The 72,089-nt window shown below is 38.5% G+C and overlaps 1 protein-coding gene across 1 annotated transcript; it reads left to right on the top strand.

Moving 5' to 3' along the window:
• Positions 1 to 23,351: 23,351 nt before the first annotated feature.
• Positions 23,352 to 66,595, top strand: gfra1b (gdnf family receptor alpha 1b). Its single transcript, XM_079845926.1, has 9 exons — positions 23,352 to 23,788; positions 24,152 to 24,460; positions 24,659 to 24,742; positions 50,503 to 50,854; positions 52,124 to 52,233; positions 54,230 to 54,364; positions 59,086 to 59,285; positions 63,045 to 63,089; positions 65,282 to 66,595. Exons 1-9 carry the CDS (start codon positions 23,728 to 23,730, stop codon positions 65,414 to 65,416), a joined length of 1,431 nt encoding a protein of 476 aa, XP_079702052.1. The 5' UTR covers positions 23,352 to 23,727; the 3' UTR covers positions 65,417 to 66,595.
• The last annotated feature ends 5,494 nt before the right edge of the window (positions 66,596 to 72,089 follow it).

Below are 72,089 nucleotides of genomic sequence, written 5' to 3'. Positions count from 1 at the left end.
GCATAGTTTCCCTCCGAAGAGGGCCTGGGCCATCCTCGGATGACCCGCGGGGCCCCTCCGCGCCCTGGCACTCGGGCGGGGTTGGCGAATTGACCCCGTGAGGGCACTGCGGACGTACGGGTATCGCGTACAGCGGTGAACACCGTGCGCCTGGGGAGGGGATCACCCTCACTGTCCTGGTCCCTGAGGCATCAGGACATCTTAGACGCAACCTTCCTCGCCACAATGATTGTCCTCAGATCAGCCCTGGGCTTAGAAGGCTGGGCCTGTGAGCGCCGCGCACCCGATGACCCTTTCTGAGGGGGTGTACGAGTGGCGGCACTCACTTTTTGCTGCGCTATATGGGAGGAGCTTGTACCCGGCGTCTGCTGCTCCCACCCAGCAGCAGACAAGACCTGGGGCTTACGGGGAAGGAACTGCTTGAGCGCCGCTGCCTGTTTCTTTGCCTCCAGGAACCTGTCGGTAACAGTGGTGACGGCGTCACTGAACAGGCCTCCCGGAGACAGCGGCGCATCAAGCAAAAAACTTTTGTCCCGTTCCTTAATCTCGTAAGATTGAGCCACAAATGCCTCTCCGTGGCCACCAGGGCTGCCATAGAACGGCCGACGCATCTGGCCATCTCCTTGGTGGCCCGGAGAGCGAGGTCAGCTGTAGATCGGAGCTCATTGATAGTATTGACTCCGATCTCACGGTTCTCACCCAGGTCTCTAAGCAGATCAGCCTGGTATGCCTGCACGATGGACATAGTGTGCAGACATGCGGCGGCCTGAACTGCTGCCGAGTACGCTTTGCCCACAAAAGATGATGTGACTTTTAGAGATTTTGTGGGCAAAGTTGGAGCCTTCATGGCAGATGCAGACTCGGTGAGAAATGGCTCGCAAGCGTCTACTGAACCCGAGGCATCTGACCATAACCGTGTCTTTTCAGCCCCGCAATATTGCTTTAGACGGAAGTATGCGGGGTGAAAATACGTGATGACACGGGCCCCTTCCAAGACCTCGACACCTCGGTGTGGAGGTCCCGGAAAAATGGCATACTCCTATTTCGAGGCTGAACAGAGCACGCGGGGAGAAATCGCTCGTCAAGTCTGCTTTTTATGGCAGCTCGCTCATGTTGTTCCTGTGGCCAGTCGATGTGTAATCTGGCCACAACTCTGCTCAGCACATCCATAAGCTCCTCACCCGCAGGGGAATGAAGTGGTGAGTCCTCACCCCCTGCCTCGATGCTACAGATATCAATCTCCTCAGAGGAAGATAGCTGCAACACCGCGGCTGCTCCCCGGGTGGGAGAATCCACAGGGCGGGCTTCCGAACCCAGAGAGGCGGCGCTGGATCTGCCGGGTGAAGGCTGAGATAGGGCAGAGCCCGTCTCAAGCCCCTCCAACAGATACTTTTGCGAACCCCACGACATAAGCCGCCGCTGAGCCTCAGCAGCAGCGGGACCCGTGCCGTGAGGAACGCAAGCCGGGACGCTCTCCTCAAAGAACGCCCGGCGGGATCGCAGCACGCGAAGAGGCAGAGCCTCACAGTGCTCGCAGCCGACACCCTCGAGTGCTGACTGCGCGTGCTGCTCACCCAAACAAGCAACGCACATCGAGTGTGTATCCCCGTCCGTGATGTAACGTGGACAGGGAGGAACACACTGTCTGAAACGCTGCTCGCTCGCCATAATCTCTCTTAAATGTCTTGTGATTTGCAACAACAGGCTGAACTCAGACACAAACACAGAATGACGGACAGAATGACACAGAGCACTTGTTGAAGGCAACAGAAGCTAACGGCGTGTGTTTGCCGGTGTGCTTTATAGGTCCCGGATCTATGACGTCACCCGCCTATGAGGTTCCGTCTCTCTATTGGACTGATGACATACTTCACGCAATCACGCAGAGGCGCTCCCAAAGCGGTGACGCAGTGCGAGTTCCCTTGAAAGGGAACTGAAGAATGTGCAGGACCTGGAGGATTTTTCTGAAGAGTGCTGGGCAGTTTAACTGCTCAAGACAAACAAGGGACTCATGAACAACAATCACAAAACAAAAAACAGCCGTGGATCATCAGGGAACGACACACAGTATTGAGAATTAATGGTTCCTACACTTTTGAATGGGGTTATTTTAATAAATTCAGCAATTAAAAATAAAAATTATGTAAAATATCTTATTCAGGACAGTACTAAATAAAAAAAAAATTTGTATGATCTCTTTTATTTAGTTAAAATTATTCACAGTTTTACAAATTCTGCAAGTGGTTCACATACTTTTTCTTGCCACTGTAGGCTATTTATATTTATTTTTTAATCTGGTTTTGAGTATGTTGAACTATTATATATCCTACTCTGTTATGATATTTGATATTTGATATGTCATAATCCGATCTTAAAAAACGAATTATCAAAAACGAATGACTAATTATTAAAATCCGATATTACAGGTATAGATGAGCCGATAACTATTTTCATGCAATGCCCGATGATAACTAATACATTGGCCAATATTAAAAATCTATACTATTTCAATTCAATTAAAAATAAATTATTAAATTGATCATTTTAAGTGCAACAAGTGAATTTAATTAAGCCAATTTTTAAAGTAAGAAAAACATTTGTTGTAAAATTTGATAAAGATTACTTTTAACAGTGTTATTTATTTATTACTGTTTTAAAATAATAATTTTAAGTGAGCATTTGAAGTTTACAAAGTATAATCTAAATGTAAAAATATTTAAAGTGAGCATGCACAACTAATTATATACTATATTGACCAAAAATGATTTAAAAAGCCTCTAATATGGACAGATAACCGATACGGTACCAATATAACATTAGGCCATCAACATACACTTCATCCCTCGAACTAATGTTTGTCAACTTGCAATATAACATGCATCTTATAACTCTGTAGCAACTGCTATAGCGGTTATTAGTGTAAATGCATTTTATTGATGCATTTTTATTTCTTTTCTTTTCAGGACAACTACTATAATAATGTTGCAGAAACAGTGTGACACACATTGTTAATCTTATTTTAGGAAAACATATGCAGATATGGTACTCTGCTCTTTTTTTAACTGCTCGCTAGATGATTTGAGTTTGTGCTCTGTGTCAGCAATCATAGGCAGTCTGCATGTTTGGAGAAGACGATGTCATCTTTATCCATAGCCCTTTGACTGATGTGGTCGGGACTGTTTACATTGTCTGTATTGTCAGGTTAAACATGATAAGCTCTTTATGAATATTTGGATGCTGTGTTGCTTTAATCAGTATTTGTCATTCCAAATAAAATACTTAAGTGTGTGTGTGTGTGTGCGTGTGTGTGTGTGTGTGTGTGTGTGTGTGTGTGTGTGTGTGTGTGTGTGTGTGTGTGTGTGTGTGTGTATGTGTGTGTGTGTGTGTGTGTGTGTGTGTGTGTGTGTGTGTGTGTGTGTGTGTGTGTGTGTGTGTGTGTGTGTGTGTGTGTGTGTGTGTGTGTGTGTGTGTGTGTGTGTACACACACACATGTATACTTTAATATCCTCCCCCTGTTCCCACGCCACATTGACTTTTTCAATCCAGTCCTCACTTTAATGCATACAATATGCAAATCACAATACCTATAGATCTTGGCTATTGAATTACCACACATTAGTCTGACTGTGTGCTCTGTAAGCTGCTCTTTCATATCGCAGTGCAAGGCTGCCAGTCGGATTTACAGGGGCTTTGTGTATTTGGGAATGTCGCCTGATTGCACCCTGTTTGCTCAAGGCCCTCCTGTGTGAGATAATGTCAGCAAAGGCTAATGAGCTGTGAGCAATGCACTCTCATTATAACACCAAATAAAAGGAGAAAGCTACGGCTATTAAAGGTGAAAAAGGTTAAACAGCACGTTCTGAAATTATGCTAATTCCCCATCTCCAGATTAAGAAGTCAGAGGGTGACAATAACCCTTCCAATTGGCTCATTAAACCCTGTGTCATCCAATCACAGTCAGAGGGAATGCTTGTGGCATCCTAACTGAGACAGCGAGATGACACTAATGTGACATGTGTGGGGAGGTCAGGAAGTTGTCACGCTCTGAGTCAATAGCGAATCTGCGGGCAGTCAGTCAAAGGAAACCCTTCATTTGAACTTGCATGACATTATACCCATGATGCCATTGTTGATTCATCACAGACATTTTGGGACAATATAAGACCTGGAAAATACAGGATGCAATTGTGTGGTTTTTTTTGTTTTGTTTTTTGTTTTTTGCTACTGCAACACTTGGATGCACACAGGTTAAATTTGACCTCTTGTAAATCTCGGAAAAAATGTGCAACACTCCGTCTTTGTTCTGTCACCTTGTGCTATTCAGCCTTCCGTCTGGCCCTCTCGCTCTCTCCAAGACACATTTAAGCATGCATCTGTTGTCAAATGCACCCCCTAGCCTTGTTATTTCAGCCATGGATGGTGTTACAGCAAGTGATGAAGGCCAGCCCAGCGAATGGTTAATACTTCAAATAAAAACGTTTCTCGGTCTCGATTCAAGAAGCAGAGGTATTGCCACGAATACTAAGCTGGCCCCTGCAAAACACATGCTAAAGCGACTAGGTCACACGGCAGTCAAACGTAAAGATCAAACAAAGCCTGAAAGTCACACTAAAATAAAGACGACTCGGCATGTATTTTCAGATTTTAAAGAATTCAAGAGGGATTTATAGCATTTACCAAACACATCACATCACAGCAACCAAAGAGCTGTGAAAGGCTGGTTTTGACAACTTAGTATGCAGTGCAGTCAGCCCATTTTACATTATTCATCTCTTTGGAGGATACGCCAAGGAGGCTCAAAATACCCAGTACCCTACATAACCCACTTACTGAGAGATGACGGGGACTCAGAGGTGCTCTTTCTGATTGTAGATGACAAAAAAGGGGTTACCCCTGGCCCCCTTAGATCCTGAGCACATCTCTCAAACTACTTAAATACCTGCCTCGGGTTCTTACTTCATTGTAGCGAGAAACTGATAACTCATCTCAGGAGCCCAAATGCTCCTGCATCGCCAAAAGTCATGTTCTAACAGTTCCCCATGACTTTACACTTTCAGTACAGAATCATTCTTCTTTCCCATTCACAGTCTAATCAGTTGCATGTCATTTGTCAATTTTGCAAATTGGTCATTTGCTCACAGATCAATTGAATTAAATGCAGGAATTGCATTAATGCAGTATAATGAAGTACTGCTGAGGAGATGCTTTGTTTATAACTGTCTCATGCACTGATTGCACCAGGCTAACTCACAAGACAGGACTAACTATGTTATATTATGCTGTAAATGTAACATTGTATCTAACGGTATTTCCTCCGGGGAGGCATGGAAGGCAGTGCCTCCTCAAAAAAAAAAATATATATATATTCCACAGTACAAATTGTTTTTAAAAAGTGTATAAAATAACACTATCCATCAGCGACACCAGCGGTTAAAGTTACTCTGCCTCCCTCGAGCCTATTGAGTCAGACCACCAAAAGCGTGCCGTGGGTTCGGTGCACAAGTTCTGAAAAGTGAAGCCAAGACTTTTCAATCACCCCCAGGTACACTGAAAAAAAAATCAGGTCTCCAATTGAAAAATTTCCAGTGACTGATCACATCTAATTTTTTTAGTTGGCCAAATTTAATTTCTGTGATTTAAATTGCATCAATTCACAGAAATTCAATTTGGCCAACTGAAAAATTTAGATGAGATCAGTCACTAGAACATTTTCAATTGGAGACCTGAATTTTTTTTACAGTGTATAGCTCATAAACCCCGCCCTCTCCATGTAATCTAATGGGACGTGAGAAATTACACTTAAAACATTTTTTTCCAAAGATGGTTTCTGTCATTTTAGGTAGTTTTTATCACACTGATGTTAGTTCAAGTGTTTGTTTTTTAAATAAGTTTAGTTCTTTATTTGATCCTATAAAAACGGGGATGTAACGTGACGTCATGATTGACAGCTTCTCTGAGTGAAGTAGTCACTGAGCCACCAACTGACTTTTGGGGGATTTTCAGGAGGAGATTGGAGCTTCAACTTTAATTTCTACATTTTCATAAGTGTTTGTTTCACACCGACATAATGAGTTGTTCTGCAGAAAACTGTACTAACTAAACAAAAAGTAGTGAGCACTTCATGCACTTCATGCTCTTTATGCTCACTACTGCACAGACTCGGGCTCCAAGATGTCAGCGCCATATTTGGACATTGACGGCTTCACATCTCTTCAATGGAACAGAGTGAAGGAGCGTTGTCAATATTTTTTTACAGTCTATGGTTTGGTGGGGGATAATTGAGAATGAATGGGGAAAAGTCACGCTAGAGGTGGCAATGCCTCCACAGCACTGTGAGTGGTTTTGTGCTGTTCATGCAATAAATCCCGCCTCTTGCATGTTCTGCATCCGCAAATCAGTCTGAATGAATGAAGCCTAATAGTGTTAATGGGAAGACTAATTAAAAAATTAAGTAAACAACTCGCCCACTTAGATATCACCGCTTTATATCACTTCAAAATCATGCTTGAAATGAATTGAAAACATGATATGTGAGGGTTTTTTAGTGAGCAAATGAGTGAAATTAAAGGTACATCCCATGTCTGTAACCATCAAGAACCTGCAGTGTTTACTAATGATTTTTTTTTTTCAGTTTTGAAGACTGATGATTTGAAAATAAGTTGACTATGAAAAAAAAAATCAAATGCACATTAAATATGAAATTTATATTAGGGGTGTAACGATACCCTCATGTCACGATTTGATACATTTCACGATACTGAACGCACAATGCGATATTATTGCGATACTCCAAGACATATGGTAAAAGATTAACAAAAACATTTCTGTTTATGTACTGATTAAAATATAAATTTTGATATTACATTGGGGGTTTAAATGAATAGGCTTAGGCTTAACCCAATGCACAGGACAATGGTGACACCAGAATTAAATTATTCATGATTCTTAAGCTGAAAACTCTTCCGCTCATTCATATGTCGGGGAACGCAGCACTGTTTTATTATATAACACACATTTGAGTGTGTACAGAATTATTTTAGACGAATATGCTTGCACTCTATTTAAAATAATGTAGGCCACTTTTTACTGATAACATTAGACATTTGGCATTATCAGGGCCCACAAATATTCCACCATTGCATTATTATACATTATATTCAACATTACATAGTTTAATGTAGTACTGGCACTAAAACTCTGTAAACTTGAATTTTTTTCTCACAGTAATTTTCATTTTAGGTAAACTATACACAATACAGATTGTCACTATTCATGATACATATTGTTGCATTTTTATACTGTGATATATTGTGACACGATATATTGTTACACCCCTAGTTTATATAGTTAGTCATTATTTAGGAATAAATGTAAAAATGCTCACAAAGCTTTTAAAACTTTATGAGAAATAGGCTACACTTTATAATAAAACATCAGTACAATATATAATAGAACTGTATTGCTGGAACATGAATTTACATTAAAAATATATATGTCAAAAAACAGTGAGGAATTTGTCTCCTAATTTCAGAACACCCGATTATATAACATCGTCTTACACAATGCAACATTTTATTTACAACATCTGATACAACAAACACTGTGATGGACTGGCCATCTGTCCAGGGTGCATTCCCTGCCTCTCTGGCCTAAAAAACTGGGATAGACTCCAGCCCTGTGACCCTAGAAGGTCGAGACAGAGATACAACAAATGACAGCATATGCTATAAACATAATTTTAAAACCAATATCGCACATTCTCGCAATTTCGACTAAACCTTAATTACTGTATATTAGTCAGCTATAGGCCTACCCTGGGCACAACAAAATCAGCAGAATTGGACAGAAATGTTCAATGCATAACAACAATTCTAATTCTTTCGTTTACTAGGCATAAAAACACATGTAAACAGTGATAAACTGGCCATAAATGCTTTCCCGGTGAACAGGTGCACTTGTGGGCCATTACTCACATCCCATAACGTTACGCCTAAACTTTTCGTCAACAGCCAGAGTGAAAGTGAATCAGTTAATCAGCATTCATGGTTATAGACCGACCACAGCAATTACAGTAATACAGTTAAAGGGGGGGTGAAACACTCAGTTTCAGTTTATCTCATGTCAATCTTGAGTGCCTATAGAGTAGCATCCTTCATATCTCCGAAAAGTCTTTAGTTTTATTATATTTATAAAAGAGAGATACACTGTACCAAGTCTTTCCGGAAAAAAAACCAGAGTGGCTGGGGGCGTATCGTGTGGGCGGAGCTAAAGAAACCTGAGCGCGCGCAGCGATTGCGTTGAGAGCTGAAAGCTGTGATCCTTAAACGTGGAAAAAACGTTATCCTAAATAAACCATGGAGATCAATCGGATTTAGCCATACATATATGATCCAGAATCAGATCTAGAGGCTGAAATTGAACAGGAGAACTAGTTTCCGAAACTTATGAGAAACTGGAAGTATTTTTGCCACAGAAATACTCCATCAAGCGTCCAACTTTTTTGTTTTAAACTTTGTCCATGTTTAGCATGGGAATACAAATCTTTAACAGTGTAAAAATCTCAGTATGCATGAACAGCATTCAGCATGCACATCTGTTTAATGTCAGATTTTCAGATTGCCTAGGGTTTTCAAATGCATTCATGGTACATATTTGCATTTTGTCAGTGTGACAGAGTGACCTGTCCCTATGCCCGTTGGTCGACACACACACACACACACACACACACACACACACACCCAATCATCCCCTGCTTACCTCGTCCTCCGTTCCTGCTGTGGCGTTCTTGCCTTCCCTGGGAATTGAACCCATGAACTTGGCATTGCTAGCGCCACACTCTATTGTTTGAGCTACAGGAAAGCCTATCTGATACACAGGTTTGAAAAGCCAAAATTACCTGGTTGACAAAACCAAATTTATATGGAAGAAGGCTTGTTGGCGATAAATAGGAGACAATGGTTGAATTGGGAATAACATAGGCCATCATACTGCCATATAACAGAAATAATTAGACTATGCTACTAGTTTGGAAGTTTTTTTTACAGGTAAAATGGGCCAAAAAAGACATTTAACTTACACTGAAAAGTCTGAAAAGAAATGATGTTGCCCATGAGAGGAACGCAATATTAATGCTATACTAGAAATTGCCAAATTAAGGCGTGACCATTGGACAGAGAAAATGTTCATTAAGTCAGCAAGGTCACAAAAACAGAACCAAAATATGTTTATGCAAGTCACTTTTCTCTTATTGCTCAGAGTGGTATCATGTGGTAAAATTGCTCATATGTGCTTGGGGAAAAAATATGACCAGAATATTGACTGTAACGCAATGTAAACATGTATGGTTGCCTGAAAGAAATTATAGTTTTGTGTGTACTGTGACAGTGTGCATTACAGAATTATGAATATTTCTATGCTGGTGTCACCATTGCCCTGAGCATGAGAGATTAAGAATACAAATGATATACCAAGCTCAAAAGCATTGACCAAACTTGCAAAAAGTATGTTTTCTATCTAGACAATTTTAAATTGGGGAGAATCTGGTTAGATGAGTCACTTTGCACATAAATAAGTCTTTATGCAAGGAGAAATTGGACAGATGTAATACTGATATACATCATTATCAGTGGTTCTCAAACTTTTTATACCAAGTACCACCTCAGAAAATATTTAGCTCTCCAAGTACCACCATAAAGACCAACATTAAAATACAGTAGCGTGGTAGGCCTAACTATTCAGCTACATCTCTGCACAGTTAAAAAAAAAAAAGGCAGTTTATTCCTAATAACAATATGTATTGTTTTCAACCACTTTAACATTGTAAATACACAGTTTGTACATTAACACTACACTGTGCTTACATACAGGTAAATAAAATAATTGTATAATGATTCAATTAAAATGTGTTGTACCTAAAAAATAAATTAAAACTGTACTGTACTTAAATGTAAAACAATTTTTACATTTTACATTACTTTATTTAATGATTCCTCTGCGTACAACTAGAGGCAGCTTGAGTACCACACTTTGAGAACCGCTGATCTATATCATTCCTCCTATCAGTCGAAATGATAAGAAATCATATTGGGCCATAAAAATATTACCTGCCAAAAGAAAAAGAAAAAATACGGTCCAATTCAGTGGACCTTCGGGTCATCAAAGACCAGGTTGTATGTCTGAATTGAAATGACAGAGGACTATCTAACTTTTTACCTGAAACCGTGGCCCATTTAGACGTTCTAAAAGCTTTTCGAATCCATAACTGCTCTTCAATGCTATTCTTTCACAGTAGTTAAATTAACTTATGACCTTAATTGATTTTAAATGTCTTGCCTGTGTAAAGCTCTTTGAATTACCCCAGTGTATGAATTACATTACATAATTAAACTTGCCCAGAGTATCCTATTCCTCTCTATATATATGTGTGCTGTAGGTTCATTCCTTTCTAGGACTGAGAAAGGCAAGACCATTGAAAACACTGAAAGCTACTCTGACAATAAATGTTTTTGACTTGCACTCAAGCCCGTAGTGGGTTTCCATGGTGATGCTCTCACCTCTCTCCCACTGTCACAGTAAGGCTGCAGAAACAGAAGTCATTGACACGTTATGCATAGTTACAGCTCGCAGGAACACGAGCCCGCCAGTATCCGGCTAAATAGAAACGTATGAGCAGAGAGGGCATAAACCGAACGGTTTCAGCTCAAGACTAATTTAACCTCAGACATCATGCTAAAACTCCCACTGCCTGAACTTTTGCTTCTCTTTCCTCTGATCGCACACAAAGAAGGGGCGTGTTTAGGAGGATTCATCGCTCTGTTGGACACCAGCTACCTCTGTTCCTGAATCGTGACCGTAGGAGTGAGATGGAATCTATTGGAGTTTGCATGCCCTGTGAAAAAAACATACCGACTTAACAGTAAAATCACACTTGGGTCGTGGCAACTCCCACATAGCGCTAACTATTGGCTCCCTACTAAGAAGCAACACTATTGCCTAAGAGAAGGGCCCCTCAGACAGGGGGACTGAGTTGAATGGCATCGAGCTGCACAGGAGAGGGTCCTGGCATGAAAGAGCCGTCTTTGGCCGCAACATCTACAGACAGAAACGTCTGCGACTCTGACATTTGCGAGTGAAGAAGCTCCAAGCAAAACCTATTGACATGCTTGCTGAACCCCTGTGGTCCGCTGTTGTCTTACAGCAGTTGGCAGGTACAGACAAGTGTTTGCAGACAAAGTCGACACCCGCTTTTCCTTTTCATTATTTATTTCATTTCAAGTGCCAATCAGGCACTGGTGTATTGGCAGGTGGCAGGAGTCAGCAGGGGGAGTCTGGGAAGCTCTAGGAGGTGCATGGATGCTGGATGCATCACACAGGGATCTAAACTCATGAGGAGTGGAAAGAGACAATCACAAATTAGGGGAATGCTTCAGTGGGAATGATGAATTGTGAAAATATGCTTCAAGGACACATTTCAATTAATATTTATACAACGTAACGATGATAAAGTTTCACTATTTACTTTTTCCACACATGAGGAAAAACAAAAACTAAGCAAAGATGTCTTTGAAATACTTAAAGTCACTATGAAATCAAAATTGATGTTGCTGTAGTCATTATAAATTATTTATCAGTGCACATCGTTATTCTTTTTTTAATTCATGTGCCCTAATAATCTTTAATCAAAATAACTTCCCCTCACTCTTGCAACAACATCACTTCTCTGATGACGTGAGGGTGATACAACCTGTCACTCACATGAGATCACAGCAATAGCAAACCACAACAATCCAATCAATTCCAGATGGACAAAATCAAGTCCCGTCCTACATTTGTTCTTGTTCAAGAAGCCGTTTCACTCGGATACATTGCAATAAGGAAGAAAAGACCAGCACAACTCCTGTTTCATACTTACTTGATGAATAAAGTATATTATAATTAATCATATTTTCTAAAATTTGATTTTGATTTGTTTTCAGAGTAAAAAATAACAAATAATCTGATGCCACTAGTATTTAAAGCAATCACACTGGGGACACATGTAACCATCTTAAATACTTAACATTGAGGCGTAATGTTCCTAGTGGATTTACACTACTGGTCCAAAGTTTAGAATAATTAAGATTTTTTAATATTGCTGAAAGAAGTCTCTTATGTTTTATTTGATTCAAATACAGTACAAACAGTAATGTTGTGATATATTCTTAAAAATTTTAACAAAGATGCATTAAAGGTCCCATGACATGAAAATTTCACTTTATGAGGTTTTTTAACATTAATATCCCCTAGCCTGTTTATGGTCCCCCAGTGGCTAGAAATTGCGATATGTGTAAACCAAGCCCTGGGTGTCTTGATCTGTCTCTTATAAAATGAAAGCTCAGATGGGCCAATCTGGAATCTTTCCCCGTATGTCGTCATACGGGGAAAGGTTACCTCCCCTTACTCCGCCCAGAGAATTTGGAGAAAATGGTTTCAGTTTTTTTTTTTTTTTTTTTTTTAATTCAGTCGCAATGTCAGCACAGGCTTTACAAACAGACTTTTACTATATGGATTCGACAGCACCGCCACAAACAATAAGTTCACAGTTTTCATTAATGCCTGATCAGTGATGTGTAGCTAATTATATATCGTTTAATACTGTTTATGCATCAGTGAATCAAGCCAGTGACTAAACGATCAACTTCACATTGTTTCTCTTAGTAGCAGGAAACAAATCTGTTATTTAAGTAAGGAATAATTGACGACGGGCCGTTGAATTATTAGAAAAATAATGCACACCCGAGGTGGTGATGCGGTCACGACACGAAGCAGAGTTTTTTTTATAGTTTGCATTATTTTTCTAATAATTCAACAGCCTGGATTCAATTATTCCGCTTATACTACGGTTACCACACGTCAAGACATCGATCCGATGATATATTTAAAGGCATTCGTCCAGTTTTTGTACTTAAATCGCTATTGTGAGTAGGACTATTTCTTCCGCGTCTCATCCAACGGCTCTTTTGCTAGTTCCGAAACGTCATTTTAAAGCTGGTTGTGGAGGCTTGAGCCACTGATAGCAGACTAATGCAGTTATTAATGCAGCAAGTTATTAGAGAGAGAGAGAGAGAGAGAGAGAGAGAGAGAGAGAGAGAGAGAGAGAGAGAGAGAGAGAGCCTGTGTCCCTTTCAACAGCGTCAACTAATACGGAACTGTAAGAACAGCGCCTTCATTAATGTTACCTCATTAGTGAGAAATGTCATGTTTCTTTTATGTTGCTAAACTATTTTACTGATAAAATCGTTAGAGCAGCGCTGACATCACGTTTCTGTGCGAGTGTTTCCACACTGTATGTGTGCGCGTTTGAGTGGCAGAACAGAGAGAGCGGAAGAACAAGAGTAATGTGCGTTTCTTACATAATTAAACGTAATTTTGTGGAAATAAAACATGGAAATAATCTGTCCCTTTTATCATATTGTTTACTATATTTATTTGATTGGTCAGTGTCGTTGTGGGTTTTGGTTATTTGCTGTTGTTGGCTGTAAAGACATTTGCAATCGTTTGGCGAAGTGATATGGAACTGTAATGCGGTCAAGAGAGCAGCCTGGAACTGCGTTCGCTGTGCGTTTCCCAGAAAATAATTGCACACCTCAGAACGTTCATCAGCCAATCAGATTCAAGCATTCAACGGCCCCGTAGTATAAAGTGTGTTAAACTACAGAGAGCGATCAAAGAACACACTCTTTATAATGGCTGAAGCTGTCAATCACGTCGCGAGTGTATCTGCACACTTGCCCAAACTGCCGTTATAATGAATGACGCTGTTATGCTGCACAACAAAGCTCTTACTGCATTCATATTGGTGTCGTGTTTGCTGTTAGTTGTGGTGAAAGAATTTTGTGAGAGAAATAGCACTGCAATGACGAGATCACTGCATTCAAGCGATCAACAGACTGTCTGTCTCCTCAATGCTTATCACTGCAGCCTTTCATTTGATGGGAAAAGATCTAAAAAATAATGCTATAATCAACACTTTCACTTTCATTTTTTTGTTAGTCGACAGCTGTAATAGTAAAAAAACATAGTAAAAGTATTCGAGAGGGGTTTCAAATGTAATACGCATTTCAAATGCAAAGATGTCAGCCAATCACAACAGTGGACGTTTACACTGAAGTCCCACAGCAGGCACACCCCTTGAAACAAAGCATTCAAGCCAGAGGGCTAAAATCAGGATACACTCTAAAAAAAGTGGTTCTTGACTCGTAATCATAGGGGAACCTTTATAAGTGTTGTATAGCACCAATTTTGGTGCTTCAGTGGTTCTTCAGCGGTTCTTCACCGGTTCTTCACTGACTAAGGTGCTATATAGCACACCATATGCAGAACATGTTAAGATATGTAGCTATATAGCACCAAAAGTGGTTCCTCTATGATTACAACGAAGAACCACTTTTTGTGCCATATAGAACTTTTTTTTTAGAGTGTAGAAAAATGTGTTTATTTCTAAATTATGACATTTTATGATGAAAAATCATACTAACAATATAAGTACACCTCAGGAAACATAAAAAATAATTTTAAAAAATCCACGTCATGGGACCTTTAAATTGATCAAAGGTGACAGTAAAGATATTTATAATGTTACAAAAGTTTCTGTTCCCTGAGCTTTCTATTAATCAAAGAATCCTTTTTAAAAAAATGTGTTTTCCACAAAAATATTGGGCAGCAAAATATTGATTATAATAAGGACTATTATTAATAATTAGCATCAATAACAATTCATAAATAATTGAGCACCATATTAGAATGATTTCTGAAGGTTCACGTGACACTGAAAACTGAAATAATGATGCTTGACATTTTAAAATATATTATTTCAAAATATATTAATATAGAAATCTGTAATATTGTGAAATATTGCTATTTTTATCAAATAAATGCAGCCTTGGTAAGCATAAAAATGTGAATTATTCCAAACGTTTGATCAACAGTCTAAAAATCTAAAGCAGAATATAGTCATACAATTGCAAGGCACACCACTGGCCAATGTTGTCAAATGCGCACAGGCTGAATGATGTCAAGAATGTTTTGTGCAATTTTTCGATTCCCTGAGCTGCTGAAATATTCCCTTTTGAAGTCAGTCGAGGACACAATATAATATACTCTTACATTTTTAACACACTCTGAAGATTTAAGTCCACAGCATGTCAACAGAAATGACCGGCCTGCTGTGAAATCCCTATATTTGCACTCGCTCAGGATGCGTCCATAAAAGACCTACACCAGAAACGAGTGCATAGCCTGCTCTTCCAAAAGCCCCCTTTTTCTTCATTTGGTCACATATTTATCCATTATAGCCTCATCAAATTGATGGTTGCGGTTGTCTAGTTAGGTAACAAAACACAATACAAAGCCACCCCCTAATGCTCTGGAAGGCATAGTATATAAAAAGGTCTGCCTTCACTTGCCGTTGCATGTCACATTATGCACAAAAATGGTGCTAAATAGCAAGTGGTTCATTGGCTTGTAATCATAGGGGAACCACTTTAAGTGCGATATAGCATCAATCTTTAGGTGCTATACAGCACCTTTGGAGGTGACATTATATAGCACTCGCAGGGGGGGCCTTGAGATGATAGTAAATGATTGAAAACTTTACTTACAAAACATCAAGATATAGCCTAATTATTTGACTACATAAATAACACAAAGTATTAATATATGAATATAGCCTTTTTATTGAAGTTTGTGACATAATTTCGGTATATAACTAACTTCACAAACACCTCGAGCCTCTTATCAGTTACATCATAGACTGTAAAAAATATGGACGTAGTGTCCGTGACGTCACCCGTATGTTTCTGAAGAGCATTTTTGGAATCTAAAGTGGGCCGTGGCCATCTTGGCAGCGCCTCACCGGACGTGGGTGGAGCTGAGGTGCCTGGTTGCTGAAACCACACCCACCTAGCACCATAGTTGCAATCCACCTGTCACTCAAGTGGCCACGCCCTTAATTATGCAGAGCTTTAAGGCGTAATATAACTTAAACAGATGAAACAAAACCATTTTTTGTACCAGGCTGTAAAGTTTGTTACTGCTGTAAAGTTGGGGATTTTAACATGGGGGAGATGATTTGACTCCCTTTTGGAGCCTGTCTCTAGCGGCCTGTCGATGAATTTCAGTTGAAGTCACTTCAGTGTTAGCTTCAAGAGAGACCGCAGGAGGTTGCCACTTGGTTTAAATTCAGCCAATGACCATGTAGCTTTCTCTCATCCTCCAATTGTATTCCTCCTTCCACATAGTTTGCATACAGCCAGTTGCAGTCTAAATTGTCTTGTTGTATCCCACCACCACCCCATTCTCCTCCTTATATTTAGATCTGTTACTCCACTCTCTGTTTGATATGAATGGGAATTTACTACAATGGCAAATGCTATTTTGAATCACTTTTATGCTTTTCTGGGGTCAAAAAGTCTTGTGAGAACCACCTTATCTTCAAGAAATACACTGTATTTAATGTCATGACATATTCTTTGTATGGCAGTGGTGCTATATACCACCTTAACCACCCCAAAGAACCGCTGCAGAACCAGCGAAGAACCGCTGAAGAACCATACTGGGTTTAACAGGTTCTTAGGTTGCGGTGCTTAATAGCCCCTCAACCACCCCAAAGAACCGCTGGAAAAACGCTGAAGAACCAATTTTTTTGTGTGCATGTGCAATCATGTCAGAGGTAATTAAACATGTGAGAAGAATACAAATCAGAGCATTAAGGATACTGTGGGCACAACAATCAGTCGAGTTTAGTACTACTCAGTTAAAGAACAAACCTGAATAAACATTGGTCCTCAGTAGGCGCTGTCACTTCCAACTTCCAATTTAATTACTGCAGGAACATAAGCAACAACATTGTTAAAGTAATACAAACTTATTAATAGAAAACGACTACCAGTCGCTCTTGAAACAAGTTGTTATTAATGGTGCCGTTCCTCCAAGGGATTTCAGATTTCACCTTTCTTGTTCACACAGCCTGGAGCAGAATAACTTGTAGAGGATAAGGAGGCAATTAAAACACGCAATGTCAATCAACTGTTGTTTTAGAAAGTGGGGCAGAAATGTCAGTGATAAATAATTAGAATGGTGCCAAAAAATCTTCACAGACTCTCACTGTCAGTAGCAGTTTGCATTACATGCATTTGTGTCACTTTCCAAGAAAACAAGGGCAACGCCGTCCAGTGGAACTCATTGCTATGTAGAGCTTGTGAGTCCTGGGGATGTCTCCCGACAGCTCACTATCCCAGTTTAGCTGGACCCAGGCTAGATTGCAAACAGCAGATTTTTTTAATGGTCAGATGAGCAAAATGCTTATGTTAGAGTGGATGTTTACTGACCTTTACAGTGCCTTTAACTCTTCTTAAAGCTGGTTTCAAAACTCAGGGCTTGTGCCACTCAAGCTGTAACTTAATCCTGGATTTTGTCAAGAACGAAAGCACAAGCAATGAAACTAGACAGAGAAATCCCTTTTTCTCAAATGTCTCAGACTGTATGACCTGTTCACAAACTTCGCTAACATAAAAATCAAAAAGTATTATGGTATTACTGTGATTTCAGACAGGGTACAATAATAATACCATGTTTTAGACATTCTTTTAAGAATACAGTGTAGGTATGATATATTCGGAATCAGTATTATTTATATACCACCACAACAAATTAATGTAATTGGGGAAGATATTAATCTATATTGTTATTCACTTTATTTTCTACATATAGTTTTCTGTTTTTCTAACATACCTGGTAAATGAATTCCCTTATTTAATTCCCTACAAATAACCTTCTGAGCATTGACTGCTGAATATTTAAAATATGCTCCAAATGTGAAATGCATCTAGGCATATTCAGAATGGAGCACAGACAGCAAATCTTTGCAGAATTGAGTTTGCCTCGTCATGTGTGATATGTGACAAACTGTACAACATTGCCATCTACTGGCAAGCTGAACATCTAAACATCCTATTCACTGAGAAGAGAATAAAATATATATTTTATTTTAATTTGTATATTTTATTTTTTATTATTTGAATAGATTTGTTTGCATTCGTTCTACAGCAAGTAGATCTCTTTTTTACTTTTATTTAACTGTTTTAATGATTTCTAATTATTTTTTATCTACATTTTTGTCATCATTCAAACTTGATAGTGTTGTTGTAATGTTAGACCACTAGAGGGAACGCGACTCCTATTTCCTGTGAAACTGATTGTGGGTAATACAGCAGTTAATTAGTTTTGATAAAGCAGAAATACAAATATATTTCTGGCCATTTTCAGTTTCTAACTGTTATGCCATATTCCATTCGTTTTTCTAATCTGTTTCTTTAAAAGAAAAAGAAAAAACAATTAAGAATTACAGTTTTTCTCAGTCACTTTGGTACATTTCTCAGATCAGAATTGAAATTCTCAAAACTACCGGTTAAATCTTCATATCATTGTGTCACATGTGCACATCAAAAAAGCAGTTTCTCATTTCTTTGAACAAGTTGCAAATGCGTTTGTACATCCATGCAAATGATTATGTACAATTCTCTGCTGTTTCCTACATTATCAATTGCTTGATCAAAATGTATTATAATGGGTCTCTGTTGAATAGTCTCACCCCCCACAACATTTAGGCATTAGTTATAGCGCAAGTCTTTAAATGCAAAATGGTTGAACAAGTTGTCATAATATATAACGCATATTTCTATACATTTTCGTAACACGTGAACTAAGGATTTTGAGCAAGAGACTGGCTTTTGCAGGTAATCCATGGTGTTTTGCTGTTTGTAAAAAATGTTTTGAGAAATGCACTTACTGTTTTGCAAATGTCGAGGATGATTCGAGAAATGTAAAGCGACTGAAAAAAACTGTAAAATTTAATTTATTTAATAACAATATCAGTGCCCTCAGAAAGGCACACACACATGTTGGGTTTCTGATTTTAGTATAATGATTTTTATACTGTACACACTGTATATTTTGTTCCCTATTTTTTGCTTTTTTACATTTACATTTCCAAAAATACCCCCACAAGGACAAGGATTTCGATATTGCCATCTTTGTGGGGACATTTTGTCCCCATAACATAAGGTTTCACACACACACACACACACACACACACACACACACACACACACACACACACACACACACACACACACACACACACACACACACACACACACACACACACACACACACACACACACACACACACACACACACACACACACACACACACACACACACACACACACACACACACACACACACACACACATGATGAGTTTCCATGTTTTATGGGAAATTCCATAGACACAATGGTATAGACTGTATATTCTATTCCTTACCACTAAAACTATACCTATCACTGAAAACTTTCTGCATTTTTACATTTTCAAATAGATAGATAGATGATAGATAGATAGATAGATAGATAGATAGATAGATAGATAGATAGATAGATAGATAGATAGATAGATAGATAGATAGATAGATAGATAGATAGATAGATAGATAGATAGATAGATAGATAGATAGATAGATAGATAGATAGATAGATAGATAGATAGATAGATAGATAGATAGATAGATAGATAGATAGATAGATAGATAGATGTGTACCAACCATGTGCGTGTGTGTGTGCGCGCGTGTTTGTGTGATTATTTATCTACTGTGTTGCAAAATCAAATAAAAACTAATTGAAACTTCATATTTAAATTGTTCATTAATCATATCAGAACTGTTCTACTGTCAAGATTCCCAGATGCTGGACCTTGAGATGAAGTTGTTAGGAGACAAACGCTGGAGAAGTTTATAAAGATTGCCAAAACGTAAGCACTTTGAAATCAGTTGGAACATACTGTGGGAAAAAAAGATCAAACTGAACAGGCAGACAAGAGGGGCAGTTGTCAAAGAAATAAACAGAAGGCCAAAATGAGTGGGAGAATCTGTCCAGACATCAACAGCCTCATCAGCACTTCACTTACTCACCCACTTAAAGAGAGAGAATTGAAGGAAGCCACTTGTGACAAATGACATAGTTCCTAGAGTTTGTAAATGAGAAATGTAATTATTTCCTTTTGGTCAGTGTTCAATTGGACGAGGGATACTCTTGAATAAGATGTGTTGAATGCTATTAAACAAGAAATTATTTCAATGGGTGAAAAAAAAATCCAACAAAAGTTCCTTCCTTGGTCATTTTCAGTCAGTTTTGATCAACCGTGTGCTCTGAATCAAACCCGCCACGGTGATCTCTGCGGTTTCCAAAGACCTTAGTGGAAGTCTATTAGCTGGCAGGCTGAAACAGAGGCAATTTTCTTTTCTTTGAATAAGTAATCAAAAGGAACCATCAAAGTCGGCAATTACTGTTCCTCAAACGTGACTTAATTACATTCTATAGCTGTTCAAAGACAAATGTTTGCACAGAACACATTTGCCATCTGAAAGGGAAAATGAATGCCATTTCTTTTCTCTACTAATTAATATATTATAATGGGGATCAACCACATAATGGCTTCTACACGAACCGGATGCGCTTACACACCAATATAGCTTTTGAAACGAGCAATCAATTAGCTGTTCAGATGACACGGATCAAATTACTCTCAATCGATTGCCCCAGAATATTGCTTACCCCCCTTCTGTGTGTGTTTCTAAGTGTGATGAATGAGAGCCATTCTTAAGAATTATTCTTGGGGGTTGAGTTTTACAGCTATCCCCATTCTTACAGACTCAAACCAATGAGGGTTAAGATTTGTGGGGTAGATACAGAACAAACATCTCCCCCTCTAAATGACTGAAAAGGCCACAGAGAATATGAAGACTTCCTGCCACAAATCTCCCATTGATTTTCCTTTTAACACTAGCTAAATGGAGATGCGCTACAGCACTCTGTTTGATGAGACTGCTTTATATGTGAATACACATATGGACAAAAGCATACGCACAGTGCACAGACAAACATGTCCTCTGCCATCCGTCGAAATTAGCCTACAATTAGACTACAATCACCGCTACCACATATAGTGTTTAACCCATACTCTTGACACATACATTGAAATCTTAATAATGTACTCATTTTCCATTAGTGAACCAACTAGGTCCCACATGGGGAGCCCAGCTGGGTTTGCCCATGTGGGACCTACTTAGTTGACCCAAGTGGGCCCCAGATAAGATGCCCATTTTGAGCCCATGCCCACTCTGTACCCCTGTACATTCTAAAAAAAAAAGGTTCTATATGGCACCAAAAATGGTTCTTGGCTCGTAATCATAGGGGAACCTTTTTAAGTGCTATATAGCACCAATTTTGGTGCTTCAGAGGTTCTTCAGCGGTTCTTTGACTAAGGTGCTATATAGCACTGCTAACTAAGGTACTATATAGCAAGATATGGAGCTATATAGCACCAAAAGTGGTTCCTCTATGATTACGACGAAGAACCATTTTTGGTGCCATATAGAACCTTTTTTTTAGAGTGTAGCCCATGTTTAACCCATGTGGGCCCCACATACACGTGTTGGCTGGGAAGCATCATCCACCATAGAGCCCTTGTGTTATGTTTACATTACAAACATTTCTACTATTACAATAATCTATCTCCTATCTGACATTTTTTGCTATTTTTGCTTACATTTTAGAGAATGCTGTGCATAACCTAGCTTCAGCAATGTTCTGGCAATGTTTGAAGTTATTTACAAGCTCTCAATTATCTACAAAGCATCATTACAAAATACAAACTTAATTTTGATTATCCTTTGATTATTTGCCAATGTTACACACATGAAGGTAATGGAATGTAAAAGAATAATCGATTCGAGTCAGCAGAATCCATTCAGGAAATGTTTTAGCTACATATAAATTCCGTCTCTTGGATGGATTTATTGTTAGGTTTCAAACAAAGTTAATTGTCTGCAAAAGCATGGCTGGATCAATGGTGCATCGTTTGTGGGATGCTGTTGTTCGCATTATCCATTGGTATCCGGCAATGTCTTTGATTAACTGACAATAAATCCAACTGAGCTCATTTCCTAGATGGTTACTCTTTCGTACCCAACCTAAAGGTGAGTATTGATTATGTATCGGATTTCTAACCAAGTTCAGTATGCCTATGCAATCTCATTAGTAGGACTGGTTTATAACAAGTCAAGCAATCGCTAGCTAATGATTTGGTTTGTGTAATTAATTCTTTGGAGGGGTTTTTTGTTGTTGACATTTTCATTATAGAAGAGATTGATTTTGGTTTGATTTCAGTGGAATGAACCTTGTTAACAAGTGAGGAGCAATCAGTATACAATATGCTCAAAGAAAACATGATTGAATCAATGTTTATGGATCAATCAGAGAAATAAAAAAGTCACTTGCAGGGGCACAAGACACTGCATTAAGATGCAATGTGCAACATGGCAGATGTCTGGAAATGTATTTGTATGCTTGGTTTTGATTGTTTATTGATTCATACATTACAGCATGTTACATGATTTCTTTATGTATTCAATTGAATAGCCTACATAGGAATGTATTCAAACAAATAGGCCTGAATGATTTGTTTTTAGAGGGAAAATTAATACAACATTAATGTGGATTCTATATGCAAATGATAACGAGCTAAATTGTACTCATTAATACAATATTCTTCTGCTTCGTTGATTTGAAAGTTCAACTGCCATGCTAGTCTTCAGTAAACAGGTGGCGCTCATGCTCTTGATTCCTCCATACAATCAAGAAATAAAACTTCATAAAAGGTTTTATGATCATATGAGACGCTTAAATAAAGAAAGATGAAGCGTTAGAGGTGGCATGTTGTTTCATTACGAATAGTAAACAAACCCTTAGTGTTGGATGGCGTCATACTTGCTCTTATGTAGGCTAGTATGCGAAATGTTTGGAATTCTTAAAAGTGTGAATTCTATTTACAGAGTGCGTATTCTGATTAGTGTGCCAATAGACGCTTTCACCTGAGGTAGGCTAACCACAGCACAATTAGACTGTTTTTGATAATTGTCATTATTTTCACATTATTGTAGATTTACACATAAAAAAATAAAAAAATATCACAAAAAGCTTAGCGTTTTGTTTACAGCGTCTAGAGATAATTCATAGTAATAACGTCAGTGGCCAAAAAAATGGACAGAAATAAGGGTGTCAGATATGGATCGCAAAGTGGATTCCATTTCTGCTTGGACAGTCTTTGGATAATTCTTATTAAGTAAAGTGCTTAATGGTGCCTAATCAGCGAATATTCACTGTCCAACTGAGCCAAAAGGACCGACCTTTGCGGAGATCCGAACACATGCGCAGTGTCTTCTCACAGAGTGCGCGTACTTCGACCTTATCCACATTGTCGGTCAGCTGAGCGCGCAACAGTAGCCTACTCATATTTGCCATTCAATGTGGACTGACATGAACTTTGCATATCTTTATAAGAAATCGTTTAATTACTGAAGATATGATAAAGAAGATGCCAAAATGCCGAATATAGCGCAATGCCACGATATTACTGTTTAATCGTAATATTTTTTTTAAACTCTTAGTACTGTTTTTATTCTCCTCTCGTGGGGTGTGTCCAGCAGAGCAGCACTGAGCGCTTGTTGGAGTCTGTCCGGATGATGTCTGATCACTTGTTTCTCACTACTTGCACCAGTGCGCATCTGGCGCGCAATGGATTTACTGAGGAAATTCTTCTTTTTCGTATCTAACCAGTTTCCCTGCTCTCTGAATGGATCTGAATAAAGCGACGATGATATTCGGAACTTTTTGGATAATGTTGCTTGTCCTTGGTAAGTAGCGACGCATGTGTTCCAATATTTGTTTGCGCATTAAATCTTTAACAACTACAACAAATATGTAGCCTATATAATATTGTAATTTAGATGCATAGATATTTTGTTTTGTTTTTATAATGATGATTATTATAATAGTCTTTTATTATTATTTCTAAACCTCGCAGGAAACAGATCGATCTGTTTTATATATAAAAAAGTGTTTGTCTTTTACATATAAGTTGTCTCTAATTGTATAAATGGGGTCCACACAAGTAACTAGGTAAGTGAGATTACCATCATTAAGAACATTAGAAGATCTGTGACAGTTTTTCCATTCTGTCTAATTCCCATCTGTAACTTTTTCTTTTCCCTGCACAGATATAGTGCACTTCTCAAAGGCAGATGCGATCGCACAGTCTCGTTCGGTTCGACTGGACTGCGTTAGGGCTCATGAACAGTGTTTGGCGAAGTACGGCTGCAGCACTAAGTACCGCACCATGAGACAGTGTGTGGCCGGGAGAGCCAGTAACTTCAGCATGCTGGCTGAACCCGAGGCGCAGGACGAGTGCCGGAACGCCATAGAGTCTATGAAACAGAGTCCCCTGTACGACTGCAAGTGTAGGAGAGGAATGAAGAAAGAGAAGAACTGCCTGCGCATATTCTGGAGTATATACCAGAGTTTACAGGGTGAGCAGATCCATGTGTAACATCAAAAATGAAAAATTATCATGCTCTGTAAACCACTTTTTTTAGTCTTGGAAATGAATTATGCTGTTATAATTTATTTATAAAGTTAAAAAGTTCTGGTTCTAAGAATGATGCATGCAAACAATTTGAATTATCACTTGTTAAATTATTATATCTACCATATGGTTTATCTTCCAGCCAATGACTTGCTGGAGGACTCGCCATATGAGCCAGTAAACAGCCGTCTTTCTGATATTTTTCGTCTGGCTCCCATCATATCAGGTAAGTCTGATGTTAATATATATCCCCACCTCATGTCATGTCAGTTCACACTGCATACAAATCATTTGCCAGCTTTTTATTCTGTCTGTTGATTCTAAATATATGCATAATGTGCTAAATAAATGCACGTCTTAGGTATGTGTACGTCATATGTCTGGCAAATGAATGAATTTAAATGAGTGACCTGCCGGTGTCTGTCATTTATGAAAGTGTGCTTTGTAATGGATTTTAGAGATTTGAGTGAACAGGTTTTGAGTGATGTCCTTGGAAAAGAGTCAATGCCTAATGCATTCCTATAGAGGACTAACAGAACAAGTGCTGCTTGAAGGAGAAGGGATAGTTACGCCCTGTAGATGGCGCTGGTCCTCCCCTGTTCAACTACTGTGAGGTCTGCTGGTGTTGAAGATAACACTGACTGCATCTCTCAATCTGAGCTGTGCTTGACTGTAAGTTCTGCAGTAAATCTCCATGGTGACAGATAGTAGCTCTGTTCCAAAACCTAGTGAGCTGCCTCACTGCCAACTGCCTACATGGGCAGCATTCTAACCATCATGGAAACTCATTAGTGAGACTCTCATAAGGAGGACTCTGCGTAGACAGCACCTCCGTGCGGTACACAAATAGTACTCCGCACCCATTTTGAGACTCGACTAGTAATTGATTTCAATAGCGTTTGACATTATGTTGCCATGCTAAGAGTGAAATACCATAGGCATTATTTCGGTATTGAGCGAATCGTTTATTTGAGTTTTTATACATAGATGCTTAGAAGGCAGAATTATTCAGTTGCATACCTTTTTGAACAGCCTGTGATGCACTAGGTTTTGGCAGAGAACAAGTGTCTGTGGTCTGTATTTGCATTTGTTTGGATTAAAAAATACATTTACTGTAGTTGTTCTATTTAGAACATGTGGGCTTTATATGAAAGTACATTTGATGTAGAGAGACACTCTCCCCTTACATTTCCCTCTCATTCCACTTCAAATCAATAAAGCTGGACGAGAAACACAGCTTCTGAGATTGCAGCCTTGTTCTTTCCTGAAGCGCTAATCAATGTGCTTATATATAAAAATAAGCTTAAATTTACTGGTTTAAACAGCTGTTAATTCTTTAATCATCAGTCTGGTACTATTAGAGCATTATTACGAAAGGATCAAGGTTTGCTGTGCATCCGTGTATGTGTGTTGTTGACTGCTTGTGTGTATTTGTAGCAGCAGACTACAGGTGTTGAACATCACCCAGGAGAGAGATATTCATTTGAATTATTTATATTTCAATGCAAAATGCAAATGAATATTAATTCCACTCATATCTAGAGCAATTCCATGAAGAAGGAAAAAAAGTGCACCAGAAAAATGTGGAAAAGGTGCACCGGTTCTGGCACGTCCAGCAACCCCAGTAATAATTCACAGCTGGTCTATACAGGAGTGAGCAGGATGTTTATGGCTGCTGCCAGTGCAGCTTCAATAAAAACTGATTTGGTTGAGAGACTCAGAGCTGCTGTGCCAGATTTCTACATGGCACAGATGGAGAGACATTCGTGTTCTTGAGGTGGTGCAATGTCAGGGTTATATAGGCCTGATGAATCTGTAGAGAACCATGCATCCACTGCATCACCTAAGAATGGTACCAAACCTTTTGTAACAGAATAGTGTGGAGCGTGAAGGATAGTTCGGTCATGACAACTCTCTGAGAGATTGGCATGGTAATGAATATGGCAATATTAATATATTTGGTCTGGGCGGAATGGTACAGAGACCTGCTATTGCCAATACATTCATGAACATTGCTGTGAGCATGTAAGACATGCTGCTGCTGCTGCACTTGTAACATACATTAAATAAACCCGTAGCATATCTATACAGGTGGAGCTGGGGAAGGTGGAGGGTTTCTGAAAGTGCGCTGCAGACTGCTAACAGCAAACTACCAGCATTTTAATGTTGAGCCGCAGCTCATTGGCCACTGATGCAAAAGTAAACAATCAGCTGCGCTATGTAGATAATGATGTGATCTCTACCAAATTAGTTAAAGAAGTAGTTCACTATAAAATGAAAATTACCCCATGATTTACTCACCCTCAAGCCATTCAAGCCAATGGCAGTGATTGGGTCCACTGAGTTTGAAACTCAAAAAAGTACATCCATCCATAATAAAAATACTCCACACCGGGGGTTAATAAAGGCCTTCTGAAGCGAATCGATGCGGTTTTGTAAGAAAAATATCCTAATGTAAAACTTTATAAAGTAAAATATCCAGCTTCCAAAAGGCCGCTTTCCATATGCAAATTACAAAAAAAAAGCAAAACTGGCGCAATGCATTACGTCGGACGTAGCTTAAGCACTTTGAACTGCTACAGGCGTTACACTTTCTGCGTAAATTTACTTTATAAAGTTTTAAGTATGGATATTTTTCTTTCAAAACCCCATCGATTCGCTTCAAAAGGGCTTTAATAACCCACCAGAGCCGTGTGGAGTATGTTTATTATGGATGGATGTGCTTTTTTGAGTTTCAAACTCAATGGACCCGTCACTGCCATTATAAAGCTTTGAAGTGTCAGGATATTTATTAATATAACTCCAATTGTGTTCATCAGAAAGAAGAAAGTCATGTACACATAAGATGGCTTAAGGGTGAGTAAATCGTGCAGCCTGCGCCATTTAGAGTTTCATGCTAGAACTAGGTATTAAGTTACTTGTACAGTGCCTAATATGCCCCCAAAAAATCTCCAACGTTGGTGTCCAACGTGTTTCTTGTGAGAAAAGTATTTTTATATTTACTGTCATGAACCACTGAATTAGCCCACACGCCGGATCCCAATAATAACTGACCCTAATCTTTTACTCTCAGTGGGACATCTCTTTACAACACCTTGTGTGGGTGTTTTCAGGCTTTTCACAGCAGAAATGGATACTTCAGTCTGAGGCTCATTCACACAGTGCCAACAAGCACCAAATTCCAATGGTTGCTGGGTTTTGTTTGATCAGTGTATTATCCTTTTGGTGTTGTCTTGTCAGTCAGTGTGTGCATGGCTGTACATACTGTAAATACAACAGCAAACTTCAGTGTCCATGTTGGGTCACTGTGATTTTTCCAAGTAAGTCATATTTTGTTGATTCCAATCTGAAAATTTTGTCTTAACCATATCCCAACCCCTAAACCTAACCCTATCCTTAAAATCAGAGAGAAATGATGGTGAAAAACACTGATGTAGAAGCACCTAACCCTGGATGTAAGCCTAAACTTAAAATAAACTGCTAACTTGACCCTCAAATCTGATTGGTTGATTGGAATAAACAACAATGTTGATCCAGGAACACGTACTTGGTGAAATCACGTTCATCGTGATCATTTAGTCATGTTTTTATTCAAAGTGACTTTCAAATGAGGAACATCACAAGCAATGTGTGATTACTACTACAGGGATCATATCACTTAAACTTGTTACAAACAACTTGATTGTGGAAGACTTGAGTTTTGGCTTTAACTGTGAAAGACTTGAGATTTGGCTTTGACTGTGAAAGACTTGAGATTTGGCTTTGACTGTGAAAGACTTGAGACTTGAGACTCTGTGACAGAGACTTGTGACTGCGTCTGGGGCACAGCATTGAGCCTGTCATGTCAGTACAGAATATCCTTAAGGGAAACATGATGCCAAGCAAAGAGACAGAAACATAGTCAACAGAGTATCAGCTTTCTCAAACTCTTTTCATAGTCCTGACTAACAGAAATGCCTGGTCATCTAATTGTAGGCAGCTCTCCGGGGCTCTAATGCAAAAACGCCAGTGTTTCAGTAAATGTGTTAAGGTTACACTTCTTGTCAGAAACATAACTGAGATCAATATAAATGGCCACATTAAGCATCTAATTATTGCTGAGCAAGACATTTCACTCTCCAACTTAGCATTTTAAACTTTAACAAACTAATTATTCTCCATAAAGATGCATCATTGAGGTATAGCAGTCAAAACAGATCGGACAATTACGCAGGTTTTATGTCATGTTTATAGAAGCCGGGTTATAGACCTGATGCCTCTTAGATGACTCAGTTATTGTAAGTAGGCATTGTCAGAATTGAGTCTTTGTTCAGAATGCGTCTGTATGCTATATGCTGTGCAGGCACTTTCTGTCCTGTTTATTTGATGCCACACCCTGCAGCTTTACATAGCTTTTGTAACAGATCCTCTTGAGCTGTGGGATCACAGGAAAAAGGAAGGGGGAAAAATCAACCAAGGAGGAAAGACATGACCTGTTTAGTGAAAAAGTACCCGCAGAATTGTACTGAATTGTGGTTGCCAGTAGGCAAGCCAATTAGTGATATTATAGCTTATTAGATCAAATGGATTGTTTACCCAAAAATGAACACTCTGTCAACATTTACTCACTTTCACGTCAATCCAAACCTGTATGACTTTCTCTATGTAGAACACTGTTTTTGTACATCCAATTAAAGTCAATGGGGTATAAAAAAAAAAACACCGAACACAAAATGCCTTTATAGGGTTTTACATGTCTACCTTTATTTAAAATACAATTTTAATGGCCATTAGTCATAAGACAGTATGTATAAGACTTAGTAGACGTCTATCTAACCACTATATGGGTCTTTCTTTGTCTTTCAGTGTTATGGCAAAAGAAATATGTTTATTGTGCCATTAATCATGAGACATTCATACCAAATATCTACTGGAATACATTCGCCTGAAAATTCTTGAATTAAAACAGGTCATTTCCATAAATCAATAAAGAAAGCGGTCACGAGAGAAGAAGAATGATCATACTGTCACTGTAGAGCGTGAGTTGTGGCACCTGATCAGTGAGGAGCTGGAGCAATGAAGACAGAGAACGGCAGCCATTGTTGGATTAATAAATAAATGAACCGTAGGGAAAATGAAAGGGATAGTTACCCCCAAAATCAAAATGCTGTCATTATTTACTCACCCTCATGTCTACCCAAACCTGTTTTTCTTCTGTGGAACACAAAAGTAATGTAAAAATAAAGTCAAATAATGTAAAAATGCAAAAGTGTTTTTTTCTATATACTATGAAAGTCAATGATGTCCATCCAAAATGCAACGTCCATCCAAAGTTGGGGTCCAATGTCAATCTGACATCATATTGACGGGTTCTGACATCAACCCGATTTTCATTTTCAACCAAAATGCAACGTCCGTCCAACGTTGGATGTTGATGTCAATCTGACGTTGGTTTGAGATGTTGGTTCAACATTGGATTTTGGTTAGTTATTACCACAACCTAAAACCAACAAAATATTAACGTCTAATGATTTTGACGAATTTGACGTTGTGTGGACGTTACCATTATGACGTCAAGGAGATGTTGGGTTTTGGTCGTCATACCTCATGACTAAATGTCAGTATCTGACGTCAATATGACGTTGCTTGAGACGTTGGCTTGACGTTGGATTTTGGTTACTTTATAACACAACCTAAAAACAACTAAATATCAACGTCAGCTGACGTTGGTATTGGACGTCAAATTAACGTTGGCCTTAGACGTTGAGCTGACGTTGAATTTTGGTCACCTGACGTCGCAACCAAAATGTAACCAAATTTCAAAGTCTTATGACGTTGTGTGCCTGCTGGGTTCACTCTTATGTCAAAAACGCAAAACATTTATTTTCTCGTCAAATAAATTCTGTTATGAATTAAATGACTCATGTAAATTATATATATATTTTTAATTTCGAAATCTAGTTATTTGCATCACTAGATATTTCTGCCGGCCCTTGTACATTTCCATCATAAAACAGATATCAAATGTTTACTTGCGTCGTACCACGCACTCTTTCACTGCTAGCATCGCATTGGAATTTGCACTCATCTTCTGTGTACTGTAAGGCCCGCCTTCTTTGATTTGATTGGCCATTTTGATTGGCCATTTTGACATTGACGAGCACAGTTAGAGTGCTAAGGCAGACCAGCCTAAAAAATGTAACTTTTAAAACTTGCTGTCATCCTAATAATAAATAGAGTGGCGCGTTATGGAGTGCAACAAAACAACATCATGAATATCAAATAATAGGGGGGACAATTTGGCCATTTCTAATTATTGGGGGGGAACTTGTCCCCCTCATTGTCTAGTTACAGCCCAGCTTCAAAGTGTCTTCTTTTGTGTTCCACTGAAGAAAGAAATCCATACAAGATTAGAATGACATCAGAGTGACAGAATTTTCATTTTTATAACTATATCTTTAAGAGTAAACATGGGGGTCGAATGTGTGTGTGGAACCAAAGATCATGATGAAAACTGATATGTTTCGCAATCAGACACTCCTATTAGTTCAGACAGATGAATCTTGTTCTGTGCCTTGTTAATTGAGTTTTTCATGTTCCTGCTTTGGTCCACAGGATTGTCAATAATGGAGTGATCACAAATAGCCATTCATTTGTCTCACTATAAGGGCTTCTCACAATCAAATGTCAAAAATGGTATGGTATATATATATATATATTCTATTATATATTTTTTTAATTCACCAATACATTTTTCGGCTTCAGGATTTTTTTTAACCAAACTTTGTATAAAGATAATTCTCAACTATGTTATGAAAGATATAACGTAATGATTTGATATACAATTTTACTTTAAGCAATATGTGGGTAAAATGACCATAAATGGCTAGTCCCATTCAATACAATACATCTATACTTTCTATAATTTGCATATGAATGTGTTCTTGGGGCAACATGTAATGAAAACAGAAGATTAATAATAGGAATAATAATTGGCAACATTTGAAGACATCAATGCCCTGTTTTGTAACAGAAAGTCATATTTCGATTAGAAACCCTATACAATTTTTCTGAGATAATAGCAAAATACTATCATATAAGAACAAAATATTATCATATTTCCAATAGAGTGCTACATTTGATCACTGAATTACTGTCAATCATTTTTCAAGACCAAGGAGAAGTTGTTATGGTGAACCTCCAAACATTCGGTATCTCTGAAAAGACCTGAAAGTGCTCTTTACAGGACATCCAGACTGTGACATGCATGTAGTCAGAGAAATTCACTAACATATAGTGTCCACTACAGTGGACAAACGTCTATTACTGGGTCCCAGGAGGATATAAAAAATATAAAATGCTATATATGCAAAAAAAGGCAAATTTTTGACAAACCTTGACATTTGATTGGCATCAATTTTATACTCACTAAGGCTGCATTTAGCATTTAAAAATGCTAATATTGTGCAACATTACTACAATTGCAATAGTGTATTTAGTGAATTTAGCATGGTTTCGGTTTGGGTCACGTGTTGAAAACGTCATATTTCATCATTCAAGTCAAACAGACATACTCTATGGAAATGAAGTGTATCCATCCCTGTTTCTGATGATCTCACATGCCGAAATGAGGCTGTCCCGGCCATCTGAATTATTCACACCCTTGGGCTTGTCCAGAATGTAGTAACAAGTCTCATGTGGAGACTAAGAGAACTGAGATGCATTGAGGTCAGAGGGACCATGTCCTCTTCTCATGCAAGATGGTCTGCTTCCTTTCATGAGATGCATAAATTTGGTTGTATTTAGTGACGCCACTCATCCAGAAAAATTGTTTGATTGAATATGAAACAGACAGAGAGTCTATTGAAAGAAGACATTGGGTAATTATAAAGGAATCTGATGAATTCTAAATTAAAATCCTTTTCAATGTTACTACATATATTATATCTTTTTTTTAAAAAGCCTTTAATTTCTGGCTCTGGCTAATTTATTTCTGGCTGCGTTTAGTTTTGGTTTTGATCCATAATTCCACTATCTCTAATGACAATAAATCCTGTCATTGTTTTAAACATTCAGTAGGATGAAATTCATATGCGTAATGTTCGTTTGAATCGTCTGTTTTAAGAAAATCATTTCAGACCTTCACTGGTATTGGCATGAATCGCAAAAAGCCTATAAAAGAGGAAGAGGTTATTAAATATGAAAAAAATGGCCCTGTCAGCAGTTATTGTTTGGAAGTGCAATTTGATTTCCAATCTCATTTCACATCATTGACATGGATGCCAGGGCTGTACGGTTCATGAATCCCAACCAGCTGCCACACAGCCTAAGGAAGGAAAAAGCAGTGAGAGACAAACAGAGAAGCAGAGAAAGCTTTTTATGTTTGTATAGAAATAGACTGTTTTCCACATTAGATTATAAAACTCTGCTATGGGATTACCATGTAAACACTGAGAAACACACAAAACAAATGTCTCAAATCCTCATCATCTCATGCTATGAGAAAGATGTCGGCCTCGTCAGAAAACACGTAAACAGCTTGATGATTGCTGGAGGCAAAAGTGACATTTAAAGCTTGTGCGTGCTGTGTTGTGTACAGCTCATAAACGTTTGGTAATTACAAATGTCTGGATGGTTGATTACAAATCATTCAGCATTAAAAACTCTGTCAAGTGTGACAAAAAGGGGAAATATGTGGAAAAGGCCTGCAATTTAAAACACTCTGCAGCAACATAAAATAAATGCTTTAATAAAGAAAATATTTGTTTGAATCAAGAATTTTAAGAGATTCTGATCTCAAAGGAAATGAGGCAAACTGAGATCTTAACAGTGCAATATAAAGTACAATTTACATGATTATGATTGATAATATGCATGACGAGATTTTAAAGGGGTCATGAACTCAGAAATCAAATTTTCAGTGAGGTTTTGACATATAAGAAGTCATCATACTATAATAAATCAACTGTAGTGTTAGTTTTAGCAGGTCACGTCAGTCAAGCTTGCAACAGCTGACTCTCAGCTGATATACACTCACCTAAAGGATTATTAGGAACACCATACTAATACTGTGTTTGACCCCCTTTCGCCTTCAGAACTGCCTTAATTCTACGTGGCATTGATTCAACAAGGTGCTGAAAGCATTCTTTAGAAATGTTGGCCCATATTGATAGGATAGCATCTTGCAGTTGATGGAGATTTGTGGGATGCACATCAAGGGCACGAAGCTCCCGTTCCACCACATCCCAAAGATGCTCTATTGGGTTGAGATCTGGTGACTGTGGGGGCCATTTTAGTACAGTGAACTCATTGTCATGTTCAAGAAATCAATTTGAAATGATTCGAGCTTTGTGACATGGTGCATTATCCTGCTGGAAGTAGCCATCAGAGGATGGGTACATGGTGGTCATAAAGGGATGGACATGGTCAGAAACAATGCTCAGGAAGGCCGTGGCATTTAAACGATGCCCATTTGGCACTAAGGGGCCTAAAGTGTGCCAAGAAAATATCCCCCACACCATTACACCACCACCACCACCAGCCTGCACAGTGGTAACAAGGCATGATGGATCCATGTTCTCATTCTGTTTACGCCAAATTCTGACTCTACCATCTGAATGTCTCAACAGAAATCGAGACTCATCAGACCAGGCAACATTTTTCCAGTCTTCAACTGTCCAATTTTGGTGAGCTCATGCAAATTGTAGCCTCTTTTTCCTATTTGTAGTGGAGATGAGTGGTACCCGGTGGGGTCTTCTACTGTTGTAGCCCATCCGCCTCAAGGTTGTGCATGTTGTGGCTTCACAAATGCTTTGCTGCATACCTCGTTTGTAACGAGTGGTTATTTCAGTCAAAGTTGCTCTTCTATCAGCTTGAATCAGTCGGCCCATTCTCCTCTGACCTCTAGCATCAACAAGGCATTTTCGCCCAAAGGGCTGCCGCATACTGGATGTTTTTCCCTTTTCACACCATTCTTTGTAAACCCTAGAAATGGTTGTGCGTGAAAATCCCAGTAACTGAGCCGATTGTGAAATACTCAGACCGGCCCGTCTGGCACCAACAACCATGCCACGCTCAAAATTGCTTAAATCACCTTTCTTTCCCATTCTGACATTCAGTTTGGAGTTCAGGAGATTGTCTTGACCAGGACCACACCCCTAAATGCATTGAAGCAACTGCCATGTGATTGGTTGATTAGATAATTGCATTAATGAGAAATTGAACAGGTGTTCCTAATAATCCTTTAGGTGAGTGTACATCTACCTATAGGAATACGATGCCTATTACAGCATATATATATAAGCTCCTTTAGTATTATCAGCTGCTATCGCTTTTCTCTGGCGCTAATTACCCTCCTCCATCCCCAGCTCCTCCTCTGGTCCAGTCAGGATTTGGCATTCTGATTCCCCTTTGAATCAGACTAAGGGCCAATCCCATTTCTACCCCTTAGCCCTTCTCTTTCCCCTACCCCTTTGTTTTGCGTGTTCACGTGAAGGGGTAGGGGTGTCTCGATTCTCTTTTGGCTGGAGTGGTAGGGGTAAGGGGAAGGGCCAGATAGCCCTTCAAATTAAGATTTTTCAGGACCACACTTCGAACGAAGGGTTATGAGGAGTTTCCCTCCGGTACATATCTGTACCGGCCGGCTCGGATCAGCACGGAATGGAGCAGTTCATAAACAAAGAGAACAGTTTGGCCCGATGGAAAAGCAGCTTCACTAGTCTTGTATGTTCTGTATCATCTTAGGAAACTTTGGCTCATACGTTTTTTGAACTGAAAACGAGCGCCGTTTTATTAAGTCCAAATACAGCGCAAAACTCTGTTGGGAGTGAGTAATTTGTTAAACGTGCTCGTGCCTGATTTCTGTTAGATATAGCCTACGCACTTCATTGCTGTTCATACTTGTTAAATGTCACTGGACACTGTGGGATTACAAATTTTAGAAAGTACATTGCATTTAGGATTTTAGGTAAAAATGATGATGTCAGATGAATTAGTCTGCTACGCAAATCTCCCAGACCTGTTTTACTGACTTCAAAGGCTCTAACAAGAGTCTCCTTTCCTGCCAGAACTGTTATTCTCTATTGTGTTTTAAATGAGTCAGAGCCCACCTTTTGGGAGCCCAGACTTTAATGGCTCTTTGGCCTGGCTAGTATCAGCATACGAATAGGTATGCTGATTCAATGGGACTGGTAGGGATTTCATAGTAGGGTGTGTATTTTACCTACACAACATATGCATTTCTTTTGTTTGAATGTCTCCTCCTCTACTGTAGAACCACTTCCCATGAAATGTAGATAAATTGCATTATCTTGTGCTGTGAAATCAGACTGTTTTCGGACGACCTGCAGCACAGAAGGTTCTCATTAAAAGAATAATTCTGTCTTGATCCGACGTCTCCTGGTCTATTCTTCAACAAACAACTGAAGTTCACAACAACACTAATAAAATAAACAGGGTATGATGACGTGTAATGGTATAGTAGTGGTGTCCCATTTCTTAGGGGAATATTTTCACCCATGGCACTCTGTTTCAAAGGGCAAGGGGAACGGGTAGGTGTAGGAGTAGGGGTAGGGGAAGGTGAAGGGGTATAAAATAGAATTGGGATTGGGCCTAATTCTCGATATGTTGTACATAAAAATATTGACATTATTGATATCTGCAATACATTATGTTGGTTCTGTTCTGTTTACCCTAAGGGGGGTTATAGCTGCTCTCCCTGCTCTTATCCATGCTAGGCTGCATGGATGCATAGGGAGTTCTTGCCCAGAACAATACCGCCAATCCAAACTGTATGCTAATTGGCGATAGTGGTCCTGACAGAATATCCTGTACGTTTCAGAACTGAAAACTTCCTACCAAAGCCCAGAGAAATGTGCCTATTTATGACGTACAAGATAGCTGAAAGACCACCTCTGCAGAAGAAGATCAATGGCCACTTCATCATTGCAACTTTGGCCCTGCCCACTGACGTGTTAGTGAGATGACAAGGAGAGAAGACCAATACAGGATTACTGGACTAAAATTAGCATTACCTTCCAAAGGATCCTAATGCTAGAAATGTGGTTATTTATTTTCAACAATGTGATATCTCAGTTGAGCATTATTTATTTGTATGCGGTACATTTCACTGTGGATTCTTTTTGCAAATCAGTCACAATTTCGGTGCAGGCTTTGCAAACAGACTTTTACGATATGGACTTGACAGTAATGCAACAACATTTAAGTAACCGTGTTAATTCTAATGCCTGATCTGTGACCAGTAATTTCTGATAATGATTCGTGTACAGTCAGATGTTCTTTGTCTATGTGTCAGTAACTCAAACCAGTGAAACAGAGTGAGTTTATCAGTGACTGAGTTCTGGACTCTCACCAAAACTCCCGTTATAAGCAACAAATCTCTTATTTACATTGTGTTTGCACTGTGATGATTAGTGTGCAGAAATCAAGTTGCAATGTCGCTGCATTCATGCATTCAACATGTCTGTGATCGGCTACCTTTCCACTGCAACATTTCACGATCTAAATATGATGCTATAGATCTAAATATAATGCTATAATCAACACTTTTCACGATTAGTTAACCTTGAGAGCTGTAATAGTAAAATCATGCTAAAAGTTTTTCGAGAGACTAACACATGCAATACTTAGCTATTTCATATGCAACAACGTTAGCCAATCAAAGCGTTGGGTGTTTACACTAAAGTCTCACAGTAGACACGTCCCTTTAAACGGAGCATTCAGCGCAGAGGGCTAAAATCAGGGTTTATTTCTAAATTACTATGTAAAAATCATACTAGCATTATAAGTGCACCCCAGGAAACATAAAACAATGCAGTTCATGACCCCTTTAATAAATGGCCATAAGATAAATAAACTTATTCTTAGTAGGCATTCAGTCTAGCAACATCTTTGCATGATTTGCCTTCCATTTGAAATGCCTCACCTCTTTTTACCTCCTGTTATGATAGCTGTTAAAAATGTAGAAAACTATTTTAAATGAGTATTGTTGTGGCATTTCAGTCATGAACATTTCTTGAACGAATCTGTTCATCGAATGACACAAAATACTCAAAATTACACTCACTGGTCGACACCTATAGTGTAATGATATAATCTGAATGACTCATGGATTCAAGTGGGATGATTCAAAATCACTGTTATAGCACTTCTATGATATATAGCCGTTTGATCGAGGTAATGAATGCAGACTTAATCAAGTCACGCCTTTGAATGGAGTCAACTCTCGTTTCTCAATGCCTCAGTATCAACGAATCATTTCATTTTCAAATCTACTCCCATTTATTGGCGTATTTACTCAAAGCAACTATAATCCATTTCTCCCCACAAAAAGAATGTGGATTTCGATTGAAAGCAGTTGAATCAATATCACTCCCCTATTGCATTCATGTATGAAAGATTGCATTAATATCATCATTGCAGGTCATAATTCATAAAGCTGTAACTGTATGTTATTGACCTTGTCATTAGCGCTATTAACTACACATCATTAAACAGGTAAAAAACAGAGTGATACGTTATACAGCATAACTGTTCATATTTTCACATCAAGCGCTGTTTATCTGATGCCGTATCGGAAGTGACACTGCTGTCTGTGTTTTTTTTTAAACAGATCATATAGTGCTTGCACTGCAATACTGCGTGAGCTTACGTGACCAGGTCACCCAAAGTCACGTCATCTGTCAGTGCTGAGATTAAGGACATACAATGACCCACACACACACACAGAGAGAGAGAGAGAGAGAGAACACCCACACACAGCAGAAGAGCACAGACTGAATAGGCCGTAAGAGTGTAAAGGCTGTCAAACATATATAATACAAATCCTTTGGAGTGGATTTTGGAGAGAAGCCTAGCGAGAGAAAGAGGAAATCCTTTATTCTAATGGACTGGGTTGACAGCTCTATGCTGTCAGTCCCTAAGGACTGATCCCCCTCTGTGGATGTGTGCTTCAGTGTTTGTGATGTATGAAGCCTATAGTTATCATTTCCTGACTCCAATATTGTGGGAATGTGAATAGGAGTAGAACGCATCCACCCCCCTCCCTCTCTTTTAAGAGTGTGCCTGCATTCATCAGTGGATTTATCACATCTCTCTAGCTCACGTTAGCTTCTTTTCTCTGTTTCCTTAGCCATTCAAACATCCGCATGCATGCCCAAACAAGTCTGATTTGGAGCACGCTTTAGTGTTTCTGTGTTGCTGTTAAATACTATAATTTAACAATGATCAGCGGACAAAGGGAGTTAAGAAGGAGGTGTGGCACAAAAGGATGAATGCAGGGTTTAAATTGAATTTTGTACCTCCCAATGTTGGATGAATTAAGAAAAATATTTTGTATAAGCCTTGAAATTATAAAATGACTATTCTGTTACAAATAAGGCTCACAATACCACTGTCATAAAAAAACATAATATTTAATAGTAATTATGAAATAATAAAAAAGTATTTTTTGTTCCGTATGTCTCTGGTACTTTTTTTTACATGGCATATTTGTAACAACCATGTCCATTGTATAATTCACAACATTCTATTCTAGATCATATAAACAAGGGAAAAGGAGAAAAATATCTAAATAATACCCCTGTCATACGAACAAAAATGATAATAATAATAATCCTAAAATTTTAGTTAGCATTTTTATTACTACTACTAATACTACAAAAAAAAATCATTGTAAAATATTTTTTGTCCCTATTTTTTCCCTCCGGATTTATAGATTGATAAGCTAGCTCACGCCACATATAAATAAACACTTTTTCTAGATAATCTTATGAAGGTGAAAATTGTCGCAGGACATTTGAGTCGCACAGCTGTTTAAATCTCTCACATCAGTGAAGGTCAGATAATGATTCCTTTTCTTATTCAAGTTAAATCATGTCTTATGTTGCAGTTCCACAAAGTTGCCGGCAAACCGACAAGCATCTCTGTATAATTTAGCTGCCAAAGGCAATTTTGACTTGCATTTGGCACTCGGCTAGTGTTCATTTTACACCCCGCATGCATCGCTTTTTCATTCTCAATTTATTAATGCCTCAGTCTTGGCTCCATTTCTCACAGATTAATAAAAAGTGGCTTGTATGTTTTACTGCTAATGTATGTAAATTGAAGCCAGAGCCCCAGAGGGAAATTACTTGGCAGTTGCTGATGGTAAAACATCAAATACCCGTTTTATGTCTTATTAGACATTGATTTTTCTTCTGGATTGAAAGCCATCAACACTGTACTCTTTATTAATTACTCTCATGAGATTGTATGCCGTTTAATTGCTTGGCAGTTGGACATGCACAGCCACACACACACACACACACATACAGCCCATAGTCATCATTGACTCTCTTTAGCACACAGTCTCAAGCTCCCAAAACCCACATAGTCAAACATCTAGCAGAAATGTGACTCCCTCCATTGTCACTGCTACAATAATAGGGTAAATCTCCAAGCCATCGCTGGAATTTCACTGCTCCACTGGAGTATCAATGACTCCCAAATCCCTCCGGCTCTGGTAATTATTTGAGATCGTACTAATCTACCAGCACTGACGGGAACAGACTAAAGTGTCCATTACCTCAGACTGTTAGGGGTCAGCAGTTTACAATCTCTATCAGATTAGAGTGGTCATGATACAACGATTTTAGAAGTTACCAAAACCATTTCAACATGCTCAGTACAATTTTGCTACCACAGCGAAAACAAAAATAAATGGATTATTTGATATTGATGATATATTAAATAAAATAAGATTAATTTAGCAGGATGTTTAAACGTAAAACCCATACGATACCGTACTTGTTTGGCTGAGGGCTATGCATTAGAGAGTTAATTGAAAGAGTGTTTGAGAAGCCATCCTTCAACCTCATCTTGAAGATATTTCAGGGCATGATCTCTGGAGAGAAGTCAGCTAATGTAAATTTCATTATAAAGTTGTCCTGCTTTTCACCTCCCCAGTCGTTTGATCGACGCATCAAACTGCCAGTCTTCGAGCAGAGCTGCATCAGCTCTGTAAACATACATGGATCAGCTAGTGCGTTCATTAATTCCTTTTGGGTAAAAGACACTCATCAATAAATCAATAGGCTCCGTATCCACTGGATATTTTCAAATATCAATTGGACTGGCTAATTCCCTTAAAGAGCGCTCCAGAGTTCAGCCATTGGCAGGCATCACTTCAGAGGGCCATTAAATGTCCCTGGACAGCAGTTTAAGCGGATAGTCTTTTACACAGAGCTCACAGTGTTGTTTAACTAGCAGTTCTCTCTTTATTAAAGAGCCCAGAGATGGTCAGCGAGGGTTCATCTCGTAACAAACCCTCATTGTGCTGCAACAGCAATTTCATTAATTGATAGAAGGTTCCAGTCCAATGGACTCATTAGCTTCATTTCTAAGAAGAATCACCATATACTTTGAACTACGCAAAGAGAAATTTTATTGCTCTTTCACAGCTCAGGAGACTTAATGGAGTTCTCAGTTCATGTTTCACTGAAGTATCAACTTAAGTGTCTCAGACGTTCCTTCTAAAATAAAGAACAGAAAAAATTGTGATAGTTGTTGCCATGCATTCAAAATAATGTAATGTAAAATTACTAAATATGATAATTTAGTCTAGGAATGAGTCATGATTAGAATTGTTAAGAAATTGGTATTTTGGCAGAAGAAAGAAAGAAAGAAAGAAAGAAAGAAAGAAAGAAAAGAGAAGGAAGGAAGGAAGGAAGGAAGGAAGGAAGGAAGGAAGGAAGGAAGGAAGGAAGGAAGGAAGGAAGGAAGGAAGGAAGGAAGGAAGGAAGGAAGGAAGGAAGGAAGGAAGGAAGGAAATAAATAAATAAATAAAGCCATAAAAAGAAGGGTTGAAGGATGGGAGAAGGAAGGAAGGAAGGAAGGAAGGAAGGAAGGAAGGAAGGAAGGAAGGAAGGAAGGAAGGAAGGAAGGAACGAACGAATGAAGGAAAGAAGGAAGGAAAGAAGGAAGGAAAGAAGGAAAAAGATAGGATGAAAGGAATGAAGAAAAAGAAAAAAGGACTGAAGGAAGGAGAAAGAAAGAAAGAAAGAAAGAAAGAAAGAAAGAAAAGAAAGAAAGAAAGAAAGAAAGGAAGAAGAAAGAAAGAAAGAAAGAAAGAAAGAAAGAAAGAAAGAAAGAAAGAAAGAAAGAAAGAAAGAAAGAAAGAAAGAAAGAAAGAAAGAAAGAAAGAAAGAAAGAAAAGAGAAGGAAGGAAGGAAATAAATAAATAAATAAATAAATAAAGCCATAAAAAGAAGGGTTGAAGGATGGGAGAAGGAAGGAAGGAAGGAAGGAAGGAAGGAAGGAAGGAAGGAAGGAAGGAAGGAAGGAAGGAAGGAAGGAAGGAAGGAAGGAAGGAAGGAAGGAAGGAAGGAAGGAAGGAAGGAAGGAAGGAAGGAAGGAAGGAAGGAAGGAAGGAAGGAAAAAGATAGGATGAAAGGAATGAAGAAAAAGAAAAAAGGACTGATGGAAGGAGAAAGAAAGAAAGAAAGAAAGAAAGAAAGAAGAAGGAAGGAAGGAAGGAAGGAAGGAAGGAAGGAAGGAAGGAAGGAAGGAAGGAAGGAAGGAAGGAAGGAAGGAAGGAAGGAAGGAAGGAAGGAAGGAAGAAAGGATGGAAGGATGAAGGGGAAAAAAGTAAAGTTTGGGGAATAAAAAGAAAGACCAAAAAGGCAAGATGAAAGCGAGAAAGTGAAGATGGGAGAGATGGGCAGAAAGACAGCGACAGACACGGAGAAAGAGAAAGTGGGAGATCAATTATGGAGGCCGAGTCCTGGTATGATTTGATTTGCTGCAGTGGCATGTGTTTTTATTGGATTGGAACAGTTGGAGGAAAGCTGTGAGATTATTAAGCATCCGCCAGAAAAGCTCCAGGTCTCTGCCGTCAGCACTTTCTGTGTCTGCAGCACTCCCAATCTCTCAGGCCACTTAAGGAAGCGACTGAAGAGCTCACTTATTATTCCTGAGCCCAAAGAGCAATAAACAACAGAGCGCTCTGCTGCCTGAGCACGAGGCCATCAACACACACACACACACACACACACACACACACACTGTTGCTCCTTATTTCACATCACACTGGAGTTCTCTGAGGTGTACATGACCAGGCTCTCAGCCTTTGGCAAACAAAAGACGCAGGGGAACGTAAACTCTGTGATTATTACACAAGCAGTCACAGCACTAACAAAAATACCATGGCATTACTATGGACATGAGCCCTTGGCAATAGCATGGGTTTTAATGGTTGTTTTTATATCAAACCAAGTGGCATTTACTTTAAGGGGACGGTTCACCCTGAAATTAAAATAAAGTCATCTTTTACTCACCCTGCTGTTGTTCCAATGCCCTTTGTCCTTCTATATTTTGCGGACCTCAAAAGCAGAAATAAAAAAAAAAAAAACATCCTGCACGTGCTCCTCCATATAATGGCAGTGAATGGCAATCAGGCTAAAACTTTACATAAAGGATAAAGTATCATGCAATGATATAGAGACACGCGCTCAAAATATGCAAAGTGTTCAGGAGGCATACTATATGGTTTATATAGCTCGGCCGTTATTCTGTGTGCGTTCCTGTGAGTGCGTGCGAGCCATCAGGCACCCAGGATAAGCACACACATGCACCATTTTGAGTATCAGGCTCAATAGAAACAAACATATAAGAAACAATAAGAAATAATACAATAATACTAATAATAAAGTAAACCTCCTGAAGTAAGTTGTGTACTGGTTGTCATGACAACATTGAGTGAGCGCCTGCTGACTGCTCGCACACACTCACAGGAGCGTGCGCAGAGTAACGGATAATACAGTTTCTTTCTCGCAAAACCTTATGGCGCGCGTTTCACTGTATCATTGTGTGACGCTTTTATATCCTTTTTGTAAAGTTTTAGCCTGATTGCCATTCACTGCCATTATCTGGAGGAGCGCGGGCAGGGCATTTTTTTTACATTTCTCCTTTTGAGGTCCGAAAAAGATAGAAGGACAAAGGGCATTGGAACAACAGCAGGGTGAGTAAAAGATGACTTTATTTTCATTTCAGGGTGAACTATCCCTTTAAAATCATCATGAAACAGAAGTTGCTATATATTTTCCATATTGTGATGTGTATCCAAGTGAAACGGCTTCTCGGATTTAAAGAAAAAAAAGGGTGGGATATGATTTTGTCCATCAAGTATTGATTGGATTGCTGTGCTCACATTTGAGTGACAGGTTGTCCTGCGGCCGCTCTTTGCGCAGGTCTTTTTTTCTTTCATTTTTTGCTGTAAAGTAGACATTATTTTAATGGTGTACCATAATAAATTACTATTGCATTATGTCTATAAATGATGCTCAGGATCAGTGTATCACAAGAGGATATGGGTTAGTTTTATAGACTATGACATGTTGCAGAACCTGTCCACATGACTGCAACTTCTTAATCAACAATTAAGCCTCCCTCCAGTAACCTTGAGCCTCATGTCAATGTGCTTGTCAAACGTATTAATGGTTTTTGTAATAGGTGATTAACCTCAAGGAACTAGGTCGCATTCAAATTGAATCACATCTAACCAGCTCACAAAAGTCCACAATAAGCACAAATTCCTCATCAAAACACATAATTGCAAAATGCAGCGTTCCATACACATGCAAGAGTTGCAGCGCATCTAAAGTTGAGTTACTGAAGCGGGAAGCAGAAGAGGAGAGAACACTGAGCCATCATTGGGTAAAGAAGAGTAACCTCACTTATTACATGGCTCACTGGATACTTGATTCTGTTTAGTTAAGCTGCAGACAAGTCATTTTTACACAATTATTAAATATTATTATGTGAATATACAGTATATTAAATATACATTTTGCTAACTGACCGTTTTCTCTGGGGGGGGGGGGGGTGTAGCACTATGCAATCTCTATTTCTTATCACTTTAAATATGTCCATTTATTTATTCAGTAATATATTTAGCAGTATAATGCACATTCAGTTGATCATTATTGCAAATTATACTACAGTGCTGTTGAATGCTTGAATCTGATTGGTTGAAGAATGTTCTAAGGTGCAATTATTTTAAGGAAAACGCACAGTAGGTCAAGGCAGGTCTTGAATGCATTACAGTTCCATATCACTACACCAAATGATTTCAGTTATTTTGACAGCCGACAACAGCAAAAGAACCAAAACCCACAACGACACAGACCAAGCGTTACCCCTCCTGTTCGAACCACCCACTCCAAGCGGGACTCGAACCCGGGTCCGCCTGTATGAGAGTCGGACGCTCTAATAAGGAGGCTAAAGGCTGCAACGTCTAAAGTCAGTCGCTAGAGCGTCCCTCGAGATCAGGGGAGTGAGGTTTACTCGCACAGCAAATTGCTGGCCTCCGTTACACTCACCCCTCTAAACCTCACTCCCATCCGGGTCACGCCACCATTGTAACCCCCTCTTTCTGGTTCGTTCTTTTTGTTTCGACCCCCTCCGGGAAGGACCACATGGAGACGTAGGCTGAGCTCACTCGTTGTGTTTACTGGAATGAAATACATGAAATGACACCAAAAAGACGTGATATATAGCTCATCCGGGTCACGGCACCAATGTAACCCCTCCTGTTCGAACCACCCGCTCCAAGCTGGACTCGAACCCGGGTCGGCCGGCATGAGAGTCTGACGCTCTAATAAGGAGGCTAAAGGCTGCAACCTCTAGCGTCAGTGGCTAGAGTGTCTCTTGAGATCAGAGGAGTGAGGTTTACTCGCATAGCAACTACTAGCTGGCCTCCGTTACACTCACCCCACTAAACCTCACTCCAATCTGGGTCACGCCACCATTGTAACCCCCTCTTTCTGGTTCGTTCTTTTTGTTTTGACCCTCCTGGGAAGGACCACACGGAGACTTAGGCTGAGCTCACTCGTCGTGTTTACTGGAATGAAATACATGAAATGACACCAAAAAGACGTGATATATAGCTCACCCGGGTCACGGCACCAATGTAACCCCTCCTGTTCGAACCACCCGCTCCAAGCTGGACTCGAACCCGGGTCGGCCGGCATGAGAGTCGGACGCTCTAATAAGGAGGTTAAAGGCTGCAACCTCTAGCGTCAGTCGCTAGAGCGTCTCTTGAGATCAGAGGAGTGAGGTTTACTCGCACAGCAACTACTAGCTGGCATCCGTTACACTCACCCCCCTAAACCTCACTCCAATCTGGGTCACGCCACCATTGTAACCCCCTCTTTCTGGTTCGTTCTTTTTGTTTTGACCCTCCTGGGAAGGACCACACGGAGACGTAGGCTGAGCTCACTCGTCGTGTTTACTGGAATGAAATACATGAAATGACACCAAAAAGACGTGATATATAGCTCACCCGGGTCACGGCACCAATGTAACCCCTCCTGTTCGAACCACCCGCTCCAAGCGGGAATCGAACCCGAGTCCACCGGCATGAGAGTCAGATGCTCTAAAGGCTGCAACCTCTAGCGTCAGTGGCTAGAGCATCTATTGAGATCAGGGAAGTGAGATTTACTCGCACAGCAACTACTAGCTGGCCTCCGTTACACAAGCAAATAAATATAGTAAACAATAGGATAAAAACGGCAAATTATTTATTTTTTGCCACAAAATTACGTTTTATTATGCACATACTCTCTTTCTACCGCTCTCTTTGCTCTCCCACTCAGATGCACACACATAGGCCTACAGTAGGCTACGAACACACACTCGCACAGAAACGATTTTATCAGTAAAATAGTTTAGCAGCTTAAAATCTACATGACATTTCTCACTAGCGAGGTAATAACGGCACTGTTCTTAGTTTCGCATTAGTAGACGCTGCTACTGTCCAAACACTGTTGAGACGAGAGACGCACAGACTGAGGTAATTCACATTGTGACCGCATTACCACCGGGTGTGCATTATTTTTCTATGGCCCCTCGTCAATTATTCCTTACATAAGCCCCGTCAGTGTAGTCATATATCATCCTGTATCATCAAAGCTATATCGATTGATCAACACAATATATACCGATCAGGCATAACATTATGACAGGTGAAGAGAATAACACAGATTATCTCTTCATCACGGCACCTGTTAATGGGTGGGATATAGGGCAGCAAGTGAACTTTTTGTCCTTAAAGCTGATGTGTTAGAAGCAGTAAAAATGGGCAAGCATGCGGATTTAAGCGAGTTTGACAAGGGCCAAATTGTGACAACTAGGTCAGAGCATCTCCTTGTGGGGTGTTCCCGGTCTGCAGTGGTCAGTATCTATAAAAAAAATGGTGATAGTGTCATGGGCGGCCAAGGCTCATTGATGCACGTGGGGAGCGAAGGCTGGCCAGTGTGGTTCGATCAAACAGATGAGCTACTGGAGCTCAAATTGCTCAAGAAGTTAAAGCTGGTTCTGATTTAAATCGGTCAGAATACACAGTGCATCGCAGTACGAATGGGGCTGCATAGCCGCAGACTAGTCAGGGTGCCCATGCTGACCCCTGTCCACCGCCGAAAGTGCCAACAGTGGGCATGTGAACATCAGAACTGGACCACGGAGCAATGGAAGAAGGAGGCCTGGTCTGATGAATCACGTTTTCTTTTACATCACGTGGATGGCCGGGTGTGTGTGCATTACTTATCTAGGGAACACATGGCACCAGGATGCACTATGGGAAGAAGGCATTTGGCGGAGGCAGTGATGCTTTGGGCAATGTTCTGCTGGGAAACCTTTGGTCCTGCCATCCATGTGGATGTTACTTTGACACGTACCACCTACCTCAGCATTGTTGCAGACCATGGACACCCTTTCATGGAAACGGTATTCCCTGGTGGCTGTGGCCTCTTTCAGCAGGATAATGTGCCCTGACACAAAGCAAAAATGGTTCAGGAATGGTTTGAGAAGCACAACAATGAGTTTGAGGTGTTGACTTGGCCTCCAAACTCCCCAGATTTCAATCCAATCGAGCATCTGTGGAATGTGCTGAACAAACGAGTCCGATCCATGGAGGCTCCACCTCGCACCTTACAGGATTTAAAGGATCTACTGCTAAAATCTTGGTGTCAGATACCACAGCACACCTTCAGGGGTCTAGTGGAGCCTCGACGGTTCAGGGCTGTTTTGGGGACCAACACATTATTGACAACTCAATAGGTCATAATTGTATGCCTGATTGGTGTATTCTTTCTTTTACGTGGTTCTCATAGAAATAGAAATGAAAGTATGTTAAAGCAAACAGACAGCTTAGAAAAGAGAGGAAAGGCAAACAGAGTTTTCAGGGTTGTGAACTTATCCATGTGAGTGAGAGCGAAGGATTTACCGGAGGTTGTTTGTTCAAGAGACTCAAATGCTGTGTAGATCGAGAAGAGGGAAACAAAAGGAAAAGTGCGGCAGTGCAAGCAGCTGAGAGAAGTTCTTCAGGCAAAAGATTCAAACCTAACACAAATAACACCTATTTTAAACCGTGTTTAGATGCTTGTCTAATTGCAATGCTCTGCAGGATGTCAGTTCTTGGTAGGAAATACATTAAAAAGAGAGAGAAATCGTTATGCTTGAGGCACTTTGTGTGGGATCTGATGAAGAAATTGAGAAAGAAACAAATGAGAAAATATAGCATTCGTGTGATTTTATTTTCAGACGCACTAGACCAAATTGGTGAATTTTTGATAAACTCTTCACTAGAATATTTAGTAATGTACACATTACCGTTCAAAAGTTTAGGGTCTTTTTTTAAAGGATCACCAGAAGTGACAGTACATATTTTACATTGTTAAATAAAATAGAAAAATCCTGTTCTTTTTAACTTTCTATAAATCAAAGAATCCTGAAAATTTTAAAATATATATATTAAGAAGCTTAGCATTTTTAACATCAGTTTATTAGAATGGTTTCTGAATAATTATGTGACCTTGAAATCTGGATACAGCTTTGCCATAACAAGAATAAATGACATTTTAAAATGTATTAAAATAGAAAACAGTTATTTCACAGTTTTACAGTTTTTACTGTATTTCTGATCAAATAAATGCAGCCTTGGTGAGTATCAGACTTCTTTCAAAAACATTAAAAAATCCAAACTTTTTAGCAGTAGTGTATATGCCTATATATATGGGCAGCGGCTATTTACACTAAGTGAAAATATAATATTTTCTTAGCGATCTGCTATTTACATTAAGTGAAAATAGTGATAGATTCTATTTACACTATGTAAAAATAGCAGTATTTTCTTTGCGATAAGTATAAATAGTTGTTAGATGATATTTATATCTATAAATAGTGGCAGATACTATTTGCACCACAGTGTTGTTGAACGGTGTACATTAAACGGTATGCAATATTAACAGAGTGTAAATGATTATATTTAATACAATTATTAAATGGATGGCACCTTATTGAGACAATAAAGCAAACCCCTAACCTTAACCGATAAACACTTTATTATAAATTACGTTAGACACTTTATTTCCACTTTTCAAATATTTTCTTCATTTTTAATTAGAATTCCTTTCCAATCTGATATGTGATGGGAAAAGGGTTTAGAACAAGTTCGACAAAAGATGGATTCGAAATCGGGTCGATTGCCGTCAAAACTTTTTACCATACAACTTACCCCTACACTATTGCTGCTGTACACACACTAGTGTCTTCTGTCATTTTTTCTGGCCCAACCAGATGTCAGTGGGTGGAGTTAGTCTAAATAGCATTTGCCAACAAGGCGAGCTGTTTGTACTTAGTGTAAATAGACCCTCCAATATATATTAGGAGTGGTTTTTGTTCCACTAGCATGACCAGTTACAAGAACAATTACTGTTTTCAAAAAGGTTTCCCAAACATTCCATTGCCATTGGCTGCTCAACAGATAGCCCCGCCCCAAACTCGAGCCATTGGTCGAGCCACTGTTGCTGTGTGTGGAAACCAAGCTTGTAGCACTTCTCTCAGAAACTGAAGCCTCCGCACCTCAATGGTGGTTGGTCCCATTATAGCTCATAACACCCGCTCCTCCGTGTTTTCTAATGGATGCAAGACAAACTAAACAATTAAATTACACTTCAAATAATTTTTTCCAAAAGTTGGTTTCTGTCATTGTAGGCAGTTTTATCACGAGGATTTCATTTCAAGCGTTCGTTTTTTAAATAAGTTTAACAGACTTTTTTTCAGGATTTTTTGGAGGAGATTGGAGCTTTAGCTTTAATTTCTACATTTCCATAATTGTTTATTTCACACCAACATAATAAATTGTTCTTCATCTGTGAGAGTGTGGGCGGGCTTTTGATATCGCGGCTATACTTCCTGCTCTCTACTGCGCAGACTCTGTCCCAAGATGTCAACGCCATATTCGGACCTCCGGAGGCTTCAGTTACTTCAGTGGAAGCCAATGAAGTCGTGTCGTCCATATTTTTTTACGGTCTGTGATGGAAACTCAAACAAACAAAAGTAATGCTTTGAAAATGCCACAGAGACATAGGCTGAATCTGAAACCCTCAATCACTATTCCCTACACTTGAAGGAGTGAATGAAAACAAGTGAGTGAATTCGGGACAGCTGTTGAGTGTACATCGGCTGTATATTCACTATTGCGGTACAATGTGGGATAGAATGAGTGCACTCGATAATGTTCACTATGGTTTCGGACACCACTTCAAATGGCTGTCCACTCAAATAATGCCCTATTTAAGGATATAGGGGGCGATTTTGGATTCAGCCATTGTGTTTACACTTTTCTGTGTAATCAACCAACAAATGACTTATTTACAGTTGTCTCAACATATCAAGCTGGGACAGAATAACTTACTTTGAATAAACTTTCATTTTTCTGAATATTAATTAGTAGTATAGTTACTCTCACGCAGACCACACACTGTCTGACATATGGCCTCTAGTCCTGTGAATGCCGTGGCATGGCCTCAGCCGAAGGACGTTCACAGAGAGTCCTAAAAGGTCAACAGTTGCCCCACTCTCAGCGAGTGTTCTTTGACATTTACAGTGCTTGCATCAGTAAAATCAGCCAGTAGTGTTTGTAACTCTCCCTCTAAACTCTCCCTTGCATAGGTGAGGCGGCCTTTACCAAGGACAACAACTGCCTGAACGCCGCCAAGGCCTGCAACCTGAATGACACATGTAAGAAGTATCGCTCTTTCTACATCAGCCCCTGCACCAGTAGAGTCTCAACTACTGAGGTGTGTAACAAGCGCAAGTGCCACAAGGCCCTGAGGCAGTTCTTCGACAAGGTGCCACCGAAGCACAGTTACGGCATGCTTTTCTGCTCCTGCCCCTCCGGAGATCACTCGGCTTGCTCCGAGCGCAGACGTCAGACCATCGTGCCAGCCTGCTCCTACGAGGACAAAGAAAAACCCAACTGTCTCTCCTTGCAAGCCTCCTGCAAGACCAACTACATCTGCAGGTAGGATGAAAGACAGCTCGTTTTACACATCATAGAGTAAGGAGGAAAGTGCTTGAATGTTCACTATACTTTCCAGTGAGTTAATTATTTATCCATGGAAGAATTGTCTGTGGGGCAGATGGTGTGAGAAGAGATGGTGATAGTAATAAGACTGCTGGACTGTCACTTGTGTGCTGAGTTTGTTTAATAAGGAGACATTGGGCCCTATCTTGCACCCAGCGCAATTGACTTTGTACACCGACGCATGTGTCATTCCTATTTTGCACCCGCGCAAAGCGCGCTTTTCCCTCCACAGAAGCACGTCGCTAAACTAGTGAATGAACTTGCGCTACCTGGGCGGTTCAGCGCAAAAAAGGAGGCGTGTTCCGGCGCAAACAATCCCTGGTGCTATTTTGCTGTTCCATTAAACAATTGCGCCACTGACCAGAAAAAAGCTAGTCTAAAGTCAGTGGCGCGTTGCGCGTTGTTCATTATGCTATTTTAAGGGCGCATGCTTGACCATAATGTATAGCGTGCACAACGCGCATACACTTTGCTCATGTAATCTACACAGATGCAACAGTTATTTTTGCTAATCATAAATTGTTACACTAAAAAAATATTAACACATGAGATGACGGAAATCATTGTGGTGTGCCACGAAGATGTGAATAAATAGGCATAAATCTAGCTTACAAATGATTCAGGCTAATTGTAATAATTAAGGATAAGACCTGTTTGCCCAATAGTGGCAAGACATATATGTATATAAGGACATCTGACAAATTGGTTTGTCCGTCAAGAACCAGGAAAAAAAATCGACTGAAAAACTGAAAAAACTGAAAGACTGAAAAAAAAAAGACTGTGAAATCACCTTTACCATAATGTACAACATTACAACTTCACTTCTCTGTCTTTCACTGCTCTTACAAGAACATCAGTCTCCTCGGCTGTGAACCGCTCCTGGCGTGCGCCTGGTAAATACGCCATAATAATAGCAATCCATAATGGAACTTGCGCACCTGCTTTTAAAGGGAATGTTGGATGACGCTCGGATTGGTTTATTCACGTTACGCCCAAACCACACCTATGAATAATGAAGCCACTTCAGACCAACCCATTTTAGATTTGCGGCGGGCGCAAGAGCCATTTATCCCGCCGGGAAAATAGCAACAGCGCCGAGACCCGCCCACAAAGTTACTTGCGCTTCGCGCTTTGACACTTGCGTTTCAGATCGTTAAAATAGGGCCCATGGACTCTTGTTCATTCCTGCATATTTTTTTTCTTCAGATCTCGTTTAGCTGACTTCCTCACCAACTGTCAACCTGAGGCGCGCTCGATTTCAGGGTGTCTGAAGGAAAACTACGCAGACTGTCTGCTGGCATATTCAGGTCTCATTGGTGAGTTAAGGACATTTACTGTGTCATACCACTTACCAAAAAAAGTATCGTGGCCTTATTATGGTGTAGTGATGGTATATTATGGTAAAACTAAGCCCTTTACACACATTTTAGTATTAAATAGCATTTTTAGTACCATAGTATTTTTATTTTATTTTATTACCTTAAAATAAGTGACAGTAAGTGACAGTACATCATTCACACAACTGCCCTATTACTGTTACACTTTTTTTTTTAATCACTGCATTAAATTTAACATATCATTAGTTAATGAAGAGATGTCATGCAACTTAGATCTATACATTTCCATATACCCGAAAAATATTTGTTTATTGGGTCACACTTAAAAATGTCATTGCATTAGATACAAATTTCAAGCCAAGTTTGATTTATTTGAATGAAATATAGGACAAGCACAGTTAAAGCAAAACATTTCACTAAAAGTTTTACATGATAAAACACTACTGATCAAAAGTTGGGGGTTGGTACAGGTTTTGTTTTTGTTTTTTGAAAGAAATTGCTGCATTCATTTCCAAAGTGTTGTTATTAACTAAAACTATTAAAAGTAATACAGCTGATATAAAATAAATAATAATATTAGATGAAAAACTTCTAAATCTGAAATAAAATAAGTTGAAGTTGAAGTACTAAAATGACTAAAATAGACATAAAAATAAATTAAGTCTAACTAGAAAAAAAATATTATAAACACAATATACATATATAGTCTGTATATAGTACACTGAAAAAAAAATCTGGTCTCCAATTGAAAATTTTCAAGTGACCAATCACATCTTAATTTTTTAGTTGGCCAAATTTAATTTCTGTGAATTAAATTGCATCAATTAACAGAAATTCAATTTTGCCAACTGAAAAATTTAGATGTGATCGGTCACTGAAAATTTTCAATTGGAGACCAGATTTTTTTTTCAGTGTAGGCCTACTATATACAGATATATATATATATATATATATATATTGTGTTTATAATATTTTTTTTCTAGTTAGACTTAATTTATTTGTATGTCTATTTTAGTCATTTTAGTACTTGAACTTCAACTTATTTTATTTCAGATTTAGACGTTTTTCATCAAATATTATTATTTATTTTATATCAGCTGTATTACTTTTAATAGTTTTAGTTAATAACAACACTTTGGAAAGAAATGCAACAATTTCTTTCAAAAAACAAAAACAAAACCTGTACCAACCCCCAACTTTTGATCAGTAGTGTTTTATCATGTAAAACTTTTTGTGAAATGTTTTGCTTTAACTGTGCTGTCCTATATTTCATTCAAATAAATCAAACTAGGCTTGAAATTTGTATGAACAAATTTGTATATATTTTTTTTTACAGTGTATAGTAATGGCTGATTAAAATTCAGCTTTGCATCACAGAAATACATTTTATTTTAAAGTATATTAAAATATAATTCTTAAATTGTAATAATATTTCACAATATTTTCTGTATTTTTTGTTAGTACGTTTTTTTTTTTTTTTTTTAAGAAATCACTGCATTTTTTAATCTAAAAATATAGTAAAAACAGCAACATTGTGAAATATTAAATTTTCTATTTGAATATATTTAAAATTGAATTTATTCCTGTGATGGCAAAGCTGAATTTTTAGCAATCATTACTCCAGTCTTCAGTGTCACATGATACTTCAGAAATCATTCTAATATGCTGATTTGGTGCAATAAACATTTCTTATTATAGCTAATCAATGTTGACTATGGTTGTGCTGCTTAATATTTTTGTGGAAACTATGATACATTTATTTCAGGATTCTTTGATGAATAGATGCTAATTGTTGTTGCACTTGGTTTAATATTTTGTATTTAATGAAATGACTTTCATATACTTGTAAGTGTCCAAATGTGTGGGGCCACTGTATGTTTGACTTTTGAAAGTGCATACTGATCTGTGACCTATTAAACGTCTTTGTTTTCAACACAAATTAACTTTGCATTTTGACCTTCGGTTCATGTGACAGGTACGGTGATGACCCCTAACTACCTCCGTGCTCCTGGCATCAGCGTGTCACCTTGGTGTGACTGTAGCAACAGCGGAAACGGAAAAGCAGAGTGTGACAAGTTTACTGAGCTTTTCACCAACAACCGTTGTCTCCGTGAGTAGACTTCATTCACAGCTGCTGCTGTTTCTACTCTATATCATTGGTTACATGGCGTTATGCGCTGACTGACAGAATTTGCCCATCAAGACTGACTCTAAAGTTGAATTCTGCTCCATTGCGTCTTCATGATCATTCACAGTCTGCACCAGTAAATCTGATCTCTGCGATTTGTGTTGCTGTGCGGTTCAGGGCAGCCTGACGGCTGAGAGACAGAGAAATCCCTCTTAAATGGGGTGGATTGACATAAAAAGGCAATAAAGCATTACTCAGGTGTCCATGGGCCTGGAAGAGTACGGAAAGCATGCATTATTTTGTCAGGGAGTTATTCAAAAACATCCATTTAGATGAACTGGATGCAGGGAGATAGACAGAGAGCAGATGAGAAGGAGGATTTGTCTACATGAGACAATGGCCTTTAGGACGACAGCCTGAATGATAAAGCAGAACCGCCACATCCACACCTCATATTTGACTCGCCCTCATCTTATGTGTGCTTTTGTGTTTATGTATAGAGAGAGAGATGGAGGGAAAGAGAAAAGACTGTCTGTCCATCAAGATGTCAGTGAGTTCGAACAGCATGAGACAGTATATATCAGCAAAATGCTTTCTTAGCTCTTTATAGTTTGTAATGAACATATGGCATTATTCGTATATGATGGTAGGCGCATTACTGACATTATAGAGAGCGGCAGGTTTAATATGATACACTGCCAGACTTAATGCACACATCACTTATTTGAATATAAATCAGTTTAGTTGTTGTTAAAAGTAGAAGTAGTTCGTGCAAGTAACTATACCAGTACTTTTACACACCATCAGCATGTATGGGAACATATAGTTCACCCAAAAATGAAACTTATGTTGTCATTTATTCACACTCATGCCATTCAAAACCTGCATTTCTTTATTTCTTCTTCTGTGGAACATAAAATACATATTTTGAAAAAGTTTTATTTTTTTTCCCAGTGGGGTCCAATGTTGGGATCCAATCTTTAAAGATAAATCTTTTTTAATCTTTAAAATCTAATGCTATTTCATGCATTCTGACGTATTTACACTGTTAAAGAGTTGGGTTCTCATACTAAACATGGCCAAAATGTAAAAAAAAATTAGTTGGACATATGCCAAATCAAACGGCAATCTCCCGCAGTTTCTCTACGGATGCAATTCCTCGACTGGCCGCTAGGGACAGGCTCCAGAAGGGAGCAGATTTTTTTAGCCCCATGTTAAAATGCCCAACTTTACAGCAGAAAAACGCGTTTAGAGCCTGGTACAAATTGTGGTTTTGGTCTATACGGCTAATTTTGCCCTTCATGACAACTGTGAGGGGGGTGAATTTTTTTTTCGTTTTTCAAATTTGTTTGTTTACATTATATAAAGCCTTAAAGTCCTGCATAATTAAGGGCGTGGCCACTTTTTAGTGACAGGTGAATAACCATTTATCTGCTGTCTGTTAGTCATCGCGTCACCTCAGCTCCGCCCAAGTCCCGCCTCTTTGCCCATTTTCAATTATAAGTGAATGTGACGCGCACTGACAAGATGGCAATGGCCAGCTCGTCCCTACTTTGCGCTTCAAACCGGCTCTTCACGCACTACGTCCATATTTTTATGTGCCAAATACAGTCCATCATGATTCGAACAAGTTTCAGAAAGTTTTAAAGGGCGGAATTCCTTGTATAGACACTTCTCCCGGATATGCGTGTGCGCACATCAACCAGAACTAGAGGAAGAACACGTCCATCAACGAGTTTCGTTCGGGTTACGGGAGCTTTCGGCAGCCATTCTGTTCAACAATGTCACTAAAGAAGTGTATTTTTGGTTGTAAGGGAAAGATAATCTTGTTCAGCTTCCCAAAGAACCCATCGTTAAGGAAACAGTGGATGCAGTTTGTTTTTCCGGAGAAGCAATGGAGTTCTGCAAGTGTGTTTGTTTGTTCCCGGTCATAAGGCGAAACCGCAGCGCAGGCAGTCAGTGAAACTGCATCAAATGTCTGTGTTTTGTTGGCAATCGGCACATAAGTGCATATAATGTAAACAACACAAACGTATAGTAAATCAAAAGTTACGCATGGAATGTCTGTGTGCTCGAGATTCTTAAGTTCCGCCCACTGCACGCCTTCACGAGTTCGGCTATTGTCGGAAAGAATCGGTACGTATCTGTCTTTTATAAATAGGATCAAACTAAAGACTCTTCGGACAAATGAAGGATGCAATACTACTCTATAGGTACTCAAGATTAACATGAGATTGGCAGAAACTGTGTTGTGACCTTTTAAAGTTTCACAGAAGAAAAAAGTCATATAGATTTGGATGAACATGAGAGGAAACCATGACAAAAATGTCTTTTTTGGGTGAAGTATTCCTTTAATAATAAATCAATGCAAAAAGTAAGCATCTATTATCATATTACAAGGTCCAGTCATAATTAAACCAACGGTCATTTACTTGCCTCCTTAGCCTCTGAATCTGGCCACTCATATAACGGCCATGAACCAGTAAGAGCAACTCATAGTAACTAAAGATGAGTGAAAGAGAGTGAGAGAAAGAATATTATGATCCAATAGGCCTATGATATGCAATATAATGTCTTATCATGTTACGATCATACAATCAAACTTCCCACAAATATGCTCCTGAGGACTGAACGCTCAATATACTCCCTGCTTCGCTCAGACAGTCTGCTAAAAATGTATAATGTACAATTCAGGTCACACAGTCTTCCTTGGCTCTCCCCAGGGTCATATTGTGCAACCTGATAACCCCTCAAAAATCTGTGCTTTAAACCTTTAAATCTATACAATATATCTACAATTATGCTTGGAATACACATCCATTCTTATGAGAGCAATGGAATCTTAAAGGGACAGTTACAAACCTGTATGAATTTCTTTCTTCTGCTGAACACAAAAGACGATATTTTGTAGAATATTGGTAACCAAACAGTCGGTGGACCCAATTGACTTCCATTGTATGTTTTTCTTCTTCCCCAAACTATCAAAGTCAATGGGGCCCATCAACTGTTTGGTTACACATATTCTTCCAAATAAAATTGTGTTCAGCAGAAGAAAGAAATTCACACAGGTTTGGAACAACTTGAGGGAGAGTAAATGATGACAGAATTTTCATTTTTGGGCGAACTATCCCTTTAACACAGTAATGGAGAATGCGGAATGAGGCTTTATTGAGTCTTTAACCCTTAAGAAACAGTCAGCTTGCAAGCCTGGCCTTAAGAGAATCTCAACAACACTCGCTCAATAATAAGGTCAGCCTACCCTCTTCTCTGTTAATAGATGGTACTTAATACATGCGCAGCTTATTCTTTACCTGAGTACTCATCAATAATCTCACTCTTGCCCTTTAGCCTGCTGTGGTGTGAGGTAAATAACAGACTCTGAAGTCAAAAGTGCTCTTGAGACTAAAGTCATTTGAAAAAGACAGTTGAGTCATTATGGCCTCCATCATTTTATCACCGGAAAGGTCCCAGAAACTATGTGTATGTGGAGGTCTTACTGCACTTACATACAGATTCTAAGTGCCTCTTTATCAGAATTCATCTGCTACAGTGTTAAGAAATGAAGAAAGCTCTTATTTCAATAGTTGCAGATAGCGGCATGTCAGTTTCAACTGTATTTTAAGCAGGGCTGATTTGAGAATGACTGTTGAAAATTCAGTTACAGAACATTGTTATTAACTAAAACTATTAAACATAATAAAGCTGATATAAAATAAATAATATTATTAGATGGGAAATGTAAAAAAACACTTAAATGAAATTTAATGTGGTATAAAATAAATTGAAGTACTAAAATGACAAAAAATTACATTAAAATAGATTAAATAGTTTTAGAAAAAAACTTAAAATATTACAAACATTATATTACATATATTAGAATGATATCTGAAGGATCATGTGACACTGAAGACTGGAGTATTGACTGATGAAATTCAGCTTTGCATCACAGAAATAAATTATATTTTAAGTATATTAAAATAGAAAACCATTATATTAAATTGTAATAATATTTCACATTATAATTTTTTTTCCTGTATTTTTCCTCAAATAAATGCAGGTTTGATGAGCATAAAAGCCTTCTTTTAAAAACATTTAAAATAGTAATGTTTCCAAACTTTTAACCGGTACTGTGTGTGTGTGTGTGTGTGTGTGTGTGTGTGTGTGTGTGTGTGTGTGTGTGTGTGTGTGTGTGTGTGTGTGTGTGTGTGTGTGTGTGTGTGTGTGTGTGTGTGTGTGTGTGTGTGTGTGTGTGTGTGTGTGTGTGTGTGTGTGTGTGTGTGTATATATATATATATATACACGTACATACACATTTTGTAAAGTTTTTCATAAAAAAGCATGAAATGAACTCTCAAATCTTCAAAACTAATTTTAAACTGAAAACAATGCCAATGTCAAAATGTATAAACTAATCTAATCTGTGTTGTTTTATAATAAAATGATGAATTTAGTTTTGAGTAAAAAATATTGTTATATATCAGGGAATAAATAGGCACAATTATTTATGGTCATTGCAGAACATTTACATTTCCTCTTCCTATCATTCCGAAAAAGAAAAGGAAAATCCAATTTAACTTCCTGTGGGGTGTGGTCAATTCAATTCAAATTCCGACTCATTATTTGAAAAGAAGCCAGCTCTAATATACAGAATTTTGTCCTACCATGATTTAAAAAAAAATTCTCTTCGTTTCTGCATTATACAGGCAACGCCATCCAGGCGTTTGGTAATGGCACAGATGTTGGTGTGTGGCAACCCCAGCCACCCATCATGTCCACTCCACCTGACCCTTACACTCCACAGAGAGGACGGGACAGGACATCCAACGCACTTGATGACCCAGCACTCACCAATGTCCTGGACAGTAATGCAGACCATCTATACAGCTTCTGTGGAAGTCTGCAGGTACTGAAAGCAATCAGCGTACTATATTTACAGTAAAAGACTGAAATATAGGGGGAATTCAGGGTGATTGGGACTTTTTGCCTTTGAGATGACTTGGAAAAAGTGTCCCAATCTCCCTGAATTCACCCGACATCCCAGTTTCAGGTTATCAGAAATAAAGTTGATTAGGAAGGTGCAGTGAAAAAGGCAGTGTAAAATGTCTCCTGAACACCCAATCTCTTTTTTTTCCTGATCGCCTTTTAAACCACCATGTTGACTATCTCTGATGGTGAATGACAGCTGTCAGTCAGACACACATGTTGCCGCCAGCCCACTCAGATGGTTAAAGATGCACAGCCTACATCAACTTTATAAACAGCTGGCAGCTTGTTTGGATGCTTTCAGGCTTTGCTTGGCATACGATGACTTTCATTTTTCGAGTCTCAGTGAGATGAAGGTTTACTTTTGATTGATGGGTGTGGGCTGTTGCAGTGATAACACACACATAGGGCCTCTGGGTAGAAATGAGATACATCAAACTGCCAGAGCTGTCATGTCAGAGCTAATTGGCTGGCACATTAACATGAGGAACACCCTTAAGCAGGATATACCCACCCATTACAATCTCTCTGAGGGAAACATATCTTCACCAATCATCTATGCATCTAACTTCAAGACTGGCACACACGCAGTCTCTAAAACGACAGATACAGATCTTCTGAGTAATATTTCAGGTTAACTCTATGGTAGAGCTTAAGCTGTTGATGAAAAAACTGAAGAAGAAAAAAAGGAAAACGATTACAACGGAAGTCTATGGGGCAAGTGAACAGTACTAGCCTAGAAATCTAGACGCACCCTAGCGGCAGCAAATGTAATTTGCAGCCAGGGTGGTCTAGCAACTCTCCGTTGGCTTGCGAGCTGGGAAAAATAAACTCTGGTCAGGTCAATCATAGAAATACATAATAAAGGCTAGATGTCTCCTCAGCGCTGCTGGCCAATGGAGGTCGACATCCGCACCTGGCGGCCATCTTGTCACAGTCAGCTCGCTCACTCGTAACATTGTGTTTTAATGGTGCATGTACTTTTTAAATAACCATAACTTGCTTTCCGATTTTCAAACTGTTTGGTTTGTTATAAACTTATTTAGAAAATTATTGAAATGTTTAAAAACAATGTTCCTCAAAGAAAGATAGGAAGAGATTTGGATATTTCACATTCAACAGTGCATAACATAATTAAAAGATTCAAGGAATCTGGAGGAATTTCAGTGCGTAAAGGACAAGGGTGCAAGCCTAAGCTGAACAACTGTGATCTCCGATCCCTCAGGCAGGCACTGCATCAAGAATCGTCATTCATCTATAAGCTCAGGACTACTTTTGGCAAACCTTTGTCAAGTACCACAATACGTAGTTACATCCACAAATGCCAGTTAAAACTGTACTGTGCCAAAAGGAAGCCCTATGTTAACAGTGTCCAGAAGCGCCGTCGACTTCTCTGGGCTCGGAGGCATCTGGGATGGACCATCACACAGTGGAAACGTGTACTGTGGTCAGATGAATCAGTATTTCAGGTATTTTTTGGGAGGAATGGACGCCGTGTGCTCCGGACCAAAGAAGAAAAGGATCATCCAGACTGTTACCAGCAACAAGTCCAAAAGCCAGGGTCTGTCATGGTATGGGGTTGTGTCAGTGCCCTTGACAAAGGTAACTTGCACTTCTGTGAAGGCACCATTAATGCTGAAAAGTACATTTAGATTTTGGAGCATAATATGCTGCCTTCAAGAAGACATCTTTTCCAGGGACGTCCATGCATATTTCAACAAGACAATGCAAAACCACATTCTGCACACATTACAAAGTCCTGGCTGCGGAGGAAGAGGGTTCGGGTACTTGACTGGCCTGCCTGCAGTCCCGACCTGTCTCCAATAGAGAATGTGTGGCGCATTTTGAAGCGCAAAATGCGACAACGAAGACCCCGTGCTGTTGCCCACCTTAAGACTTGTTTGCAGGAAGAATGGGACAAAATTACACCTGAAACACTTCATCACTTGGTGTCTTCAGTCCCTAAACGTCTTTTAAGTGTTGTGAAAAGTAATGGCAACATTACAAAGTGGTAAATGCTTTACTGTCCCAACTTTTTTTTAAATGTGTTGCAGGTCTGAATGACAGGAAAGGATGCATATTTACAAATGACATGAAGTTGACCAGACAAAACATGAAATATTTTTTGTTCATATTGTCTGCAATGAAATACAAGTCAAAGTAAATTTAGTCACTTCTTTTTTTTTTTTTTTGCGTTTTCCGTACTGTCCCAACTTTTTCTGATTTGGGGTTGTATATGCACCATTATTCTTAGGCATTTTTGCTGTTCTCTTTCACTGAATAACATTTTTTTGATTTATTATTTGTATTTTAAAATATAATATATTGTCACCTTGGCTTAAAAAAAAGCAAAATCTAAAAAAAAAAGATAATCAAAAATCAAAGAATAATCAACATTACACTCTAAAAATGCAGGGTTAAAAATAACCCAAGTTGGGTTGAAAATGGACTACCCCTGCAATTGGGTTGTTTTTACCCAGCGGTTGGGTTAAATGTTTGCTTAAAATAACCCAATTGCTGGGTTAAAACATCCCAATCGTTGGGTTAGTCAATTTTAAACCAACCAATTTTTAGAGTGTAAAATGATGAGGGGAAAAAATCCTGAGAGGCAAAAAGAAAACACAAAATGCACTGCGTTAAAAATAATAATTGTATTATCTTATTGTGATAATATTATTAGACCAAAAATATTAAAGTCACTGTGCATTGTCAGGAAAAAACTTTTCATATTTTTTCAAGTTGTTGATATTTAATATTAGTTAAGCATGGCTGTGTTTTATTTAAAGGGTTTAATTAACTTATAAAGGTCCACTTAAAATGTTGTTGTCAATTTTTCAACTGAATTGTTCATGCAAATGCTTTGTCAAAAATACAAGCTTCATATTTTATCCATCCGAAACACTTTTTTTCAGTTATTTTCTTTCATACTAAAGATGTAGTTGATAAAGTTGAACTTTTTTTAATTTATTTTTCTAAATCTGCAGAGTCCAAATACAGAATACCAGATACCCTCCTGCAGATATACCACAACAATTCATCATATTGGAGTAATAACAATATCATGATTTATTATTAGACAGAGTTTCTTTTGTCAGATAGACTTCCAGGAAAAGGCTATTAATCATTATATCCCACAATGCTTTTCGCAAGAATAAGCTCCATTCTCCCTCCACTGTGAGGCACCTTTATTATATTCCAGATTCTCTGGAGAATTACTTTATCATTCCACCAAACCAACCTGTGTATGTGCATGTGGGAAACTGGATAGCAGAGTCTCATGTAACTGGGTATGAAAATGTATTGGTGTGTCGCATATTAATGCAGACACACTGCCCTGCACACAATGAAACACACACACACAGCACATTGATTTGAAAGAAGCCGGACCTTAGAGAGTGTTTGTGTGCGGGCTGTTGGGCTCTTTATCATAACATTACATCTCACTCAGAAAGACCTCCCTTTGAGGCCAATACCGTATGACCTCTATTTGCCGTGGAGAATTACTGCGCTTTATTGAAACTATGCTTGACTTGGATCGTAATGGACTCAGTTTAAAGGGTTACTGGATGGAAATGCTTCAGTGTGAGAAATGGTTTATAACAAAACCTTGAAGAGCTTCTTGCAAGTAATTGACTTTCTGCCCGTATTTCAGCTGGCTTCTTTCTCTCTTTCTTTACAGGCTCAGAAACTGAAAAGTAATGTTACTCGGGATGTTCTTTGTGTGGTAAGAACCGTACATTTCTTCTCATATAGAATTTTCCAAAGAGTTTGGGGCTTTTCACACATGATGCATTCTGTACATTCTTTTCTAATCATGCACTAAGTGGACATTCTTGACCATGAGCACAATCCATAAGCACTGTTTATACATATCAATCTCTTTTTGAATGCAAGACATGCCTCATGTGAAAAGACCTTATGATTCCATTCCATAGAGCAGTGGTTCTCAACCAAGATAATATTCGAAGGCCCTCCTAGCTAAGCTGATATATACACTGTAAACCCCAATAAAACTAAAACAAATTTGAGATAGGTTACATCAAAATGTAATAAGTTAAGAAATTCAAAGTTTAAGTTTGCCAAATCATGGCATGGAGTGTGTTGAATGATGCACTAGCACCTGCTAAAGCACTATTGTACTAAAACATTTTAATTACTTTTAACTTTAAATTTTGGAGTAAGCTAATTCATACATTTAACTTAAAATGATCAGTGGAAACTTGTTTAGCTTTAACAAGCTAATTTAATAAATGCTACCTTGCTAATTGGTAACACAATGCTTTAATAGCATTAGCATAGCATAGCATAGCAATTGCTGAATGAGTAAAGCAATATAGAACATTTAACATTTATCTATTCTCAAACCAAGCTCATGCTCCACTTGTCGCCACGATGGTAACCCCCCCAAAAAAACTCATAACAAAAAGTCTTCATTAAACGCTACTAAATCTCCCACTTAACATTAATCTCGCACAAAAGCATTATATTTTAGCAGTTACTCTCCCTTTCAAGTGTTATGGCAAAGCATGCTGGTAAAAAGAAATCCCAGCCCAGTTTCAGTTAAATTTAAGTTTGTCTAAATGAAAAGAAACAAGTTCTTCAAACTCAAAACAATAGAACAATTCAAATGACTTAAAACGTGTTTGTTTTGTGAACTCAAAAGATTCTAAATAGTCATAAGTATTTAATTTCAAGTTAATTTGATTGGTTTAATTTAAGTTTACCCTACTCAAACCAATACATTCTTTTGAGCATTAGGGTTTACAGTGTACCTCTGGTACTTCTGTTGTAATAAAACAAATGAACTAAAGCATATGATTTCAATTTCATGTTGTACATCTTTATTTGTCAGTGTGTTTTAGCATTTTTTATTAAGATTATTAACATAACTACATTTAGAGAATTGTAAGCCTACTTACGGAGCCCCTAAATCAGGAAGTTGGGACATGGTGATGTAAAAAATATCAGATGGGAGAAAAATTTTTTTTTCAATATTTCAATCTCTCCTCACGTTCGCTTGAAAAATGTTTGGGTTCCCCGAGAAACTGTGTTCGGGGAACGTAAACATTTGTGAGAGAACTCAAAAGCATTGACTTATTATTTGTCCTTCCATCTCATATTTTGGTTGCACAACCATGTCCTCTTAGTGGCTCTGTACTTACTGTGGCCCCCTTGGATGTTTGCTGATGCCGCCTAGTGGGCCCCGGTCCCCTGGTTGAGAGCCACTGACATAGAGGTATGCCGAGATATGAAAGCCAGTTTCCATCTCAGAATAAAGAATAAAACAGATAAAAATATGTAAAGTCCCAATTATGACAAATACAGTCACAATCACAAGATATTCAACAATATTATCGATTTGACACTTTTGGATGAGAACTGAACTGAGCTGGATGCCATCACTATTGAAATGAACTCATTTAATAACTAATTTAATCATCTCTTTACAGTCTAAACTGTATCAACACTGGACTGACTTCAGCTTAGCAATCGTTAGCAGCTCTGTTCGCATAATTGAATCATTTTCCTGTTAATGCTGTAAATTTGAAACAATCTGTATTGTATAAAGCTCTATTTAAATAAAGGTGACTTAACTTGACTTGATATGAAGTTGCAATTATGAGACAATTTTATGTTGATTTTATATCTTGTAATTGTGACTGTATTTTTTCTTACAAACAACTGCGACCTGCAATATAATCGCAATAGTATGAATTGTGAGATACAATCATAATTAATAGACAAACTCTCAGTTGTGAGATATACATTTGCGATTTTAAGAAATAAAGTCAGAATTAGGAGAAAAGGTCACAAATCTTTTCATTGTTTACTCTGAAGTGGAAATGGGCGTCATTGCACATTATGAAAAACCTTAGAAGAATTGCTAACAATATGAAAATATGACTTTCTCCACAGGATCCGCAGCTGAATGACCCCGGTAGCTTTAATGCAATCGCTCGGAGCTCAACTAGTGCTGTCTGCCTGATGGACTGGACTGTGCTCTTGCTGGTCACAATTCTTGGGCATCTCACAGCCCCACAGACATTATAGCCGCTCACCGATCAGACCTGCTGGACTGCTGCTGCCGCCGCCTCTGTATCGTACAAAAAATGTTGTGTTTTGAATTTTTTCCCCGCAAGTGGTTCTGTACGCGGTGTGGTGTTTCGCTGTGATGAAACTATTCTTGGTCCAGCTGTTTTTTCTTTCTCACTTATCGGAGATAACGGACAAACATGGACATACTGTATTTGTGCATCAGTGGAAGGTCATCTAGGATTACTTGTTGCAAAAACTTTCTGCAAACAGGTGTCGCCCCAAACTCTTATATGTGGTGCATTATGCCGCAATTTTTTTCTACCATCACAGCAAGATCTAGTTGAAAACACAAAGATGCGTGGAGATGCCAGAACCACTTCTGACCATTAAAAATTGATGCAGCTTCTGCATACTAGGGTGCTGCAGATGATCATTTATTTTCTCTGAGCTGATGCCACCGGAAAGCCTGCAAATTCCAACTAATACTCGAACGGCGTCAAGCAGTGCACGGTATTTTTGAAGGCTTATCAGCAAAACCTGCTGCTCCTGTCCCTTATAAGGACCTACAAACTCCATTCTCCCTCAAAGTGGCAGTGACTTTTTGCAGTGCTCCAGCTTAGATGATACGGTATGGGAAACTAACATCAGGATAGACACGACACTTTATCACGTCAAAACACAGGCAGATTTTTTATTTATTTTTTGGACTCCTTTAAATTGGAAAATATCACATCTATTTTAGTTCCCTTCCTCTCCAGTGAAGCAGCGTGAGGATGAGAGCTCATTTTGGGATTTGCCATTATCCTGGATATTTACTTGTAAATACCATCTTTCTTTACAACGACCATATTATGCTTCTTAAAGTTTGTTTTTAATCTAGTAAACATTTTCAGCTATTGTATCACCTCTGTTGTGTGAAAAATGACTAAAGTTTTAGTGATGAAATTCAGAAGTAACTACGAGGGTTGATACCACAGTCCAGTATATGTCAAATGTGCTGTATGTACATTCAGTGAGAATGGATTTTTTTGCTCATCTAAAACAAGTGCTCTCCAAGTATCATTTCTGCATTGTTGTTGTACTGGTTAGCTGTAAAAAGAATATATATATATATATAGACGTGTATAGATCAGGGCTGTAACACATGCAAGAGCAAAGAGAAACTTACATTAAACAAACTAAAGAAGGTCTTTTAACTTTTGTCTTATTTTAAATGTTTTCGTTTTCAATTAGATGCATGAGAAACTATGTGTGAGGTAGGTTTTCAATAGTGTAAAAAATTGTTTAACCCCTTAAAGGGTTAGTTCACCCAAAAATAAAAATTCTGTCATTAATTACTTACCCTCATATCGTTCGACACCCGTAAGACCTCCGTTCATCTTCCGAACACAAATGAAGATATTTTAGTTGAAATCCGATGGCTCAGAAAGGCCTCCATTGGCACAATGCACGGTACACTCTCAAGACCCATAAAAGGTACTAAAGGCATCGTTACAAAGTCCATCTCACTACAGTGGTTCAAAGCGTTGAATCAGCGAGTCGAATCATGATTCGGATCACGTGTCAAACCGCCAAAATGCTGAAATCACGTGACTTTGGCGATCCAAACCACTGAATTGACTCACTGATTCATAACGCTTCAAAGCTTCATGATGCAGTGTTTTGAAATCGGTCATCACTATATAAGTCATTATTTAGGGGTTTTTTTTGTGCACAAAAACTATTCTCGTCGCTTTATAAAGTTATTGTAGAACCACTGTAGTGAGATGGACTTTGTAACGACGTCTTTAGTACCTTTTATGGGTCTTGAGAGTGTACAGTGCATTGTGCCAATGGAGGCCTTTCTGAGCCATCGGATTTCAACTAAAATATCTTAATTTGTGTTCGGAAGATGAACGGAGGTCTTACGGGTGTCGAACGACATGAGGGTAAGTAATTAATGACAGAATTTTCATTTTTGGGTGAACTAACCCTTTAAGCTCATGGGACCATTTTGGGGATTTCCGCCTGGATTTGGCCTACCCAAATTGAAAACCTTCCCATACCCACATACAGTGGTCTAAATAGTAGAGACTCTAAGCTTTCAAATACTACCACATATGAGGTCAGAGCTCCTCCAGAGCCATTTAAAACTGAAAGTATATACATGATGATGTCATCCTTGTACAGGGTCCGCAGAGTTTAAGTGGTTAAAATTCTATTATACACACACACACACACACTTGAATATGTGGTTTATGTTCGATCCCTAACCCTACCCCTAAACCTACCCATCACAGAAAACTTTCAAATTTCAAAAAACATTGTTTAGTATGTTTTTAAGCCATTTGATTTACGAGGAAGTAAATGTACTCATTAACCATGTTTATATTGTAATACCCTTGTCATTATACACAGTTGTGTCCTCATAAACCACATATACCTGCACACACACACACACACACACACACACACACACACACACACACACACACACACACACACACACACACACACACACACACACACACACACACACACACACACACACACACACACACACACACACACACACACACACACACACACACACACACACACACACACACACACACACACACACACACACACACACACACACACACACACACACACAATCAGTCAAAAGTTTTAAAGAAATGAATACTTTTTTACAGCAAGGTGTATTAAATTGATCAACAGTGACAATAAAATTATATGTTACAAAATATTTATATTTCATATTAATAGTAGTAATGTTCCTTAGAACTTTCTACATATTCGATAATCCTGGAAAAATGCATCAGTTTCCACAAAAAAAGCAGCACAACTGTTTTCAACATTGATAATGATAAATATGCTACTTGAGCACCAAATCAGCATATTGGAATGATTTCTGAAGGATCATGTGACACTGAAGACTGGAGTAATCATGCTGAAAACTCAGCTTTGTATATAAATCATATTTTTTAATATATGGCGATAGAAAATGATATTTTAAATTTTAATCAGATTTCATAATATGACTTTTTTTATCAAATGCAGCCTTGGTGAGCATAAGAGCATTATTGCTTTCAAAAACAATAAGTGTGTGTGTGCGTGTGTGTGTGTATAGACAAAAAGGTACAGTGTTAACTTAACAGAGAGTAAATACTTTAGTCTAATATTTTAAAAATATTTTTAAGAGGAGTCCTCTTGATCATCACATTTGGAGCTAGTACACCTGAGCTAGAAAGTATTCTGCCAGACTGTGCCATTTAGTACTAAACAAGTCATGAGATGCTGCCAGTGTCAGCAAATGTGTAAAGACTATAATCGAAGCGCTCTTGGATTCTCATTACCAAAATAGAACATAAACTGAATGTCTACTTCTCCTATGGATTAGCCACATTCGATTCACTGTGCCAGTTTGTCTTTCACAGGCCAAAATAGTCATATGTTTTACACATTGCAACATTCAACTCGACAGATGAACAGAAAGCCATAAAAAGCTCTCGTGGTTTAGTGAAATGCTGTCAGTTTGACTGATGACTCAAGTCACTTACCAGCTTAGCAGTCCTTCAAAAATTGACAAAAAGCTGCAAAACAGAACATGTATTAGTGGCATCAACGTACAATTTTCTAGTTTATATATGTTAGTTAATGCATCAGCTATGAACAATACTTATTCATTTTATCTGTTCATTTCAATATATACAAACACATTTTGCACAATTCAAGTTGTATAACAAATGAAAGAGCCCCTATTGGTGCTTTTTTAGATATTACCTTTCATGCAGTGCATGTGTAATATAGTTTGTGAATGTATAAGGTCTGTAAATTTCAACGATCGAATTGACCAACAAATGGAGTTGTTGTCTCCCAAAAGAAAGAACTGATTCTGAACGCCTGAAACAAGTTTTTTTCTAGTCCTCCTTCCTGCTCAAACCTACATAGGTCTGTAACAAATTTGCATAATACCAGACTATAGTTTTTATTGGCTGCCCACGAACAATATCTACTTTGACCCGCCCTAAAACACTATAGCTGTAGCTGATACCTGGATGTGTTTGGTTTGTGTTGTCGACATGTTGAGAAGACGCTTTTTTTGTGCTGTGAAAATAAATCTCTTTGCATGCACTTCCAAAGATGAGGACTCAAATTGGCACAGTAAAACCCACACACCATTGTTACACTTTGTATCACTGTGTGTATACAAGTGCAGAGGAGGCCTCCTGAGCTGATATTCAAATATGGTAACAGGTGTTCCATACCAATCATCTGACCAATCAGAGCAGAGAAATCTATCGAAAAGGAGGGGTTTAGAGAGACAGAATCCTTTACCGAGATGCTAAGAGAAAAGAGCTGATGCTGCAGAGTATATGTGAGGAAATTAAAGTGTTTTTGACCTTAAACCTGTTGTAGCAAACTTCCAAAACAAAATTAAGGACCTTTAAAATAGCATGATAGGGGCACTTTAATGTATTAGGAACAAATACAATTTGACAATACACTTTATTTTTGATAGTCCACCTCAGATATTATACTCGGGTGCACATACGTTTTTCAGTCTGGTCCTCATGAGAGCACCTGGAGATTCACTGCTCATAGTGTGAACCATTAATTATAACTATAAAAGCATTATTTTATATTATATTATCATATCATACATTGTCATATTATATTATCATGTTATATTATTATAGCATTATTGCACTTTATTTAGTTTAGTTTTTAATAAAACAATAAACAAAATAATAAAGTGTGATAATACTATTATATTTTAAAATAAAAAAATGAGTATTAAATAAAAATACGATAATTTTATAGAACACTTAAAAATACAATGCTAATGTTTACATTTTCATTTTTTTTCCCGTCTTATGAATTTTCAACATTTTCAAAGTTTAAAATCAGCAAAAAAGCTTTTCTTTTGGCGGGTTGCCTGGAAGTAAGGATATGCACTGCCTGTGTCATGAGTAATCCTGTCCCCCTGTGAAATAGTGTCCGCTTAGGACCCAACGTGGTAGCTGTTTCAAATGCCTGATCGAAGGATGTCATCATGTAGTTGATTAATTTAATGGGAGCAATAGCATGCCTGATATATTGTAAATTATTATTGATAAACTAATAATAATACCAATACAAAATCATAACATGGTAATGTACCTACACTCTAAAAAATGCTGGGTTAAAAACAACCCAAGTTGACAACAATTGGGTTGTTTTAACCCAGTGATTGTATAGAGTGTATAATGTAAATAATAAATAATAATAATAAAAAATAATAATATACAGAAAAGGTGCACAAAATAAATACAATAGGATTTTTTTTTAAATTGTATAAACATTAAAGCGGGGCTAGGGCTTTTAAGATGTAGGGTAAGTGCAACCGTGGTGTATAAACTAAGCTAATCGGGTAGCTGTATGCTATACTAGAACGTACGCTAACTAAAAAAACATCAAGAACGAGATATGCTTGATTTCACAACTTATAGCTTCGGTTATATACTAGTATATGAAACATATGATTTGCAAGACGTTAAAGACTACTTTTAACACAATTGAAATGACAAAAATAAAAACGTGCTATAAGAATTGTAATCAGGCTCTGAACAGATTACCCATTAAAAGTTTGTTCAGCCAATCGAATCGCTCTGGGGTCCTAAGCGGACACTATTTCACAGGGGGACAGGAGTTCTCATGATACCGGTGTCATGACAAATCGGGTCCTCCCTCAAAATTGGGTCTCCCCAAACGGTCTTATGATTAACGATTACCCTAAGTATGTACGAATTATATTAATTTAAAATATGCATAGCTTACTATATAAAGCGTACCAAAACACATTAGTGCATAATAACAACAATTGGAAGTAATTTCTTACACTTGATTAACTGTTAATTAATAAATAATTATAATAGCCAATTGAGTGAATAATTGAACATCATTAATTTGTTTTATTTATAACTGAAATCTTTGGACATTTAACATTTAATTTAACACATAATTACATTAAATATGAGTGAGAATATGTAGGGTAAGTGCAAATATGTGTATAAACTAAACTATCAGGCACATCTCTTATCTGTATGCTATGCTAGTACATAAGCTAACTAATACAGACGTAAACGGTCATTATCACAAAGTTGAAACAGCATTTATCATAACATGATTTTGTAGGAATTGTAATCAGGCACTAAAGAAAGTACCTATTAAAAGCAATCTGAACCAATGTGTGGGGAACCAATTTCAGTGTTGCCAAGTCTGCAGTTTTCCCGCGGAATTGGGCTACTTCAACACTGTTGCCGTGGGCTGTTTTTCATGTCCGCGGGTTGAAGCGACCCCAATTATGTGATATTTAGCCCCGGGAATGCAAATTTTAGTAGGTAACCATGCCAAAAAACACATATTTTACCCCCCCAAATGCAAATTTTTACCGGAGAAGCTCCTCTGAAACGCGATTGGGCTTGTTTTTTGGGCTTTGGAAGCAACCCTTCCCAATTTGAAACATCGAAAACGGAGACTTTTGAAAACGCTGCAGTCCCTGTTTTAGTTAGAAAACTCTAGGGTTGCATTTCAGTGTAAACGGACCAAAACTGACACTTTTGAAAGCGATGGCATGGCTGCCCACATTACACTACCTGAACAGTACAATCTCAGACCAGGGCTGCCTTTCCCAAAAGCATCGTAACGTTAAGTTGATCGTAGA

This window comes from Gobio gobio, assembly GCF_949357685.1.
Source record: "Gobio gobio genome assembly, chromosome: 20".
NCBI classification, from domain to species: domain Eukaryota; kingdom Metazoa; phylum Chordata; class Actinopteri; order Cypriniformes; family Gobionidae; genus Gobio; species Gobio gobio.
This window is presented reverse-complemented; position numbering and strand designations above follow the sequence as displayed.

Excerpts from the sequence above, each read along its gene's own strand:
- gfra1b (XM_079845926.1), top strand. The coding sequence starts at position 23,728 with ATGGATCTGAATAAAGCGACGATGATATTCGGAACTTTTTGGATAATG. Across the intron at positions 24,461-24,658 it reads TATATACCAGAGTTTACAGG|CCAATGACTTGCTGGAGGAC; the intron begins GTGAGCAGATCC and ends TTTATCTTCCAG. Across the intron at positions 54,365-59,085 it reads CACCAACAACCGTTGTCTCC|GCAACGCCATCCAGGCGTTT; the intron begins GTGAGTAGACTT and ends TGCATTATACAG.